General features: G+C 36.7%; 1 pseudogene; it reads right to left on the bottom strand.

Moving 5' to 3' along the window:
• Window positions 1-20,809: 20,809 nt before the first annotated feature.
• Window positions 20,810-60,769, bottom strand: LOC149180991 (uncharacterized; annotated as a pseudogene).
• Window positions 60,770-72,089: the final 11,320 nt, after the last annotated feature.

The following is a 72,089-nucleotide window of genomic DNA, read 5'->3' as shown; positions in this document are numbered from 1 at the left end:
GGAAACAATGGAAAACCTTAAACATCCAAAAACCTAACCCTAGGAGATGAAGCACCAAACTATGGGCCATGTTTTGGATAAATTGGCACATCAACTTCCCGGGGTTGTAACTTTGGCATACAATCTTTGTTTGACGCGCACAATACCTCGTTAAAAAGATTTATTCGAGGAATACAAATTTAGAATGGGATACATTAGGCCATGGACCAATTTTGCTCCCATTTTTCCAAAAAAAACGTCGTTTAGGGCCTCAAAACAGCTCCAGAAGTTTAGGACCCGAAAAACTGCTAAAAATAGTAAATTGTGCTACAATTAAGGAATCTGAAAAACTAAAAGAAACAATGGTGGGGGTCCAAGTGGCACTGGCGGGTGGCCACCAATATCCACCTGGATCATTCCTCCCCCCTTAGGAAGCAATGGTCCCCATTGCATTGAGTTCCTCCATGAGATGAGGAAACTTCTGTTGAACTTGGTCCCTGGTGAGCCACTTGCCCTAGTGAAGGAGTTGGCCTGCTTTGACAACTCGATACAGTTGGATCTTCTGTTGGTGAGTGTTCTTGATTCACATGTCCATGATCCGATCAATTGCATCTTGTTCCATGCAATCTGGATTTAACTCTGTTGGTGTGAGCTATTTTGCAATGTCGGATGTGTTTAGTAATGGTGGAAAGTATGGCCAAAGGCAGTCCACATTGAACACTAGGTGCAGGCCAAGGAATGGGGGAATGTTGAGCTCAAATGCATTGTCTCCCACAGCCTTGGTAATGGTGTAAGGACCATATCGGAGTGGTATGATTTTTCGATAGGCTCCGGTAAGGCGTTCCTTTTGCAAATGCAACCAGACTTTGTTGCCCACCTGAAACTTGTGTGGCACCCGATGTTGATCATGTCGCTGCTTGTACTTGGAATTTTATTTCTACAAAATGTCATGGACCTTCTGGTGGATATGTTGGATGTGCTCAATGAAGCTATTTTCCTTATTTGTTTTGGATTGGACATGAGCTGAATCTGCCTGAGTAGTTGCAAATGGCATGGCCACATCAATGGGACATAGTGGCTGGAATCCTAAGCCCACCTGAAAAGGGTTGTGGCCAGTCGAGCTGTGGAGAGCCCAGTTATAGCTATGTTGAACATAGGGGAGGATTTCATCCCATGTATGTGGATTCATTGATTTGTACATGCACAGAATCTGTACGATCATCCTATTGACAACCTCTATCTGGCCATCAATTTAGGGATGGAAGGTTATGGACTTAGTGAGTTTGGTATCCAGCATCGACCAGAGACTGGACCAAAATATACTGAGGAACCTGTTGTCCCGATCTGAGATGATAGACTATGGGATCCCAAAGTGTACCCATACTCGTTCAAAGAAGGGTTTTATCAGTGGCTTCTGTTGTGATATTCTTCTTGCAACCATCTTCAAGAACCTGTCGATGACCACAAAAACACAGTCGTTTCCATGCTTAGTATAAGGAAGGCCCGACATGTAATCCATGGAGATGGATTCCCAAGGTTAACTAGGGGTAGGCAGTGGGGTATAGAGGCCTTGCTTCTCGATGGTCGGTTTGGCAATGGCACAGGCAGTGCAGGATCTGATGTACTTCCCAACATCCTGTCGAAGATTCAGCCAATAGAAATATTTCTGCAGTACTGCCACCGTTTTCTCGACCCCAAAATGCCTAGTTGCTTGACTATAGTTTGCTTCCAAAATAATCTTGGCACGCTCGCTTGAAGGAACACAAAGGTGACCCAAGTGGCATAACAGGGCATCCTGGAGGTGAAAATCTGGAACATGCTGACCCTCCAAGAGTGTCTAGTGTGTGTGGCCGAATTCTGGGTTGCTTTTGTAGAGAAGTGGCAAATCAAAAGTCTCGTGCCCACAAGAGTTGAGCACGGTGGTTAACACCATGATTGGTGGTCGACTGAGGCAATCTGCAACATTATTGGTGCCGCCCTTCTTATACTTGATATTCAAATGGAACTATTGCAGGTATGTGGACCACTTCTGATGACAATAATTCTACAACTTCCCTTGGGTCTATATGAACTGCAGGGGCTAGTGGTCTATGTGGATGACAGTTTCCTTCCCAAAAATGTAATGCTTCCATTGTCGGTAGGCCTACACAATGAAATACATCTCTTTGTCATAAGTGGGATACTTTTGGACTGTGTCTAAAAGTGTCTCACTATGATATGCCACTGGATGCATGTGTTAAGTAAGGACTACCCCAATAGCATAGTCATAGGCATCTGTCTCGATCTCAAATGGTTGTTGCAAGTCTGGTAATGCGAGAACTAGTGCCGAGCAGAGGTGATGTTTCAACTCTTTGAATGCCCTTTGTTGAGATTCAGACAAAAAGAATTTTTCTTTCGCTCCTCCCTTGGTGACTTGACTCAAGGGCCAGGTGATATGAGAAAATCCCAACACGAACCTGCGGTAGAAGTTGGCAAGACCCAGAAAGCTGCGGATCTCTGTCAGAGTGGTTGGAGATGGCCAATCCCGAATGACTTGGATCTTGGCTGAATCAACATGCACCCCCCGTTCATCAATAATGTATCCCAAATACTGAACTTGGGTCATGCCAAAAGTGCATTTCTCCAAATTATCACATAACTTGTGTTGCCGCAGTGTTTGGAGAACCTGTCAGATGTGGTGGAGGTGCTCATCCCAACTCTGGCTAAAGATCAGGATGTCATCCAAGTATACCACTACAAATGAGTTGGTGAATGGCCACAAGATGTCATCCATTAACCTCATGAAGGTTGCAGGAGCATTCGTCAACCCAAAAGGCATAACCAACCATTCGAAAAGGCCCTCAGCTTTGAAGGCAGTCTTCCACACATCAAAGGATTCGATTGGTACCTAGTGATATCCTAACTTCAAATCGATCTTGCTGAAATATTTTCCCCCCTTCAGTTGGTCTAGAAGGTCATCAATCTGTGGGATCAGGTACCTATTCCAGACAATGATCTTGTTTAGCACCCGATAGTCAATACAGAGTCTCCAAGTCCCATCCTTCTTTTGTACCAACACGATCAGGCTCCCACAAGGTGATGAACTTGGCCAGATGTGACCTTTCTACAGTAGCTCTTGAATCTCCCTCTTGATTTCATCGTTCTCCATAATGGAGTGCCAATAGATTGGTCCATTGGGCAGCGGTGCACCTGGGGTCAGATCGATGGAGTGCTTGACCTGACAGTGCAGAGCAACCCCTGTAGGGGAGCTGAAGATGTCCTTGTACTCCTCCACGACCTTGTCCATCTGTAGTTGTCGTGCGGAGGGGCCTTGTCTGGAGGTCGTGGCCACCGTCTTCTTCTTTCCTTGAGGGCATATCATCAGGAAAACAAATTTCCCAGTTTTGGAAATGATCTTACTACATTGTTTTGTAGTAACCAAAGAGATGGCGGTAAGCGGTGCTACCTCCAGTATCCTGTACAACTTATTTCCAAAAGTAACAATAACAACATGATGCCTTGACTCATACACAGCATGTCACTTCCACAAGTATGGTTGGCCTAATAATACATCATAAACATCAAGGGGAGCAACGTCACACAATACCTCATCCGTGAAGGGCTTGATGTTGTATGGAAGGCGACACTGTTGGCTCACGCAAAGATCTCGTCCTTGGTGAAGCCACTCAATGGTGTATGGTTGTGGATGTGTTATGGTCAGTAAGCCCAGTCGCTTCACGACCTCTACTGAAATGAGGTTCTTTTGGCTCCCGCTATTGACAATGAACTATAGCGGGGAGCCCTTTACCCACATATGGGAGTGGAAGAGGTGCTCCTCCTCCTCTGGATCTTCGAGTTCCTCCTTCTGGATCTTCGTGGTGGCAATGGTGGCGTTGGGCTCTGCATTGATAATCTGCTTCCCTTTGTCATTCCCCTTATCAGGTTCTGACTCAGAGTCAGAACATGCATAATATTCCGAAGACTTTAGCTCGGCCACCAGTGACTGCTTGACCCGACACTCACTTATGTTGTGAGTGGAACTCTTATGGAACTTCCACCACTTGCTCAGTCCTTCTTCGGCTTCGCAATGTTGTTCTTTGCTTACGGCTTTGGCGGGTTGTCCTGGGCCACCCCACCTTGGCTTTGTCCTTTGTTCAATGGTTTGGGGGTGCCTTTCCCTTGCTTCGAATTTGTAGATCCAAAGTCTCACTTCTTCTTTTCAAACTTCTGCTCGATATTGATAGCGTATCGGTACACCATGCCAAGAGAGGAGATGCCCAGGAACTCCATCTCATCCTAGATGTACCTGTGCAGGTAGCCACGGTATTTGAGTACCAAATGCAGCTCAGAATCCTTGATACCCAACTTTGTGCGAAGGGTACGAAAATATTGGTAAACTTTGGAACATCTTGGTCCCTTCCCTACCACAGCATGGTCCACTTTATGTATTTATCCTTATAGCTTCTAACAAGGTAGTACTTCTCCTTGATGGCATTATAGAATGAATTCCAAGTGGGTGCAGCTGAAAATAGTGAGGTCGTACTTTCATCCTTCTACTCACAGTAGGTTTCCCACCAATCCTTGACGTGTGGGGCGGCTTTAAGAAGAGTGAAAGTAATCTTTTCCCAGTCGGAAAAATCATGAACAGAAAAATACCCTTCTAGCAGATTTAACCATTTATCTACAGCATCTGCATCTATCTGACCCTCAAATATGGGAATCTCAAAGTTAACTTGTACCTTAAAGGGTGTGGCGCTTCCAGAGTAGCTGTTGGAAGTAGATGTGTCGCCCTTGGGTAGCCGCTGAAGGATCTGGGAAAAGTTGTCCATCATCGCATTCGTTTGTCACTCGAGTACCTCTTCGAGCAAGATTTTGATAGGATCTCCTGCCCCCTCGTCTTTCTTTTCATCTTCCATGGGAGGTCGTTGGGATTTGGAAGGCTGGTCTTGCAAATCTTCGACCAGTTAAAGCCCTAACTCCTTATATACCGGCCTCTTTGGGGACATGCAAAGAAAAATAGAGTAAGAGCAGACCCCTCTGATACCACTGATCCAGATTTAAACAGGAATGCAACAAATTACAGAGATAACCATAAATACAAAGATGTAGTAGAAATAATACTTAATTTCATTAATGTAAAATACTGAAATATGCTTACAAATAGAAATGGAAATAAACTAGCTCGGGTGATGGTAGCTTATCTCTAAGGAGAGATGTGATGGCTATATGCCTTTGAACTATCTTACAATGAGGCTTGAAGGCCTATTTATTGTTGAGAAACAATGGAAAACCCTAAACATCCAAAAGCCTAACCCTAGGAGATGAAGCACCAAACTATGGGCCCCGTTTTGGATAAATTGGTACATCAACTTCTCGGGGTCCTAACTTTGGCATACGATCTTCGTTTGACGCGCACAATAACTTGTTAGAAAGATCTATCCGAGGACTACAACTTTGGGATGAGGAAAATTGGTCCATGGACCTATGTTGCTCCCAGTTTCCCCAAAAAACGTCATTTAGAGCCTCAAAACAGCTCCAGAAGTTCACAACCCGAAAAACTGCTAAAAACAGTAAACTGTGCTACAATTAAGGAATATGAAAAACTAAAAGAAACAATGGTGGGCGTCCAAGTGGAATTGGCGGTGGCCACCAATATCCACCTGGATCACCAAGTGGGAAAATTGTTCAAAAATTTTACTGTATAAATCAAACATCCCCTTTATAAACGCATGAATGAGATTACAAAAGAGAATAAAGACATTATGGCCTTGACAGATGAGGAGATTCATTACTCAACCACCAGGAAATTAATCATATTATTAACTGGCATCAAAACAATGTAATGGCACATGAGATAGGAGTAATACTTATATTTGATTCCAGAACTGGAAATTGAGATGGCAAATATGATTTTCCACCCAACTGTAAACGAGTTGCAGAAAAATTCACTTGCAGTTGTCACCCCCAACATAATAGCCCTGGTTAAAATCCATGTAAAGTTAGTAAAGGAAAAATAATAACTATGGTCATGCACACGCATTCCAAGTTGAATTTTGGCTAAAAACATAGTGATGGAGATCACTTGTGATTAATTAATGGCTAAGTAAATTGGAAAAGGAAATGGAAAAGGATTTGGAAAGGCATGAGGCATTAATTGGAATTTTATTTATGAAAATAATGGAAATTAGGAGAAAAGGGAGGTGAAAGGTCACAGGTTGCATGTGAGGAGGAAAACAAAGGAAAATAATGGAAAATGAAGAAAATATAGGCCTCATTGAAAAAAAGGCTTTTGAGGATCAGTTGGTACCTTTTGTCAGTTTAGTTTTGGAGATCTCTCTCTATTCTCTCTCTCTCATACTCTTGGACACTTAGATTTTTCTTGGAGCACTCTTGGAGGAGTGTGGCATACTTGGATTTTTGGAGTAAGAAGGCAAAGGAAGAGCAGGAAAGCGCAAGAGGACATCATGATCAGCAACTACAATAGGTTTTTATTGTAGGTACCGAGGTGCATGTATGTTTTCCTTACTATTTTTGGAATACATGCCATATGCATGTGGTTTCTTGGTAATGATCTATCATTGGCATGGAGGATTGCTTGGATTGATAGTAGATTTTCCTAGCCTTGCCATTTCCTAGATAGCCATGGTGTTGTGGGTTCCTTTCTTTTGTTTTCTAGTTGGTTCTCATGTTCCTTTGACTGTGGGTTGAGTTATTAGTTCATGGAAGCCTTTGTTGGACAAACGTTCTAGAAGCCATGTACATCTGGGGTTGAGTTACTAGTCCTAGGAGCCTTGGTTGGAAAAATGCTTCAGAATCCCTTGGTGGGTTGAGTTTCTAGTCCTGGAAGCCTTGGTTGGACAAACACTCTGGAATCTCGGTGACAGCTATGGGTTGAGTTACTAGTCTTGGAATCCTGGTTGGAACAAATGCTCTAGAGCCCTGGACAACTTGGGTAGATACCAATATGGTGATGGTTAGTGATGTTTGACCATGAGGTGGAATCAATGGTAGTGGGTTGAGGTGGTTTGGCCTCTGAAAGCCCTAGATGGTTTTGATTGATTTGTTTTATGAGATCCCACATGCATGCTTGGAATATGGCATGGGGATGAATGGCTAAAAGAAAGAGTTGGTTCAGCCTAGTCTACAATTGGGGGGTTCGTGGAAGTCCCATACCTTGTTGGCTTATGAAATAATCAATAATATATCTTTCTCCTTGGTATTTTATTGGTAAATATACTTTTTTATTTGTGTCTTATATGGTTTTTATATCCTTGATATTTATGTTGGTTATATGTTGTTATGAATGAGTTTTATGACAGTGAAAATGTATGGCTCTCATCATGTTTTGGTTAATCACTAAATGTGCAATGAATATATGGCTTAATAGATGGTAATGTAGTTATTTTGATGAGGCATCAATTATTCTTAGTGATTCCTAGATAAGTATGAGACCCCTCTGCTTAGATTTGTTGTTTAAACCTATATAATGCATACTTGTGACATGTTTGACGAAATGTTTGTCATGGCTAGTAGGGCTCCAGTCAAGTCCTTGTTCAAGTAATTTCATTTGTATCATGTTAATATTGTTATCTTTCATTTATGGAAGTTTCATGGAGTTCTAGGAAGTGACCTAAGCCCCACCCCTGAAAAAGTGGCACAGAATTCAGAGTCGCAGGCACATAACTACCTGGGAAAGTCCTAGATCATTGTGATTGATTCGACCTCTGGAAGCCTTAGATGGTTTTGATTGATTTATTTTATGAGATACCACATTCATGCTTGGAATATGGCATGGGGGTGACTGGTTGAAAGAAATATTTGGTTCAGCCTAGTCTACAGTCAGGTGGTTCATGGAAGTCCCATACCTGGTTGGCTTATGAAATCATCAATAAGAGCTCTTTTTATGGGTAAGTATACTTGTTTATATGTGGCTTATATGGTTGTTATATCCTTGATGTTTCTATTGGTTATATGTTGGTTATGAATGAGTTTTATGATAGTGAAAATATATGGCTCTCATCATGTTTTGGTTAATCATTGAATGTACAATGAATATATGGCTTAATAGATGAAAATGAAGTTATTGTGATGAGGAATCAATGCTTCTTACTGATTCTCATGTAAGTATGAGACCCCTATGCTCAGATCCGTTGTTTAAACTTGTAGAATGCATATTTGTGACATATTTGATGAAATGCTTGTCATGGCTAGTAGGGGTCCAGTCAAATCCTTGTTCAAGTAATTGCATTTGTATCATTGTTTCAAAGTTATCTTTCATTTCTGGAAGTTTCATGGAGTTATGGGCAGTGACCTTAGCCTTGAAAACGTGGCACAAAATTTGGAGTTGTTGGCTCATAACTACCTAGGAAAGTCCCCATTCGCATGCATGCCCATGTTGTGGGAGCGATTATAGGGTTTTTGTCACATTCATGACCACATTATGGGAGCGATTAAGGGTTTAATGCAATAAAAGATCATTTTTTTTAGGGGCTAGTCACCTGGAAGGTTTGGATGGCTCTTGGGGGTTCTGTAGTATGTCTGGAAGGTCTATGTGGTGTCTCTCGTCAGTTCCACTTCCTTAACTGACACATGGTGAGTTGAATCATATCAAGTAACTCTTAATCACATGTTTACCCTGGTTGGTTGTTTACTTGGGTAGATGTGGGAAGAGGGTGTTACAGAGTGTTATTAGAGCATGGTTCACCCCTCAGACTAGATGGGCAGTGTGTTGGTCATGCATTCATGTTGGTTGCATATGTGTTACTCATACGTGTGGTCTATGTGATTGTTGCATATGCATGGTGTTGATCATGGTTGTAGTGATGTTTCCATGTGAAGGTTGATGGTGTTGTCGTGGAATGTGTTGTCCTAGAATGTGTCGTCATGAGTGTATGATTGGTTATGCGTTGTGTATGCAAGTTAATGCTTACATGTTGTCAAGTGTGCATTGATATGGTTGTTGTTGTCATACATGAGGTTATGTGTAATTGATATGGTCATGCATTGATGACTGGACTATGGTTAGAATGATGACTATATGTTGTTATATGTGTTTATGATTAGGTTTATACATGTATCACGCTAAATCGATTGATCTTGCAAATGATATATCCTCCCAGAATCATGTTAAGCTACGTTGGTTTGTTTATGATTTGGTTTAGCTAACATAAGATGCCTTGTAGGAAAGAAAGCAAGATGGCTAGAAAGATGATGATATTCTCCTTGTGGATCAGATGAGCAACGTGGTGTTGGGGATTATTTTGACTTAGTAGACACACTGAGAAGCATGAAGGCAGAAATAAGGAGTTGTAGATCGGACAAAGATAGAATCATGCAGGCACAGGAGAAGCAAGAAGAAGTCAATGCAATAATCCTTTAGAATTTGTCAGAATTGTAGAGACAATGACCACTTTGGATTAGCCATGGACAGGAGGAAATAACTAATGGGGCATATGGCAGCAAGTCTCCTGGTGGGTACAGGTCAGATAGAGATGACACAACCAGAGACGGAAGGTTCTTAGACACCCCAGATAGGAGAGGTGATAGACACAAGTACTATTCACACCCCAGATAGGAGAGGTGATAGACACAAGTACTATTCTAGTTCTGGTTCTCAGTGGCACTATGATCATCATCGTTATCATCCTTATAGGAGGAGTGACAAGGAATATTTGTTGGATGAGTTTAAGAAATCAAAGCCACCTACATTTGATGGAGAGATGAAGAAGTCACAAGATGCAAAAGCATGGTTGCTTGGAATGAATAAGTTCTCTAGATTGCACGATTATTCAAAGAACATGAAGGCTAGAATAGTTCCATTCAGTCTTAAAGGTAAATCAGATATGTGGTGGGAAGATGTAAAGAACATCAAAGATATTTATGAGGAGGATTTGACTTGGATTGAATTCAAGAGACTATTCAGGAAGAAGTATCTATCAAAGAGGTACTATGATGATAGGGAAAAAGTGTTTTATGAGTTGAAGATGGGATCAGGAGTACACTAGCAAATTTATGGAGTTGTTTAGGTATGTGCCTTACCTCAAGGAGGAGAAGGCCAAGATTCGGAGATTCATAAATGGGTTGTCGATAGCATTCAAAGGCAAGATTGAGTTTGATGAGCCTAGATCATTGGAGGAGGCCATCTGAAATCTAAAGCATTGTTATGAGAAATCAAAGTGCAGATCTAAAACTAAGCTAGACTGGAAAGGTAATGCAAAAAACAAAGGAAAATGGGACAAGAAGGGAGCAAGACCTTAGGGTACAAGTAATAAAGAGAATGGAGCACCATCTAATAAGTTCAATGCATTTGATAGAGGATAGGAACTTCGATCTCAGGAGCAGAATAAGGATGAAGGTTGGAAGCCTTTATAGTGTTGGACTTGTGGAGGAGAGCATCACAGGAGAGATTGTCCACAACATCGAGGTGGTAAACCGCAGATCTACAGTGCTCAAGAGGCAAAAAAAATAGTGAGAGTCATTGGACAGAGTATTCCTAGTATCTATGTAGCGTTGGATAATAGGTAGGAAGATCACTAGGCGTCTATTATCAAGATGGATGATAAGATTTGTGATCACGTTGTTTGTATTTTTATTGACCCTGGATCTAATTATAGTTATGTTAATCCTGACCTGGTGGATATGTGAAATTTGAATAAAGAATTACATGCAAAGTTTTGATTAGTGTAGTTGGCTACAGGTACAAAGAAGAGAGTTCATCATTAGGTAAGAGCTTGTGCATTTGATTTGAATGGTATGCCTACATTAGCACAGTTGAATTTATTGTTGTCAAGATCATATAGTATGTTTTTGGGTATGGACTTGTTATATCTTCATAGGACCAAGGTGGATTGTTATGACAAGGCTATTGAGTGCCTAGATGACAATGGGGAACAAAGAGTTTTGCAGGGTAAGAAAAAAGCAACATTAGTGAGAATGGTGATAGCTTTGCAAGCCAAGCTAGTCGCAGGAAAGAGTGTGTCTTATTTGCAGTGCATATTTCTAGTGACAAAGGTAAGGAAGTTGAGGATGCAGATGTTTTGAGCAGGTACCCAATTCTATAGCAGTTTTAGGATGTATTTCCCGCAGAGATTTCAGAGTTCCCACCTCAAAAGGAAGTAGAATTTTCTATTGAGTTGGTACCAAGGGCAGCATCAACATCTAAGGCACCTTATAGGATGAGCACTCCAGAGTTGGTAGAGTTGAAGGAAGTGTTGGACAAGAGATACATTAGGCCAATCATATCACCTTGGGGTGCATCTGTATTGTTTGTAAGGAAAAAATATGGTACTCTCAGGTTATGCATTGATTGAAGACAGTTGAACAGAGTCACCATCAAGAACAAGTATATGTTGCCGAGGATTGGTGACTTGTTTAATCAGTTGAAGGGAGCAACAGTGTTCTCAAATATTGATTTGAGATCTAGATATCATCAGGTACGCATTAAAGAGGAGGACATCTACAAGACTTATTTCCATACCAGGTACAGGCATTGGGAGTTTGTTGTAGTTCCATTTGGTTTGAATAATTCTCCAGCTACTTTTATGTGCTTGATGAATAGTGTGTTGCATCCTTATTTGGACAAGTTTGTTATAATGTTCATTGATGATATATTGGCATACGCTAAAAATGAAGAACTTATATTGATATTGTTGAGAGAGCATCAGTTATATGTTAAGCTCAACAAGTGTAGTTTCTTTTAGACCGAGGTACATAACTTGGGACATGTGGTTTCCAAGGAAGGCATAGCAGTGGACCCATAAAGGTAAGATCTATCATGGAGTGGGCAGCTCCTAGGAATGTGGATGAGGTAATATACTTCATGGGGTTAGCAAGGTATTACGTGAGGTTCATCAGGAACTTATCGCAGATTTCTTATCCTATCACATCATTGCAAAGGAAAGGAAAGAGGTTTGAATGGATAGAGGAATGTGTAGCCAATTTTGAGAAGTTAAATTAGTTGTTGACACATGCTCCAGTGTTAAAGATCGCAGATCTGGACAAATATTTTGTGGTATGTACAGATGCTTGTAAGAGAGGGCTCGATGGATTCCTTATGAAGGAAGGATAGCTAGTGTGCTATGACTCACGAAAAATAAATGAGCACGATCAGAACTATCTGACACATGATCTTCAGTTGGCAATGATCATACATGCATTAAAAATGTGGAGGCATTATCTTCTTGGCAGGATGATTTTACTAATGAGCGATCACAGTGGATTGTGGTATTTATTTGACCAACCAAATTTGAATGTCAGGAAAGCTAGATGGTTGGCCACGATCAGTGAGTTCGATTTTGAGATCAGGTATATTAAAGTTAAAGAGAACAAGGTTGCAAATACTCTTAGCAGGCGGATACAGGTGAATCATATAGCAGTTTTTGAGCTCTTATGGGATAGATCTACAAGATAAGATCTTGTGGGCAAGTCAGCAAGATGTCAGGTATATGGAGCTTAGACACAGGTTGCAGCAAAGTATAGGTACAAGTATGGGTACAGGTGCAGGTACCAGTATACAAGATGAATATTATCGTCTTACAGCATATGGCTTGGTCTGATTTAGGGACAGGATATATGTGCAAGTCGATAGTGAGCTCAAGAAGCTTATCTTGAGGGAATTTCATGAAAAACCATATTCAAGTCACCTGGGCTATCAGAAGACACTGACAAAAGTGAAGTTTTACTATTGGACAAATTTGAAGAGAGACGTGGTAGAGTTCATGGCTAGGTGCTTGGATTGTAAGCAAGTGAAGGTAGAGTGTAAGCATCTAGGTGGACTACTACAGTCAATTATGATTCCAAAGTGGAAATGGGAGGTCATTTCCGTGGACTTTATCACAGGTTTGTCGAGGACATCTAGGTAGCATGATTCCATCATGGTTGTGGTGGACAGGTTGACAAAGGTAGCATATTTCATTCCAGTGAAGTCTACATACTCATTGAATGATGTATCACAGCTCTTCATCAGAGATGTGGTGAGATTGCATGGTGTTCCGAAGAAGATTGTGTCAGATAGGGATGTAAAGTTAACTTCCAAGTTTTGGAAGGAGTTGTTTGTATGTTTAGGTAGAGAGTTGGCCTTCAATACATCTCGTCATCCACAAATAGATGGACAGACAGAGAGGGTCAACAATATATTGGAGGATATGTTGAGGATGTATGTGATGCATCAACAACGAAAGTGGGAAGAGTATCTTCCACTCGTTGAGTTTGCTTACAACAATGGGTATTAGGAATATTTGAGGATGAGTCCATTTGAGGCATTGTATGGGTAGAATTGCAATACTCCCATCAGTTGGAGTGACCCCATTAACAGGGTGTATATTGGACTAGACATGTTGGGGAAATGGATTAGGAAATGTAAGTAATCAAGATGAATCTGAAAGCATCATAGGATAGGCAAAAAACTTATGCAGGTTTTTTAAGGAGTTTCAAGTTAGGAGTAGGTGTATTTGTGCATCAAGTCAAAGAAGAGCTCATTGTGGATTGGATCGTGTGCCAAGAAGGCACCCCAGTTTTGTGGACATTTCATGATTCTTGAGAGGATTGGGCCAGTAGCCTATTGACTTGCACTGCCTCCGGCAGTGAAAGCCCGTGATGTTTTCCATGTGTCATTGCTTAAGAAGTATGTTAAATGTGTTGATCATGTGATTGACTGGTTTGTATTGCAGGTGGAGCAAGAAGGAGAATTCCAACCGGAACCTCAATGCATTTTGCAGAGAAATATGCTCATGCCCCGGAACTGAGCAATCAAGCACGTTAAAGTGCAGTGGAAGCACTTTGGGCCCGATGAAGCTACATGGGAGATGGAGGATCATATGTGGACTATGTATCCTTCTCTTTTCGTTGGTTGAGTGAATGTTTTGGTATGTATTTGGTATATGTTTTGGTACATGCTTTGGTATGATGTTTTGGTATATGTATATGGATGAAATTCCGCCATGAGCTATGTTATAAAGCTCCAATAAATGGTATGGGTTTCATGTCATTATCATGTTATATTTGTCATGTTGTCAGGTTGGTTTTCTTCTCAGTAATTGATCATTTTAAATACTGCAACAAGCTGAGTTATAAAGCTCCATGGACAATATGTTTTGCTTACAGCAGCCTTGTTGGTTATAGGTGTCATTGAACACCAAGGATGATGTTCCCCCAAGGGGGAGGGATTTGTAACATCCCTGGTTAAAATCCATTTAAAAGTTAGTAAAGGAAAAATAATAACCATGGTCATGGGACACGTATTCCAAGATGAATGTTGGGAAAAAATATAGTGGTGGGGATCACTTGCGATTAATTAATGGCTAAGGAAATTGGCAAAGGAAATGGAAAGGCTTTGGGAAGGCATGAGGCATTAATTGGCATTTTATTTATGAAAATAATAGAAATTAGGAGAAAAGGGAGGTGAAAGGTCACAGGTTGCATGTGAGGAGGAAAATAAAGGAAAATAATGGAAAATGAAGAAAATAGAGGCCTCATTGATAAAAAGGCTTCTGAGGAACAGCCGGTACCTTTTGTCAGTTCAGTTTTGGAGCTCTCTCTCTATTCTCTCTCTCATACTCTTGGACACCTAGAGTTTTCTTGGAGCACTCTTGGAGGAGTGTGGCATACTTGGAGTTTTGGAGCAAGAAGGCAAAGGAAGAGCAGGAAAGCACAAGAGGACATCAGGATCAGCAGCTACAGTAGGTTTTTCTTCCAAGTACCGAGTCGCATGTATGCTTTCCTCACTATTTTTGGCATGCATGGAATATGCATGTGGTTTCTTGGTTATGATTTGTCATTGGCATGGAGGAATGCCTAGATTGATAGTGGATTTACCTAGCCTTCCCATTTCCTGGATAGCCATGGTGTTGTGGCTTCCTTTCTTTTATTTTCTGGTTGGTTCTCATGTTCCTATGACTGTGGGTCGAGTTACTAGTTCCTGGAAGCCTTGGTTCAACAAACACTCTAGAAGCCCTGTAACATCTTGGGTTGGATTACTAGCCCTAGAAGCCTTGGTTGTAAAAATTCTCTAGAATCCCATGGTGGTTTGAGTTACTAGTCGTGGAAGCCCTAGTTGGACAAACGCTCTAGAATACCAGCAGCAACTATGGGTTGAGTTACTAGTCATGGAATCCCTAGTTGGAACAAATTCTCTGGAACCCTGGACAACTTAGGTAGAGACCAATCTGGTGTTGGTTAGTGATGTCTGACCATGAGGTGGAATCACTGGTTGCGGGTTGAGGTGGTTTGGCCTCTGGAAGCCCTGGATGGTTTTAATTCTTTTATTTTCTGGTTGGTTCTCATGTTTCTTTGACTGTGGGTCGAGTTACTAGTTCCTGGAAGCCTTGGTTCAAAAAACACTCTAGAAGCCCTGTAACATCTTGGGTTGAGTTACTAGCCCTAGAAGCCTTGGTTGTACAAATGCTCTAAAATCCCTTGGTGGGTTGAGTTACTAGTCGTGGAAGCGTTGGTTGGACAAACGCTCTAGAATACCAGCAGCAACTATGGGTTGAGTTACTAGTCTTGGAATCCCTAGTTGGAACAAATTCTCTGGAACCCTGGATAACTTAGGTAGAGACCAATCTGGTGTTGGTTAGTGATGTCTACCCATGAGGTGGAATCACTAGTTGCGGGTTGAGGTGGTTTGGCCTCTAGAATCCCTGGATGGTTTTGATTGATTTCTTTTATGAGATCCCACACTCATGCTTGGATTATGGCACGGGGGTGAATGGATGAAAGAAATATTTGGTGCAGCCTAGTCTACGGTCGGGTGGTTCGTGGAAGTCCCATACCTAGTTGCCTTATGCAATCATCAATAAGAGCTCTTTCTCCTTGGTATTTTATGGGTAAATATACTTGTTTATATGTGACTTATATGGTTGTTATATCCTTGATATTTTTGTTGGTTATATGTTGGTTATGAATGATTTTTATGACGGTGAAAATATATGGTTATCATCATGTTTTTGTTAATCACTGAATGTACAATAAATAAATGGCTTAATAAATGGCAATGCAGTTATTGTGATGAGGCATCAATGCTTCTTAGCGATTCTTAGATAAGTATGAGACACCTATTCTCAGATCTATTGTTTGAAACTATATAATGCATATTTGTGACATGTTTGACGAAATGTCTGCCATGGCTAGTAGGGTCTAGTCAATTCCTTGATCTGGTAATTGCATGTGTATCATTGTGACGATGTTATCTTTCATTTCTTAAAGCTTCATGGAGTTTTGGGCAGTGACCTGAGCCTTGGCCCTGAATAAGTGGCAGAGAATTCAGAGTCGCAGGCACATAACTACCTGTGAAAGTCCCGAGTCGCATGTAGGCCCATGCTGTGGGAGCAACTAAGGGTTTAATGCAGTAAAATGTTAGTTTGTCTCAAGGGCTAGTTACTTGGAAGGTTTGGATGGCTCCTGGGGGTTCTACAGTATGCCTAGAAGGTCTTTGTAGTGCGTTCTGTCAGTTCCACTTCCTTAACTAACACATAGGGAGTTTAATCATATCATAGTAACTCTTCGTCACATGTTTACCCCAGTTGGCTGGTTACTTGGGTAGATGTGGGAAGAAAGTGTTACACCCAAGCTAGATTCCAAAGAATGAATGAGACTTTCTTGTGGGATGAGACTCCATAGGAGAATCCTCTCCACCTTCAGACACATTGTTGGGAATCAAACTCTGCCACATTGCTGATAATCAAAACTTACTAGAGTTCCACCCTCAACAAGTTGTTGAAATTCTAAAGCAGAGAGAACTTCCAACTTCATTGAAACACAAATGCCAACCCAAAAAATTAGAGCATTGCTCATCCTAGAAGGGAAACATGACCCCTTATGCTAAATGTAACCTTGTGTTATGCTTGGAAAATATTGAAGTGATGGAGCAGGGCACCCAAATAAACTGGTTTTACCAACTGAAAATTCTCATAGAGAGGGTCGAGGTGAATGGAGGTCTGCGGTGGCAAAAGTATGGTAGAATTATCATGGACTAGTGGGTGATTTTGAGTGAAGTTGAGTATGGTGTCTATGAATGATTAATATTGACTAAAGATGAATAATTTATTAAATTATAGAAATTTTAAAAATTGAATTCAAATGAAATTATAATAAATTATTGAATTAAAATTTTCAAGTCTAACTAACACAAGAGGTTGAGGATGGGCCTCGTTAGCAAGGCGACCCAGGATCAAACGTCACAGGGGGGTGATTGTGCCCTGTGCTAGGGGGAGGAGACATGCTAAAAAATCCAGTCGGCTAGGGGTTGGTGTGGCCCAAGCCTGGTGTGATCCCCAGGTGACTTTGACGACTTATATGTCCCTGGGTCGCGGCTCCTCAAGTGACAGGTCAAGCCTGGAGGATCATAGACAACTTGACAAACACAAAAAAATAAAATATAAATTAATAAAAGAAAATTATATTGAATTAAAAGAATAATTAATAATAATAATAAATTCAAAATGAATTAAAATTTAAAATATTTATTATTAAAAAGATTGAAAATTGAATTCATATTAAATTATAATAAATTAATAGATTTAAATTAAAATATTAATTAATAAATAGATTTAGAAATGGTGTAAAAAAAAAGTAGATTTAAAATTAAATTGGAATTAAAAGAATTCCAAAAATGATAAAAAAAAAACAAGGAGAAATTTAAAAGATCAAAGATAAAAAGTTAATTTATGAATTCAGGTTTGTGTGATCCATAATGAATTAAGAAGGAGAAATTTAAAAGATCAACGATAAAAAAAAAAAAAAAAAAAGTTAATTTCTGAATTCAGGGTTGTGTGATCCATAATGAATTAAGAAAAGCTTTTCAGGAGAAACTACATACCAGAAATTTTTGGCTACCAGTTTCGAACCAACTAGTGAGCACTAAATGAAGAGGTAGACCATGGCAAAGGCTTAAACAGAGAGCACTATAGAGACCATAATTTCAATAATGGCTATTTTTAAAATAATATTTAAATTATGATATTAATTTATTAAAAACAAATATTACTAGTTTTTGAAAAATAATACTTAAATTAATTTATTAAAATCAAATATTATTTTAAAAACTCTAAATATTATTTTTTTTAAATAGGCGTTAATTGAGATTATGGTCTCTACATTGCTCTCTATTTAAGCCTTTGTCATGGTTTACCTCTTCATTTGGTCTGATGATGAAGATAACCACACGTTGGTTCGAAATGGGTGGCTAAAATTTATGTTATGTGATTTCTACCCAAAAGGCTTTTCTTAAAATTTTAATTATTAAGTTATATAAGAAAGAATAAGACTTTTCATAAAAAGTTAATTATTAAGTTAGATAAGAAAGAATAAGACAATTTTATATTTTATAGCGGCTAACATTAAAATATAAACTAATATTTTATTTTTATAATATTTTTATTTTTAATAAAATCGCAACTTATTTTATTAATTATTTAATTAGTACAACCACATTAAAAATATTAATGTGGTTGATATAGTCAAGGGCTTCATAAATATAACAAAAACAATTATTCCAACACGAAGAATGTCTTACCAATGCATACACCATTTGGTGAATAAAATTTGTTTATATATTAATTTCCCCATCTAATTAGAATATGAACTTATGAGAATTGGAATAATCTCAAATCCCTAGGAGATTGGTAGGCGGGGAGACATGAATCTAATTTAACTTGAGAAAAAAATGAAATTATACATCTTATTGTAGAATGGACCATTTGATAAATAAAATTTGCTCCTATATTAATTTCCTCGTCTAATTAAAATATGAACATATTAGAATTGGAAAAATCTCAAATCCCTAGGAAATTACTGGGAGGGAGCCAAGTGGCACAAATATGATTTTTTAAATTTATTAAAAGTCAATGCAATCTAACAAACTTTGTAACACATTGTAGTAATTGATATTAAGACTAAGCATATGATGAGCATATTCCCTTGAGAATCAATCTAGACTGTCAATTTAAAAAAATAGAAGCCTCATCCACCTTAAGTTGAAATAAGCCTTCGACAATTAAAGAATTAGATTAGAAAAATAGTAATTTTTTGTTTGTTTTAATTAATATTTATTAGGATATTTTAATATAGTTTTAATGAGAAAGGTAAGGGTCATAAAATTTAATTAAAAAGAAATAATATGATTAAGAAAGAGAAAGGTGAAGGATTAAATACCGATCAAAGTTGATTAAATGAGGAATCTAAGTGTTAAAGTAATTTAATTGGAAGAGTAAATCATAAAAAGGAGTAACAATAAGAAGAAAGAAAGCTATAATTGAAAGGAGGTCTTAGGAAAAAGAAATAGGAAAAAAGAGAGAAAGAGGAAGAAGAGAGGGGGGATTTAAGAAGAGTGGGCTTCCAAGAATGGCTTAACAGGTATCTATCTTCTCGGTTAAAGTTATTAGGATGTTTTTCAATTTCTAGGGTTTCCCTAATGACACAATTGGAGTGGGCGAGGCTAGGATTTTGGTTTTATCAAAACATATGAGATGCTTGGTATTATGGGAATGCTCACCTATGGAATATTTTGAAATGTGGTTATGGTAGGTATCAGCCATATTTTTTTGAGTCGCGCTTTGAAGGATCTACCAGCTTGCCCTATGTAAGACATTCCACAAGCACAAGGAATTTCATAAACTCTAGGTTGACTCTGAGCTAAAGCATAAGATCATTTTTGTCCTTGGCTGATCTAAAGAGTTCGCTGATGGTTTTCTTGGGCTTAAAAAAAGTTTTGATGTTCTTTTTAGAAATAATTTTGGATAAATGATCTGTAACCCCTGAATGTAAGGAAGGGTTGTTGTGGCTAAGGGAGGGTTACTACGAAGGTTTCTAGGTTGGGGATGGAGAACTGAGTGAAAGGCCTTGTTGATCTCGAATGAGGAGTAACCATTGGATTTGAGGGCTCTAGTGAGATGGGTCTTTTCCCGGGGGAAGGATTGGGTAGAAGAGATTTGAATGGATCGAGTAATATGAGTTTTAAGCACAGTTGACTTTTGAGCAGGATGGTAGTGGGAGTTAGCATGAAGGCACCTATCAGTATGAGTTTCTTTCGATAGACTTAGTAAGAGATCCATTAAAAAAGTGAGAGACAAGAATATCCGAGAAAAAAAGGAATGATTCTCTTCAAGTTCCATAATAAACTTAATAAGGGGGAAATGCCATTAAAATAAAATAGAAAAATTGAAAATTAACTATTTCTCTTAATAATTAATATGGAAACCAAATTATTAAATATTAAAATTAAAATAGTTATATTATTTAATTTTTAAAAAATAATTTTATATAAATTTGAATGGTTATAAAAGATAGAATGCTCTTAGACAAATAGGCAATTTAAATACCTTGGAAGTTAAGATACCTTAACGGAATCTAACTTTGAATTTTTTTGTTAATGTGTCAAAATTACTGCTTTTCAAAGCCATCAGACCATTACAAATATATATTATAATGTTTATTACAGTACAAATCTATATTATAGAGTTTATGACATTTATTGTCTTTTTTAACCTTGTACGTTCTTTTTATTATTATGAAAAAACACAAACACTACCGGACAAAGTGAAAAAGACCAATGTACCAGATTATTACACAACCTTATCTAAATTTTGATTGCTGAAACGATACTAGATCATTCACAACCTTATCTGAATTTTGATTAACTGCAAGGACACCCCTGCTGCAGTTGTACAAAGTCAAAGTGCACAAGCCAAATGAACAGATCATTAGCCATATTTATTTAGCGTGATATACTTTTAGCCATGATACTAACTTATGGCGAAATAAGCTTATACTATTATAAGCTTCATAATACTACTGAGTTATGGTCAATTATCATTACCAGTGATATAGTATATCAGCTAGTTACGCCATGTATTGCACTCTAGTTACAGTTAGTGGTGAGGAAATTGGAAGAGATGTAGAAATCCTCAATGGCTTTCATGAAGCGAAGCGCAACATCCTTGGCCTTCTCAGATGGCCCAACAGCGGGAGAGGGGCTGATATTCGGCTGTCCAGCCAGCGATGCATTTGTTCTTCTCCTCATCACCTCCGAAAGAGAAAGTAACAGTGTATGGGTCATACATCTTCTTCAGCTCTCCTTCCACCACTTCGTATTTCATGCGCAGTACCCCGTTTCCCGGTTCTTCCTCCACCTCCTCTATCCTCTGCTTGGCTTGGATTAGCTTACGTATTTCTTTGCTTGGATTGGATTAGCCTACACATTTATTTACCTCTGCCATCATTCACCTCACAATAATATATATTCATTTTAACTAAAACAATAAAGTCGAATAATTCCAACAAAACTAAAACTAAAACAAAACAACGTTACCTGATCCGAGTGAGTCTGAACAATCCTTCGAGATATTCGGCATTCGCAAGGAAAGTAGGGTTCACTTTCTTGATGAGCTCATTGGTTTTGAATATTTCCCATGCTTTACTTGCAGGAACATTCAGCTCCACTTCACCATTCAATACCCCCATTTTTTTCTTTCTCACTGTAAATGGCAACCAGACTTTTTACAAGAAGAAAAAGAGGATGCCACTCAAAACGATACCACTGCAGAAATATGCTACCTGTCCGTGCTTAAAAAGTTTGATCGGATTCTGTTCTGTGCTTGTCTTGTAACTGTAGCCACTTGCATGTTTCATATAAATTTTCTGGGGTTGGGAACATAATTCTGAGCATGTGCAAATTCCTCGCTCGCCATCAGAAAGGATACTAACGTACCTATAAGTCATTCACAATGCACATTTCAACACTAAAGATATATAGAATAGTTTTTAGTGTTAAGCAGGAAAGACAATAACAATAGATGCCTTGTTATACTAGCCAGTGCATGCAGAATGTCTTAAAATAATTCTTCACTTTTCTTCACTTTCTAGTTTTCTATTAGGAAGAATATGAAGGTCCTTCATATAAATAATGATTTATCACCCTATATAGGGAAGAATATGAAGGCCTTTCATATAAATAATAATTTATCACTACCATATGGTTTTCCGGAATTTTTTAAAAAGAAATAATTAATTATATAAAGATAAAGTATGATAATATTAATTTATTTGGTTTATTTTTTTACAGGGTTTTCAATTCATTGTGAATGGGTGTACTAATAAGGCACTCATCAATGTTTCAAATTCCTTAGGAATGTTAACTTAAAAAATAAAAAATTAACAAAATATCTTGTATTCCTAAATAATTATAGTTTTGATGAGTTATAAGGTCAAGAAAGTTGGTGAGACAACCAACTGATTGGCACAATGGGATGTTATCTCCTCCTCCTTGTTTCAAATCCCACGAGGAGACATCTTTGGCCCCTTGTGATAAGGCTCGAGGAGTAGCCTTCTCCAGGCTAAGTCCAGGTTTGGTCTTGGGCCTTGCCAATTCACCATGGTTAAAAAACAATGAAGTTGATTTTATAACAAATATTTCAAAGTTACAATTTAGTAAAATTAAAAAGATAATGACTTACCCTACTTGAGTTATATTTGGTTTTGATTAGATTTCGAAGAAACCTGAAAAGACTTCTTGTCTTCCATATTGTTTATCTTGTTTTTATACATTAGATACTTAATCATAACCATGATCTCAATCAAAAATGACTTATTTCTTTGAAAAAAATACTAACAGAATAATAATTTTTGACATCCTATATTACCCTGAGATCAAACTTGACCTTACACTTGCTTGCTTCTATGAGGAGGATATGACCAAATAGTTCGTATGCAAAAAAGTTGGACATAGCTGACCAATGCGGCCACAAGGCGAAGGATTTCGAGCCTGTATGGAAAGTTTGGATATGTAAATCTAATCCTTCACCTTTGTTTTTGGACGTGGAAAAAAACCTCATCTTTATGTGATGATATTGTGATGATATTGTTACAGTCCCATATACATCATCATCTTCTAATGCATCAGTTTCTTCATTCTCTCACGACTTCTATGAGGAGGATATGACCAAATAGTTCGTATGCAAAAAAGTTGGACATAGCTGACCAATGCGGCCACAAGGCGAAGGATTTCGAGCCTGTATGGAAAGTTTGGATATGTAAATCTAATCCTTCACCTTTGTTTTTGGACGTGGAAAAAAACCTCATCTTTATGTGATGATATTGTGATGATATTGTTACAGTCCCATATACATCATCATCTTCTAATGCATCAGTTTCTTCATTCTCTCACGACTTCTATGAGGAGGATATGACCAAATAGTTCGTATGCAAAAAAGTTGGACATAGCTGACCAATGCGGCCACAAGGCGAAGGATTTCGAGCCTGTATGGAAAGTTTGGATATGTAAATCTAATCCTTCACCTTTGTTTTTGGACGTGGAAAAAAACCTCATCTTTATGTGATGATATTGTTACAGTCCCATATACATCATCATCTTCTAATGCATCAGTTTCTTCATTCTCTCACGACAATAGTATTGATGTCCCTCTGTCAAAAAAGGCGGCGAGGATATGAGTCATAAGACCTATGTGCCCAGATCTAGTTGTTGGGATGGATGACGACACCCCTCAAAGGGCCACGTGGCCCAAAAATTTCACTTGTCTATGTCTCAATATCGATCCAAGGATGGCATCGCCAAAGGATCCTGGGCCCTTGGAACCAGAAAGCCCCGACAGGGGCTTCAAAATGAAGTTTCTTTCTCTGAATATTAGGGATTTTTGGGGTGCCCCTAAATAAGCTATCATCAAACGTCTCCTTAGATTATAGGCACCAGATATTATTATTCTTCAGGAGATGATAGTTTCAAGAGAAAAGGCTAGGCATGTCCTAGAACCATGGTTGAAAGATTGCTCTTTTAGCGTTATGGATGCAGATGGTCTTTCATGTGAGTTGATCATGGCCTGGAACGCGTACTTCACAAATATTTTCTCATCTTCATCTAGGAATGTTATTTCAATTAACCCCAAAGCTAAAGAGTCCAGCTCAGTCTGGAGGGTAATTAATATTTATGGTCCTTATGTCGAGAGGAAGCCCTTTCGGGAAGCGTTAGGACGCTGTAGTTGATTCATTGGTGTTGACCTGAATTTCACCATGTCCATTCAACAGGTATGGGGGCTCATCCCCAAGCAGACCCACAAGAAGGATATTTTACACATTTCTACGAACAAAACTAGATGGTAAATGTTTGTCTCAATAATTTATCTCCCACCTGTCGCAATCTCAGAGTTTGTGGATCATTTTTTTGTCGTTGAATCCACTGCGAATCAAAATTCGAAGTTAATGTCTTGGGTTGAACCCGGGGGACTTTTGGACCATTACCCCCATTATTCTTAGAATAGAAGTTGATGAAGTTATGCACATGCTCCTCTTTCATTTCAATCCTTCATGGTTAAAGGAGGAAAAAATTTGTAGATTTGGTGGACTCAAATTAAGCGCACATTATGGACATTCCCAATTACTCTCGTATGCTCCAATTTTTTTTTGACAATTTAAAACATCTAAAACTAAAAGTAAAAGAATGGAGCAAGGTTTTCATTGCTAATCCAGAAGTATTCTTAAAATAGGTTAAATCTAAAATTGCTATTATTTTTCTTTTGAATGAATTAGGTATTTTCTCTCGGGATTCGTTATCCTCCATAAATATTTTAGAAGATACATAATGGGGCTTTTTGGAATGGTAAGAGGAATTTTGGAAAATGAAGAGCATGGTCATATGGATCAAGGAAGGTGATGGGAGTATTAAATTTTCTATCGATTTGTAAATTTTAGGAAGAACCAAAACACAATTTGAGAAATTGAAGACTCAAAAGACAATATAGTCTCTTATTTTTTAGAAAAAAAACTTTGGTCAAGGTAAAGCTTTTTAAGGATTTATTTAAGGAACCTCTAAGCTTCCCAATCATAGAGACGTTGGATGTACTAAATCTCTTCCCAAATGTGGTATCAGAAGAATTACGATCATAAATGGAAGGTAAATTCTTAGAGTCAGAAGTTCAGGGGACCTTGTCTTCCATGCAGAAAGGCAAATCTCTGGGACCATATGATTTTACGATTGATTTATTCTTGGGTTTTATGATCTTCTACAATAAGACATCATCAAGGTTGTCAGGGAGTCACGGAAACTCAGATGCATAGATCAGGCAGTGAACTCTACATTCATTTGCTCGATCCCCAAGAAATAGGACCCTTGCACCTTTAACAATTTCCACCCCATCTCATGTTGTAATGTCATATATAAGTTGATCTCAAAGGCTATTGTGATTAAGATCAAACCTTTCCTTAGCTCTTTCATTTCGAAGGAACAGTTTGGTTTTCTTCAAGATCGAAAAATTCACGACATCATCATTATGGCTCGAGAAACATTACGCACAATCAAATATAAGAACCTCCCAACCATCACCATTAAATTAGACATTTCTAGGGCCTATGATGGGGTGAGATGGACTTTTCTATCTCTACCTTTTAAAGTTAGGTCTTCCTACAAGCTTTGATCATGGCGTGTATCTCTAATGCAAATTTTGCAGTTCTTATTAATGGTTAGTTGTCGCCTTTCTTCAAGGCTTCCAAAGGTCTTAAGAAAGGGTGTTCTTATATTGATCAAACTAGTAAAAGACGTGATTTCAAAAGGTGATTTAATAGGAGTAAATTTTTTTTTATCATATTCTTATTTCCCAACTCCTGTTCATCGATGATATTCTTGTTTTTCTTTATGGGTCTATTTGGTAATATTTCCTCTCTCAATCAAAATTTGGAAAGATTCATACTTGTCACAATGATGCAAATTAATGAGGAAAAATCTAGTTTATCTTATTGGAATCTTGGTTTCTTTCTTAAACTGAATATTTACAAGTCAGTTGATTGGCTCTAATTAGTTAAGAAGGTAGAGGCAAGGATTAGAATTTCGACTAACTATTTGCTTTCTAAGGGAGGTCATCTAATTTTGATCAAATATCTTATAGAGAGCATCTCAATTTCTAGTCGACCATTGTTCAAATCCAGAAAGGTATCTTAAACAAGATCAAGAAGCTCGGCTACAGGTACTTATGGGATTGAAATTGATCTTCATAGGGGGTCCCTTTGGTTAAATGGACTTCAATTTCTAAACCCAAACTGTTGGGTGGGTGAGGATTAAATAATCCTACTCTTTTTGGCAGGGCTCTAGCTACAAAAAGTCTTTGGAGAATGTTAAAAGACAATAACTATTGGTTTTCCCAGCATCGTTAGTTCACAGCATATCATGGGCTAGGAATTTGGCCACATTTCAGGATAAGTTTCTCCTTGCAAAGGTTGTAGAGGGCACAATCAAGAACACCTACAAAATTTTCAAATATGAGGTCAAGCGAAGAAAACAAAGGATGCCTATCATGAAATGTTTGAAAGATGGTGTTCCCAGGCGATTTTTTGATGGGGAAAGCCAGGGGAATCCTCCCATTTATGGGGTTGATGCTACACTTTACATAAACCATGCCCATTATTATCATATCCATCTCTCCGAGCAAGGGAACAAATACCCGGGTTGAATTATCTGCTCTTTGGGTATTGGTTCATACAACAAATTTTTATGTCCAAAAAACTTCAAATTCTTAGAGATTCCAAATTAGTAGTGGAGTGGATAAACAATCAGATTGACATTTTTCTCCACATTTGACACCTATCCTATTTGAGATTCAAAGGGAATTTCGTCAACTAGAATGATACAACTGCAGGCATATATATTGCAATCTAGATACATTGGCAGATCATTTAGTCAAGGATGGCATCATTGGAAGGCAAAGACAGGTAGTAAGTAATACATGAATTATTCGAGGAGCAGGCCTTAGAGACAACAGCCTTGGAAACCTAAAATGTTGATCAACACATTATGGGGTTTATTTGTTACATTAAATGGTTGTAATGGTAGCTGGGGATGTTTTGATTCCCCGATGATATGGTCCAAAGGACTATTTTTTTTAGGACCTACAAGTCAGCACGATGTATATTTCATTATGAAATATAATGATTTTTTTCTAGTGAAAATATATATATATATATATATATATATATATATATATATATATATATATATATATATATATATATATTCTCGGATTAAGTATTTATTTTATTGGCATCCCATGGGGCTTTAGATTGACAGTGAATGGGTGTTCTACTAAGGCACTCCATGTGAAACGGTCACCAGTTCAAATACCTCTCTCATGGGTGTTTACCCCACAGACACAAAAGAAAAAAGTTTATTTTATTGGCTTAGCTTTTCCATTTCTTGTAATTTAATCTCCATTTTGTACAACATATTCTCCAAACCTTTTTATGTTTTCTATCTATTTTTAAATCTTGTATTTAAAGGACACAAACTCACTTCTAACCCTGTTTGAAATTTGGCTTCTCTTTCTTACCTATGTTTCTCTAATGATTCTATATTGTTTGCAAATATTATCTAAAGCTACTTTTCTTGCTCTTCCTTTGAGGTTGTTGGTAAATGCGATGAATTGTTCATATTCGAATAAAAAGATAAAGAGGAATTAAAATTAATAACCAATATTAGGAAAAAGAACTTGTGCACTTGATTAGGTCAAGCTCATTAATTAGGGTTTCAAAAGGTGTTATCATTTGATAAAAGTAAAATCCAATGTTGATTAAAAAAAATACTTAGGATTGCAGATCCACCCAAAAACGGATCTACTCAAAATGCTTAAAAATTATTCTCAAAAAATATTTATATGATAGAAATATTTTAAAAGCTTTGATATTATTATTCTCTTTTATATAAAAGAATATTTATGTAATAAGGTTTACATTAGTTGATTAATATTTATGTAATAATGTAAGAAAAGAAACATTAGTTATAAGGTATTATAACTTATCCTGAAATATAGTTAAATAACATGGTTTTGTTGTACTTCTCATCATTTTTATTATAAACTTAATATATACATTTTACTTACTATGTCAATACTTATGTCTATTCTGGAATATGGTTTCTAGAATTTTAATTTAACTATCAATTAGTATTAGGTAAAAGGTAGGAATTTAACCTCCATAGAATATTCATAGTAGTATATGCAAATCAAAGATTGAGATTTATTTTCAAAGTAGTTATGTATGTTTTGCACTTTTAATTAAACTCATTGATTAAAAAAAAAAATCATATGAATAAGTGCCATATAAATTAAGTTATGGTTTTTTTGGCATGTGGTTTTGGTCCATGGTACTATAACAAAGCCTATTTACACATTAAGAATCTCCATGATAATGGGTCAGGAATCTCCATGGTTAAGAATCTTGTTACATATTCTGTGTATATATCTTAACTTATATACTAATGCAGCCATATAAATTAAATGGTTGGTAAAGTCTATAGGCATCAATACATGATAAACCTAGAAACGCTTACCCCATGATACATCTCACACTTCCTAGATTAAAAAATTCATAAAAATTAACTAAATTATAACTTTATTTTAAGTTATTAGTGTTATTGATTATAATCAACAATAAAATTCCTACACGGGACAACCTACAAAAAGTGTCGCAAGGAAGGTCCAAACTATGTAAGGATGCATGTGAATCCATCACACACTGTTTTTTTTACAATGTCCCTTTGCTTTGAATATTTTGTCAAAAACCAAACAACTCCTTTATTTCCACCTAGACTAGAGGGGAGATACTATTTTGGAGGCATGGAAGTCATAGTGAGACTCCACTAATAGCGAGACCCTCATAAATTTTTCACCTCTTATATGATGGGGGGTTTGGCTGGCAAGAAAAAAAGTTATATTAAAGACAACATCAACTCCAAATCTTATATCAGCATAAATAAACTCATTATATATACTTCTTCCTTCAAAAGAACAACACCATCCACCTTGCATCATAATTGAAGAATTAATAAATAGGCAAATATCTTAGTCATATTTTGATGGATCCTCCAATGAAGAAAAAATCTGTGGAGGTGTTTTGATCCTTTACATAAATGAACAAAATTATATGAATTCAAAGATTATCCTAGGTAGAGGGTCCAACAATTTTGTTGAACTTCTCTCTCTCAAACTTCTATTATGTTGGGCTTTGGAAAACAATTGTCATTCTCTCCAAGTTTACAATAACTCTTTAAATGTGATTAATTGGTTCAATGGATCACAACGATATTAGAATCACACATTGCTACCAATTCTAGAAGAAGTGTCACAGTTAAAGCAGGCATTTGAATTCATTACTTGTTGCCATATTATAGGGAATGAAACATTGTAGCAAACCTCTTAACTAAGGAGGGAATTCTATAGCCTATGGGTACTTGGCAGATCATGGATCACATAGTTGGGACAGTGAGGGAGTTCCAACATCACCATGTCATCATGGACTGATCTATTTTGATCCACACAGATCATTTTTTGCAAGTGACACTTCCAGTTCTATCATATATGTTTAATTTTCTAATCATTTTCTCTTAGCAGCATGTTCAAATAGAATGCAATGTAAATCATATCATTTTATTCTTGTTTATATTTGACTCAGTCAAGAACTATCCATATTAGATGTATCTGTTGATGTTAAAAGGACTTGTATATAAAAGTCCTACTTATATTTTTGTATCTTATACACCAAAACTAACTTGAATGCATTTTGATGCATACACAACATGTAACTTTTTTCCTTAATAGAAAGTTAGGATTTTATTCTTCGTTTAAAAAAAAATGTGTTATTGATTATAAAAAGAATTGATGTATGAGTTAAACATATATACAATTTAAAAAACATGTAACAATATTCTCAACCATGGAATTACACCCCCACTTTACCATCAAAAATTTTAACTTGTAAATAGCTTTTGTTATAATACCATGGCTTATCAATACTAAATCTCTATCATCCACTTGATAATTATTGATAATTAAATTAAAATTCTTGCAGGCCTATTCTGAAATAGACACCTATTGACATAATTAATTCATTTTATCAGTAATATTATTATTTTAAATAAAGTCATAATTTATATAATTCTTATGATTTTTAAAAATTTTAGCAACTTGAGATGTATGATGAAGTGTTTTGATGTTTATTATGGATTGAAGCCTATGAGTGTTTACCAACTATTTATTTTATATAGTTGTGCTAGTTTTAATTAATCATGATTAAAAATATAAATATCATGATGCACATTTCCTATTTAAATCTTGAAGCATAACTTTACTCCTAATATTTTTAATAAAAAAATATTCCTTCAAAATCACCTCAAATAGAAATAAATAAATATATATATATATATATAGAGAGAGAGAGAGAGAGAGAGAGAGAGAGAGAGAATTATCCCCAATTCATCACATTAAATTTTGACTCAACATTTCAAACTAAATTCATGTGGTGCAACATTATATAAGTTATGTACTTTTTCTAATTCATCATATAAATTTTGGCTCAACATTTCAAACCAAATTCGGGTGGCGCATTATTATGAAAGATTGTGAGGAAAATTTAATCATTATACTTCATTAATGTGAACTAGAAGTCCTTGTACAGGGTCTTATCGAGACATAAGCGAGGGGGTGGGTTGTCTCCATCCCACCTGGTCAAAGGACTAGGGGACATGGCAACTTTCCCCCATGATAATTTTAATATTCCAGCGTTGGAGCATGCCAACCATAACTCAGAAAAACATGCAGCTAGCCCTCAACATAATTCTAATCACCTTAGTGGTCATTCATCTACTCACTCATGTTTTCAAGTGAAGTATGCATTTATCCATGGTCTCAGGGTATACAGTCTGGTTTATTACTAGCTTTATTATGCTCGGTAGTGTCAACAAGTGGCTTTGAGAAATCGTCAAGCCTAGTAACAATTCTATTAGCAGCCATAAACTTTTTGGATCTTTGGCACTCTTGTTGGAGAAACAACACTCTCTTCAGCCATAATTCCACTACATCCTATATGGTGTTCAATCTAAGTTTCATTTGCAATGCAAGGAGGACATTATCTTTCCTCCCCACTATCATTTGTTTTCTTTTTCCTAGTTATCTTTCTCTTGTAGGTTGATCAAGGCTCAAATTTATACTATGCTTGAATCTTTATGTTCTTTGTGGCTCCCTTTATGCATCAGTATTTGGTCCTCAGGATTCTTCATGTTTGCATCCTTTGGCTCGGTTCTTCTTCCGTTATCCTAAGAATTCTCTCTGACCATATCTCTTCATTCCTTCTTGCACCCCCATCCCACCTCTAGGCTATGTTCGTGAGTCATTCATTGGTCCTTTGCAACTGGAAGTTGGCTCTCCCCTACTTTTTTTCCTCTTGTCTCTACTAGGTTTGGTTGGAAGCTACTTGTGGAGATTGTTCCTTCTGCAAGGTATCCCCTCCCTGTGTTTTTATGATGAGGAGCCTCCTTCGAGATAACTTAACCTATTTCCCCCCTCTCTGGTGTCATGTTTCTCTATCTTCTTAGCTCCCATTCCCATGCCCCGCCATCCATCTTGGGTGTAAATAGGGGTGGCTTATTATCAAGAGAGGACCCATAAGGGAAGCACGTAGATGCACCATCATTTGGAGGAAGTAGAAACCCAATATTGAGACCTCACTCCAAGGCCCATCCAAGAAGAACTCACCTGTATCAAGGGAGAAGGCTCCTCTCATATACTTCACCTCTCAGATACAAAAGTTCTTGCAGAGTTGGAAAATTGGGTTCCTAATACTGGTCACACTCAGGAAAGGTTTAATCATTATATGCATACAGTTGACCTCTATTGGCATATGAAATTCCTACAGGTATAGTTCTTTAGGACCAGGATGTGCATCGATAAGACATTCTCCACTCTCTGAAGCACCTACACCGAGATATGAAGGGTCTGGATTAACGGATGGAGTGCATAGACCAACATCTTAGAAACTCACTGTCAACGAGCAATACAGTCAGGGACAACAAAGACCCCATCTAGGTTGTTGCTACGGACTCAGACCCACCTGCCTAATTGTATGCCATGATCTCGCCACAATGGTTTTTTGCTTATGATGTTTTCTTTTGGCCAGTTGTGTATGTTATTCTCTATTGTATAATTTTGGAACACCCCACTACTCAGTTATCATGTACCTCTCTACGGAGAGTTTATTTTTGGCTTTATTTGGGTCTCTCTTGTGAGATACCAACCTAAGATATCCAGTACTTCTATGTAATCTCTAGTTTTGAAAGATACAAGTCACCACACACAAAAGAAAATATGAATTAGAAGTAAATAATTAATGGTGTCTAATTTAATTAATAAAGTACAATAAATTTAGTTTAAAATAATGAATCAAAATTTAATATGATGAATTCTTAGAACCTCTAAACAATATTATCAATTGTAAAGTTCGATAAAAATACTAGGCTTCACCTCTCATTATCTTTATAATTAATAAAATCTTAAAACACATATGGTCTATTTATCAATCTAATCTTATTTTTGTGATAATATATAATAACTAGTAAAAACTTCACCACTAGATTTAATTACCAACAATTTTTCCTATTCACATTCTCCTAAATATTTGTTTTTTTGAATCTTTATCATAACATAAATTCTTCTTTAACAAAATATCTATATCTTAATTTTGTGACAAATGTCTAAAATTTTTAATAATAACTAAAAAAAATCACACTGAATTTAATTACTAGTGTTTATTCCTATTCACATTCTCCTAAATAATAACTTTTATGAATCTATATTATGACACAAATTATTATTAGTCCTTGTTGTTATAACATCTTTTGCCTCACTTATTATCATATGCAAATATTGGTCAAGGCAGTATCCCCTTTTGTTATGCAAACCTAACATTATCTTAAAAAACATTTTTCAAATCTTGTACATGATCTGGCCAAAGTAAAAGTGTGTATATATGTTAGTCTTCCTAAAGCCTCTCGCATACAACCTTTTGAAATATGAAAAAAAATATAAATCAAATATTTTTCAACGGATTTTATGGGTTAGACTATATGCCCACCTACAAAAGCCTATAGCATAACCAACCCAACCAATTTTTAGTGGTATAAATACACAATTAGGTTTCCCTCATGATCATCATTATACTTGTCATCCATATTCTGCCAAAAAATTCCCCAAATTAAGTATGTTGTTGTCATGCTTTTAAGCACTCCCCTATGTCCAAGAAACCTCAGTTTCCTTGTTGTGGTGTTGAGCACCCCTATCTCACATCCATATTACTACTAGTGGAGAGGAGATTTTCAGTGGCCTAGGAAGGAAGGATTCAGAAGAAAGGTTTTGATGGTGTCGGTATCAAGGATTAGGTTATGTTGTGACCACCTTACTGTTGTTATTTTCAATAAAAGAAACTCATATTCCATCCCATTCCTATGGTATATCTTTCATATTTATGGATGATAAATAGGATTTATTATGGACTAACATGATATATATGTTTGAATACTTCCAATTATTTATTATGTTGTTGGTCTCTTGATTGTGTTGTGGGTCTACACCTTTCACTAGTAAAAAAGGAGAAATTATTGACTACGTGACTAAAAACATTAGTCACCATAGTTATTTCAAGTGAATTACTACTAAATTTGAGAAATTTTAAGTGACCGAACTAAAAATGACTAACTTAAACAACTAATTTAGTATAGGGATAAAATATATGACTAGATATTAAGTGACTCAACTAAAAGTGACTAACTTAAATGACTAATTTAGTCTAGGACTAAAATATATGACTAGATAATAAGTGACAAAATTAAAAATGATTAACGTAAATTAAAAATGATTAGCGTTTTACTTGTAAGGACACAATATCATATTTTTACTTGTTCATGTTGGATTTGACAGATCTAGGTAACATATCTATGGTGTAGTAAACACTCTTAAGCTTCACATGAGTACATGAATGCATGAAACACCTTGATATTTAAGCTCTTTATAAATAATTGTGAAAAGAGTTTTTACAAATTTGCATCATGGTTAAATTTTTCTCTTGATACATTTATTTCTTACACTTTTTGAACAAATTTGACATTTTAACCACACCCTTATGCAAATCAATGCATGGGAACGTGGAATGACTTGGTTCATAAAGCTATCAATTTATTATTTTTAAGATTTTCTTGATGGTTTATTTGCCTACCTTTTTGTAGATGTATGATCACTTTCTTATTTGAAATGCCACATCCTAACACACATAATGAGATAGTGATCAAAGGCCAATAGTGCCACTATTGGTTCACTCTACACACAATTTAGACAATGCACAAAATTCCTAAATATTTGATGTTGACATATGGAATTTCTTATTGTTTAGGGATGCGTTAAAAATTACATTGATCTCTAGTCTTAATGGTATTTTTTTCTAAATACATAGTGGTTATTGTGCTCACACACTAATAGTATTTCTCATGGTTCATTAGTTGTAATTACACACTTTGGAATGTTACAAATACATCGTTTGGGTCATAATTCTATGGTTACAAATTGGCCAACTATAAATGGTGATAAATTGATGATAAATGGATGAAATTTGAATGATACAAATGTGTAAGTAGTCCACATTCAATTTTTTTGTCTTCATTGTCCATAGTAACAATTTCTACACTAAAATCAATGCATTTAGTGCAAGCAATCAAATAGGATTAGAAATCATCTACATTGAATGCATCTAGTGCAAGAAATCAAATAGGATTAGAAATCAACATCTACACTAAAATCAATACATTTAGTGCAAGAAATAAAATAGGATTAGAAATCATCTACATTAAAATCAATGCATCTAGTGCAAGCAATCAAATATCATTAGAAATCAACATCTACACTAAAATCAATGCATCTAGTGAAAGGAATCAAATAGGATTAGAAATCACCATCTACCCTGAAATCAATGCATCTAGTGCAATAAATCTTCTTCCCTCTCTGCCCCCTCCATCTATATCTATATCTCCCTCCATATCTCCTTATTTTTCCCTCTATCTCACCCCCCAAACACACACGCTCTCTCACTCCATATCTATCAATCTCTATGTGCCTCCCTCCCTCTCTCCATATCTCTCTTATTCCCTCTCTTCACTTTACATCTATATCTCTATCTCCCTTTGTATCTCTATATCACCCCCAAAACATACACTTTCTTTCTCCAATCTATCTATCTATCCCTCCCTCCTCCTCTCACGCTCTCTCTCTCTCACCCCATTCTCTCCCTCTCTGTCACTTCTATCTCTCTTCCCTCCTGTTGTCCTCTCTCCCTATCTCCCAATCTTCCTTATCACTCCCTCTCTCTCTCTCTCCACCTTTCTCTGTCTATTTCTTTCTTCTTACCTCCCCCTGTCTCCCCCTCCAACTCCATCTCTCTTTCCCTCCCTCCATCTCTCTCTCTCTATCTCTCTCTTTCTCTCTCGCTCTGCTACTATATCCCTCCCTCTCTTCTCTTTCCTTCTCTCCCCCATTCTCTCTGTCTCTCCTTATTTGTCTCTTTATCTCACCCCCAAACATACACACTCTCACTCCATCTCTCCCTTGTCACTCCCTCTCTCCTTCCACGTCTCACTCTCTATGTATTTATTCTCCCCCCTCCAACTCCATCTCCCTATCCCTCCCTCTCCTTCCTCTCTCCCTCCCTCTATCCTCCTCTCTCTCAAGTATGCTCTCTCGTACTTCCTCTCTCCCCCTTTCTCTCCTACCTCTCTCTCTCTTCCCCGTCACTCACTCTCTCTATCTCTCTCTATTTTCCCTCCAATACTCTCTCTTCCCCCATCACTCTCTCTCTCTCTCTCTCTCTCTCTCTCTCTCTCTCTCTATCTATCTATCTATCTCTCTCTCTCCAAGTATGTTACTATATCCCTCCCTCTCTCATTCTCTCTCATTGTGTCCCCCCATCTCTCTATCTCTCCTTCATTGTCTCTTTATCTCACCCCTAAACATACACACTCTCTCTCCATATATCCCTTGTCACTCCCTCTCTCTCTCCACTTCTCACTCTCTATGTATTTCTTCCCTCCCTCTCTCTCTCCACTTCTCACTCTCTATGTATTTCTTCTTCCCTCCCTCTCTCCCCCTCCAACTCAATCTCTCTATCCCTCCATCTCTCCTCCTCTCTCTCAATTCCTCTCTCTCATCCTTCCTCTCTCTCCCTTTATTACCTACCTCCCTCTCTCTTTTCCCATCTCTCTCTCTCTCCCCCCTCCATCTTTGTGTCTCCCTCTCCCTATATCTTCCTTCTCTACCTCTCTCACTCCTCTCCCTATCTCTCTCTTAATTCCTCCTCTCCCTATCTTACCCTTCTCTACCTCTCCCACTCCTCTCCCTCTCTCTCTCTTTTCATTCCTCCTCTCCCATATCCTTCAGTTTATCTCCATCTCTCAGCCTCTCACTTGTCACTCACCCTATCTCTCCACCTCTAACACTCTATGTCTTTGTTCTTCCCTCCCATATATATCTAGAGTTAATATATATTATGATATATCAATATATATTATGATATAACAAATTTAATATTGTATTAACCCAAAGTTATTAAATTTAATAATATTAATATGAATATTAGATGGAGTAATAATAATAACCTTTTACTATTAATATTAGGATTACTAATGTTTTTTTTGTGTAAATCAGCTGATATATTAGATCACAAAAATGTTACATATGGTTACAAAAAGGGGCCTACCATTTTCAGAGGGAAAAGAGAAAATGCAGGCCTGCCAAACAAAAGACCACTTATATAAGCCCTGTAGCTGATCACTGTTCAGACAGGAAACATACTGCGTAACAACTAACACAAACTTAACCTGAGTCAACCATAAACCAAAACATAAAACAGCCAACCACACAGGGCTACTAGATAGTAAGAGACCAATTGCTATCATAGAAGGCCGCTTAAAGGCCCGTCGAAGCTTACATTCATCAAACATCGAAAGTAACAAAAGCAAAGGATAAATAGGAACCATCAGCAGAAGACCGCCCACCAGGAATCCTACTAGTCGATTTTGGCGATGCCTGGAGAACTAGCAGTACTCAGACCAGCGCCATCATCTCCCTTAGGAACACTGCAGGGCCTGTGGCATCTAATGATGGTTGTTTTGGAATCATCTTTAGGGATTTCAATAGAGACATTTAGCACATGGCACATGTATAGCTTGAAGAGCCGAATAAACCCTCCCAGACTCTGAGCAAGCATTTTAATTTCTTTCGTGAGGGAGTTGATGGAATCTCCAGCTTGTCCACCTGCACCGAATTCTTGGCAGAGGCAAGGGAGTTCGACTAGTAGGCCTCCTTGAAAATGGCACCTTGCATGCTCATGGCTTTTGCAAGCATAATTTTCATCTTCCAAGCCACACTCTATGTTTCCAAGAACTAGGTAGCTCTGGTTGTTGGGGTGCCCGGGTCCGAGATCCAATCTACCTCCTCGCTAAAGGCTTTACTATCCATCCTGCTGAAGGCTTTACTGTCCATCCCTTCACTAGATTTTTCCACCTCAATTTGGAGCTCTTCAATAATCTGTTTTCCTTTTTTGGAGACGTAAGCCTCACAATCCTTCCGAGCTCTCTTTAAATCTCTGGCAGCTTTGGAGCTGTGGAGGTTGCGCTCAACCATGGCAAGATTGCAGGTGCAGACTATTGAAATGTGAATTCCTATACACAAAACTGCAAAAAAAAGGCTAAGCTTTGAGGAATACCATAAGCAGGTGAAATCTTTCCCGATTGGCTCTGTATTAATAGTGAAAGACGTGATGCGAGGGGCTGCGATCTTAACTAAAACTTCTGTCTTTTCCATGTTTCTGACAGCCTGGATCCCCAATAGGTGACTGACGACATTCCTATTATTACGATTGGCTGTGTTTGGAATGCCACACTTATCACTTAAGAGAAGAGGACATGCGTACCCAAAATCGTAAATGGTATGCTGACCTCTATCCTTGTGGTATATCTTCCATATTTTTTGATGTGATCCATAGGACAACCTCCAGAGATGCCACCACCAGGCATTAAGGATTAGGGAATAAACATTAATAGCAAACCACATTATTCATTGATGATCGATACCTTGTAAGTCATCCTCCTCTCCTAACATGCCTGTGAGGTCTTGCCTTGAGATTTGAAGGCATTTATCTTGAAGATTAGCACATGTGATGCTCTGCCAACAAGTGTCAATGTCATCATTCGGGTGGTCGACCGCGTGGTTGGCTAGGCTATCTGCCATTGCATTCGCACTGCACCTGATTGCCTGCAGAACAACTCCATTAAGAGCAGAGAGATGTTTGGCGATGAGCGCGGTGACCATGGCAAGGTGCTAGTGCTTAGTAACCTTCTCAAAACGCGAACCATTTTGCATTTTCCTCATAGCATTAATGGATAAGAGCAAGTATCCTTCCACTATTGCTGCCCCACTACCCAGGCGGATTAGGATTTGCAAACCCTACTCCAGAGCTGCAAATTCTGCCTCATTGTTAGTGGCTTCCCCCAGAGAATTGTTGTAGATATGAAGAATTTCCCCTTTGTCGTTGTGTATGACACCTCCAAGGCTGGCTAGGCCAGGGTTGCCCCGAGAGGCTCCATCAAAGTTTAATTTGTGGAACCCCAGGATAGGAGGTTTCCAGGACAGCAAAGATGGAGTGGGCTGAGGTCTCTACGCCAGAGAATTGAGGCCAGTTGCAGCACTCATGCAAAATAGCTGTAGAATTCGCCTGTCATTAGTGGAAAACCTGTTTTCCTGTTCTGCTTTACTACTGGTAAGGGCAGTTTCTCACATATTTTATATGATGTTTGTTTTGATGGTATCTAGCTGCCTAGATTCCCTCTGAAAAATTCTTCTATTTCTTTCTTTCCATGTGGACCAGACTATAAAACCAGGGCTTAGCCTCCATAGGATGTTTACAGTGTCGCAGCTAGAATAATTGGTTCGCCAATTCTTTGTTCCTATCTATTTGTCTGAAGATATCCTCCATCCATACCCATAGTTTATTTGTCCATTCGCAATTGTTGAGGAGATGATTCATAGACTCCTCTTCTTTTTCACAGAGGGGACATCGGGATGGACCAATGAAGCCTTTTTTTCACAGGTTCTCCCAAGTGAGGATCTTACGATGCATTAGGAGCCATAAGAAAGTCTTTATCTTCGGCCAAATGGTGGTATCCCAAACATTATTGTGCCAAATCACTTTCTCTTCCAGATCCCTGTGTTCTAAGTAAAGTCTAGCTTCCTTTAGGTTGAAGGTGCCTCCATCAAGTTTGCCCCACCTTAGTTGATCTTCATCCTAAGAGTAATGGATCTTCCTCTTATCCAGACAAGAGTGCAAGGATAAGAGAAGGTTTCGCATCACATCTACCTATGGGGGAGTATTAGGGTGCCAATGTCTCCATTGCTCGTCCGCGATACTGCCAGTCTAGTATTGGTTCACCCTGAGTTTTCCTTGTTCCTGATACCTATGCTGCAGGGGAAGATAATCAGGACTCTCAAGCTTGGGAAGTTGTTTCCAAGCATCTTCCCAGAAGAGATTCATGCTACCATTGCAGATTTCCCAAAAGCAGTGATCTTGTATGATGTTCCGATTAGCCCATGCCAGGTTCCAAATGGGGGATCTGACTGGAGGGTCAGTCATTCTAATGAGATCCTGAGGGCGCCAGTTTTCAACATACCTAGCTTTCCATAGCCTAGCCCAGGGTGTCTGTGGTTCCTTGACCCATCTCCACCAGAGCTTGGCACCACAGGCTTTGTTTACTGTGTCCAGGTCTTGAAGCCCTAGACCACCCAGGATCTTGGGTTTACAAAGTTTTTCCCATGCTACTAGAGCCCATTTCTGTTTGTCAGCTTTTCCAGACCATAGGAAGGTTCTCTGAATGTTTCTGATTTTTTGGAGAACACCTTTGGGAGCCAGAAGGATGGAGAGCATATACTAAGGAATAACTTGTAGGACAGCCTTAGTCATGACAAGTTGGCCAGCGAAGTTAAGGACCCTATTAGTCCAGTGATTACTTTGTTCTTCGAGGTTGGATAGCAGTTTCTCCCAGTGGAGCTTTTGCTAGGGTTTATCAATGAGAGGGATCCCGAGATACTTAGAGGGAAGGTTTTTCCTTCTGAACCCAAGGATAGCAGTAATATTTTTCTGGATCTCTAAGTGAGTATTGAAAAAGAAAATGGATGACTTATCCAAATTAAGGTCCATACCTGTCGCTTGACTGAAGAGATCAAGGATAGCTTTGAAACCTTGGGCTTCCCAAACTGTTGGAGTTCCATGAAGCATGGTATCGTCCATAGATTGTTGATGAGTAGTGGCTAGGCAAGTTGGCAGGGGTTGAAGACCCTTGATATTGTTCCTTTCCTTTGTAGTTTTAATGATGCGACTTAGGCCTTCCATCAATATGACAAAAAGAAAAGGGGAAATGGAATCCCCTTGGCGAATGCCTCTAGAGGTGGCAAAGGGGAAGGTGGGAGCTCCATTGACCAAAATAAAAAAGCTGGGGGATTTGACTAAGGCTAGAATCCAGTTGATCTAGCGTTGTGCAAACCCGAAAGCTTCCAGAATGGCTTCTAGATACTTCCAACTGACATTGTCATAAGATTTCGAGAGATCCAACTGAATGATCATACCTGCTTTTTTCTGGGATTGAAGAGTGTGAACCATTTCCTATGCTAGAAAGACATTATCCATGATCTATCTGCCTTCCACGTAGCCAAATTGCTCCTCTGAGATTATCAAAGGGAGAATTGGCTTCAGTCTGTTGGCCATTACTTTGGAGATAATTTTATAAAGAACATTGCACAGAGCAATTGGCCGAAATTTCGAAGGGGTACAGGTTGCCTCCTCTTTGGGAATAAGGGTGATGAAGGCGGATTTGAGGATGAAGGAAGATTTTTGGGAATCTTCCACCACCTCCCACACTTCCAGCTGCACAATTTCCTAGCAAGATTTGAAAAAATCAATGGTGAAGCCATCCGGCCCTGGTGCCTTACCATTAGGCATCTCTTTCACTGCTTCTTCCACCTCCTCCATGGTGACAAGGCGGTCTAAGGATTTATTCTGATCCTCAGTAATTAACCTTGGGATGGAAGTCATGACTTCCCTGATAGCCTCTTCCCTATCAATGTCTGGTTTCGTTGCTATATGGCTAAAGTGATCAGTGAGGATGGAGGAAATATCCTGATGAGAGTGGAGGGGAGTACCTTGCTCATCCTTCAACCGGGTGATTTTGTTGGTGCACCTGTAGTCTATAGCTTAACGATGGAAGAACTTGGTGTTTTTTCCCCTTCTTTGAGCCATTGTATGCAAGACTTTTGTCTCCATAATATTTCCTCCTGTTGGCATCTTTCATTCCATTTCTACATGAGGACTCGCTCAGTGCTAATGGAATCCTGGGTGATGTCCCCTTTGAGCCATTCTGTATGGATCTGTGCCATCTGTTCCTCCAAGGCTTGTTTGTCTTTGAAAATATTCCCAAAGACCTCTTGGTTCTAGGATCGAAGCCGAGCTTTGAGGTGCTTTAATCTGGCTTGGAGCCGATACATTTTGGTGCCTCTGGTGTCTAGCGGCTCATGCCACTAATGTTTGATTTTAGAAGTGAAATCTGGATGGCCCAACCAAAATTTCTCAAACCTAAAAGGTTTGTTTTTCGAAGTGCCGAGGATGGCTACATCCAGGATGATGGGCCAATGATTAGAACCTCCACAAGGAATAATGTCCAATTCCACAGTGACCCCCTCAAGGAGGATGGCTTCTGCTATAAGAAAATGGTCAAGTCTGGAGGTGATCTGCCTTTCTCCTCCTCTTTTGTTATTCCAGGTGTATAACCCATTTTTGGGGAGGATATCAACAAGATTTGCTGCTCTGATGAAGCTATTGAATGCCTCTGCATCTCTGTTCAGAGTTCTTACCCCTCCTTTCTTTTCTGCCAGCGAGGTAATCATGTTGAAATCTCCTCCATAGATGGCTTTAGCAGTGGAGTGTCTACGTTGCATCTTGGAGAGGCGATCTAGCATCAACAGTTTATCCTCTAGTCTTTGGGGGCTGTAGATATTAGTGCACAGGTATGTGTTGGATTCCCCTATGATTTGCATTTCCAGGGAAATGTATGATCTGGAAGCCTCTGCACTTATAAGATGGAGGGAGTGGGGATTCCAGAAAGTGGCCAGGCCTCCCTCCATTCCATTCCCTTCCACTTCCGTGTATTCCATTCTTTTTCCTAAATTTCTGCTTATTCCTTTCATTTTCTGGCTGGAGCACTTGGTTTCTTGTAAAAAAATCATGTCAGGATTTTCATTTTTGACTTTCTTCCTCAGAAGTCTTTGTTTTCTTTGGTTGTTTAGCCCTCTAGCATTCCATGAAAGAATATTCATAATTAACAAGGTTTAAGAGGAGAACGTGAAAGCCTCAAGGGCTTTCATCTTACCTGAGTTGAGGAGCATCTGACCTAGCTCGTGGAGTGCTTTGTTGTTTGTTCGTCAGCCTCTCTTTTTCCTGTGTTTGGCATTGTGGTTTGTTTGGTGTAAACCTTGGGCCTTGACACCCAGACCCTTTGTGGTGCCAAAGCCTCTTTTCTGCCCTTTTAGTTTTTCATCTTGCCTTGTTAGGAAGAGAAAATTGACTCTGTCTACTTCCTCCTCTGGGATATGTTCCATTCCTTTCTGCTTCCATTGCTCTACCATGGTATTGAGATCCATGCCTTCCCTCTCTAGTATGTCACTGAGTTCCATATCCTCTGTTCCTATTTCACTGGCGGTCATTTCCGCATCTCCTTCTAAGTCTTTTGCCAACTCAGGACCTTGTAGGATCTCATTTGTCGGATCTGGATTGGGATCTTGGGCTTCCTGTGAAGGAACATCCTGGATTTCCTACGTTAGGTCTAGTACTTGGGGATTTTCGGTTGAAACTGTTCCAGACCCAAGAACTTCAAAGGCATTGACAGTTCCTTTGATGGAGGTGCCTGTTTTGGGTTGGTTTTTCCGATTGGCCCATTGTCTCCCATTTGGACGGGAAAAACCTTCCTGATCCTTGCCTGTGTTTTCCTTGGCTTTCTTAGTTGGCTTATTCATTGGGCATTCCCTAAACAGGTGTCCATGTTCGTGGCACTTCCGACACCGAAAGGGGATTTGTTCATAATCTATGGCTTGAAAGAAGACTTCATCTCTAAATTCTAGCCATAGACCTTCATGTAGTGCACCTGAAACATCCATTTCAACACATATTCTTGCACAAGAGGTGTACCTTTTTTGCAGGGTGGCCTCCGAGGCTTGGATGAAGGTTCCCAGTTTGTTGCCTATTTGTTCCAACACTGCAGGTCTCCAGTAATCAATGGGGAGAGAGAATAGGCGAATCCAAACAGGTACATGCGTGAATGTTTCCTGTTCTGGTGCAAAGTTTGGTTTCCAGGGTCTCATATAGAGGCCTGCTGAGGCATAGAAATACGGTCCTCCATCAAAAATGTGATCCCTATCTTCTAGGTTCGCAAAGAAAATAGTGAAGAACCCTTTGGCCCCCAGGTGTAACCTGACATCTCCCTTAGGCTTCCATTGTTGCTTGATCCAAAAACAGAGGGCTTTTTCCATAGGCCAAAATCCCATGAACTTACAGATCACTGCATGTATTGACATATGGTCTCTGTAAGCTTGCATTTTGGGGTCAGTGATAACAACTGTCATTTTGGGCTTGCAGTGCCCCAGGTCCTCCTATTTTCTTGTTGCTATGGCAGATCCCTCCAGATCTAGGCCGTGCTGGGGCAGGGCCTCGGTTCCCACAATTTTTTTATTTTTTCCTTCTTCTCCTTGTGGTTCCTACTTGGGATTGGGGTCCCCGTTGTCTTTCCCTCTAGAATCTTGATTCCATTTGTCTGTTTTTGACTTTGGGTTTCCTTGGTTTGCCCACCATCATTTTTCTTCTTGCTCAGCTCATCTTTTCTTACATTTTCAGATCTAGAGATCTGCACTACTTCCAGTGGGGCCTTTCCTTTATCCATCATTGCTTGTTTGTATGAAGGGGACCCATTGGTCCCCGTGCGCCTCATTTTTTGGGCCAAGGCAAGCCCACGCCTCCGGAGCTCTGCAAACAGGGCACTGCCCTCCGCCAGAGTTTGTGAAAGTATTCATATTGTAGACCGAAACCCTCGCTCTAAAGATTTTTCTGGAGGCGTTTAATAATAATCAACACATTGAATATTAGGATTACTAATGTTATTTTTGCATGGTATTAATAATAATTTGGCAAATAGGCTTCACCTAAATAAAACCTCTTTTTTGAATGTTAGTAAGTATAAATAGATTTATGGAGTAAATATAAAAAAAGGTTTTATTTATTTACCATACTTCTTTATACCTCTTTTATATTTATTTATTTATCATACCTCTTTTATAAATATGGTATTTGGCCCATGGTATTAATAATTATTTGTCCCATGGTATTTGGCCCATATGCTCTTAAATAAAACCTCATTTTTTAGTTTTGTTAAATAAAAAGAGCTTTATGGAATAAATATAATAAGAGGCTTTATTTATTTACCATACCTTTGGAGTAAATATGAAAAAAGGTTTTATTTATTTACCATACCTCTTTTTTGAGTGTTTGTAAACCTCTTTATATTTTACATTAATATTTTGTTTATATATAATAATAATTAGATTGATAGATTAATAGGGCCGACATTAGATTAAAAATGTTAAATGTTAAATGTTAAACATTACACATTTACATTTACTTTTACATGTTTACGTGAGATCTACCCCCATAACGCAATCAATGACCTAGCTTAGCTCAATCTTTGATCTTTAAGGATTCCCCCCTAGAAAAGGATATCCTTCTTGTAGTCTAAAGAGTGAGAAAAGGCCACCAAGGTGACATTGGGTGGCTTGCTTGAGAGTTTTCTTTTAGGCATTCTGGGTGGGGTCAAAACTGTTCTTTTCTATGAGAATATTTGGGTGGAGAAACAATTTAGAAAATGATTACAAGAAGATTAGTTTCCTTTATTTCCATCACCTAAACTACTTCCAATAAAATCATGTGCTTTTAATAACATCTAATTTTGATAAATAATTAATTCAATAAAATTTAGACAAGGATAATTTTAGGGGCGAATGTTCGCCCTTTGGCGAAATTAAGGGGTTTTAAATTTTTAGTGGGCGAATATTTTGTATCATAGTACATTTTTACAAATCACCTCAAATAGCCCACCTTATTTTAAGGGAGAGGGTAAAAAAGGTAAATTTAGCCCTTGAAATTAGGACTTACAACCTTCCATTCGCCCATTTTCAAGAATAGGTTTTATTTAAGTGAATCCATTCGCCCATTTTCAAGAATAGGTTTTATTTAAGTGAATCCTATGGGCCAAATACCATATTTATAAAAGAGGTATGGTAAATTAATAAAAACATAAATAAATGAGAGGTATGGTAAATAAATAAAACATTTTTTATATTTACTCCATAAGTCACCTTATATACATGTAAGGGTGTAAAAAATAAAAATATAAGTAAAGTGGAGGTATGGTAAATAAATAAAACATCTTTTTATACTTACTCAGAAGGTATGGTAAATCAATAAAAATATAAATAAACTAGACGTATCGTAAATAAATAAAACCTCTTTTTATATTTAGTCCATAACCCTCGTTATATTTATGAAGGCTCAAGAAGGAGGTTTTATTTAAGTGAATCCTATGGGCCAAATACCATATTTGTAAAAGAGGTATGGTAAATTAATAAAAATACAAATAAACGAGAGGTATGGTAAACAAATAAAACATTTTTTTATATTTACTCCATAAGTCACCTTATATTTACGAACACTCAAAAATGGGTTATATTTAGGTGAAACCTATGGCCAAAATACTATGGGACAAATACCATGGACTAGATTGTTATTAATACCATGCAAAAAACCATTATTAACCCTAATATTAGAATTAATAAAAATAAAAATGGCACATGGTATTGACCCATGGTATTCACCAAAATGGCACATGGTATTGACCCATGGTATTCATCAAAATGGCACATGGTATTGACCCATGGTATTCACCTGGAATGTAGCCTATTTAAATGGGGGAATTAAACCAACATGTAGCCTATGCTAAGATTCACTAGGACTTTACAAAGTTTTATTATTTAGTGAAAGACTCGCCAAGATCTTACAAGATTTTATAATTGAGTAAAATATTCGCCATGCCTGGTGAGAGATTCGCCAAAAAATTATATATACATATTATATTATTGATAAAATCGCCTTCCATTTTTCCTATATACCATGGAGATTCGCCCATTTATTATATTTATAAATTTAGGGGGGGTTCTTAAAATTTTCCCTGAATTTAGAAAATAAGATGATTATCATTATTGTTATTTTTTTGTATATGAGACAATATACAACTATAGCTAGTTTGTATCCACTACCACATTCACTTCCAAGTGTACCCACATTACCTCACATCTGGCACTAATCCAAGTTTAAACCAATAACATCATAAGAAATGCCTTAACAACCCATTCTATCATCAACTGATCTACACCATGGGGCAAATTAAAACTACTTTCTCATATTAAAAAATATAACCAATTTATTTTATTTGAAAATCAATTTTAATATCTAATTTGAGGAAACTTGGTAAAATAAAATTTAATGTGAAAAATGTTAAGAAAATTAAAATTGGGTAAATTATAAAATAAAATAAGTAAAGTGAAATATAAAATTAATAATTATAATTATAATTAATAATTAAATCATCTTACTCTTAATTTACCAAGTGCCAAAGGGATAAAATCTCTTTATATACAAACTTTTTTAAAGTGAAAAGAGATTTGATCCCCTCTACCCTTGGTAAATCCAAAATTAAGATAGATCCAAGCTAGTTTTATATCAATTTATGTAATTGAAAGTAAAGAATTATTATTTGAATGAAAAGTTACTTTCAAAAATATTTGTAATTTCCTCAATTTTAAAATAAAATAATTATTTTATTTTTAATCTAAAATTACAAATAACTTTGAAAAATACATATAAATAACAAAAAACAATTTTATATTAATTAAAATAAAATAAATTTCAATTAATTGAAAGTTAAAATCATTTTTTTTCTATTTTCAAAGAGAGTAAAGAGATTTGCAATTATTTTAATTATTTTATTTTTAATCTAAAATTAGAAATAACTTTGAAAAATACATATAAATAACAAAAAACAATTTTATATTAATTAAAATAAAATAAATTTCAATTAATTTAAAGTTAAAATAATTTTTTTCTATTTTCAAAGAGAGTAAAGAGATTTGCAATTATTTTATTTAAATTTTGAATTACTAATAACTTAATAATTTAATAATTTAAACTGTAGTAAATTTGGGGTTTTGGGCAATTTCGTGGTAAACCCTACCGGTTATAGATTATCCTTCCTTGATAATGGGCAATATAAAGGCATTGTTTTACAACCTCGCATTGTTTAAGCGAGGGTCATTAAGATCATTTACAAAATATATGTTACAACAATTGAAGCGCAAAGATCTACGAGCCATATGCATTCTATGAAGGAAGGTGAATCTGCAATGGAGATGAAATACAAATTTGTTGGTGTTGTATTGTTTTAAAAATTTTGATTGGTAATCATGCAACATACATTAATAACTTTTTTTAATATATTTGTGCAGATTCAATATCTCCAATTCTGAAAAACTCTTTCAAGAGCTCTCTCGAGATGAACGAGATAGTTTCGGATTTGATGTTAAAAATATCAAGTGGAAAAGTATTCATATTCCGGGACTTCGTGAATATGTCTTAAAAGGGTGAATATGTATCAGTGAATCACAATGGTTGCAATAGCAATGAAGATATCAATTTTCACTTCACTGGGTTCACTATTTCTGGGAGAGTGTTGGGGATTGTTGAAGGAACAAGTTGTCCTAAGATAAATGGAGGTCCTGCCAATGCGAAGGTTGAAATCATTTCCACCCACCAAGACCTCATTAGTGTTGTGTTTACGTCACAAGGAGAAAGTTACAAGTTTACAAATATTACTCCAAGTAAATATAGGTTAGTTTCTTCCCATCAAGAATACATAAATTTTGTTAATCCTACATCAGTATACAAATATCAAGTCATCAAATCCCACTACAATTTTTTTCAGAAAGGAAAGGCTGTGATATTTTTCTCACTCTTTGCCTTCGTTTGATATGCAAAATAAGTTTGGAGAAAGCATCCTTTGCATAAAGTTCAGTGACCAAATATCTGTCAAGCACGCACGTGATAATTTCAATTGGTTATAGCAGCCTAATGTTTTCAACCTAAAATATTACACTATGAAGATATTAGGAAATAAAATGTAGAAAGTGTTGACATGCGCTTCTGTTTGTTTGTGCGCCATGAAAAGGGCTCGGAGAAACCGTCGAAACTAAAGTCCTTGCTGCTAAATATTCCCAACATTGACTCTGTCCACTTAAATATTTTAGAGTTATTCCTTAAGGATGAGTGTCTAGATGACACAGTAGCCCTCCATGAAATCAAATGTGAAGAAGTGGAAAGAGCAGGCTCTATGAGCTAATTTTTAAACAGAAGAAGAAGATACAATGTCATACCTAATTTCAAACCTATCTAGGATGGTGATACGCATGAGGTACAACGATTGAGGTTTATAGAGTATATTTTATATAATATTCTCTTTCAAATACATGATTCTCATGTCCTCTTAATAATTGTGCAAAGAGGCTCTCCAAAGATGGAGTTGGGATTTTGAAATCTGGTAGTAGATGACATCTTTTTTGCCCCTAGTTATGATATTGATGTCTTGGTTGTTTATGAGGGTAACCCTGTTTTAAGTTTTCATGTATACCTTTATTCAGATGATGTTCATGAGGTGAAGTGCCCTTAGGGTTCTAGAGTAGCTCTTTGGTCAAATAAAGTGCTTTATCATGCAATATCTGATGCAAATGGGAAATTTGCTTTTAATTTTATTCCATGTGGAAAATACAGGTTGTTGCCATTCTACAAGGGTGAGAATACAATATTTTATGTTTCACCTCTATCTATAGAGGTTCATGTTAATATATCTCATCCATTTCGAGTCATAGGTTTCTCATTTGGAGGACTTGTCGTGACTTCTATAGGTGTCGGTGTTGAAGGTGTTAAGATATTAGTTGATTGATGAGAAAGAGATACAACAAGTGTCCAGGGATATTAGAGTCTTGATCAGGTAACATCAACATGCTACACAATCAAGGCTAAGAAGGATCACTTCGATTTTAGCAGTTTGGAGAATTTCATGGTTCTGCCAAACATGCCTTCAATCCTAGAGATAGAAGAAACACATTATAATATTTGTGGTGGCCTAAAATTAGTGACAGATGGCTATTCTAGCAAGTGTCAGGTTGGCTTGACACACATGCCAAATAATTTTAAGCCTCAAGTAAAGAGGATTGATGATATGGGAAACCTCTACTTCGAGGTTTAACCAGGTGAATATCAAATATCCCCATTGACCACAACAACAAAATGTGATTCTAGTCTTCAATTTTCACCATCACATATTGATGTGACAGTAACTGGACCAATACTTGGCATTGAATTTATAAAGGCCCTTGTTGATATCCATGGATCAATGATATGAAAGGAAGGATGTGACTCCTCGGTTTCTACATCACTTACTTCTCTAGTCGTTGAACTCTTGGTTCAGAGAAGTTGAACTCTTTAAGTTTAACAAATGAGAGCAGTGACTTCATATTTGAGAAAGTCTTACCTGGTGCATGGTGTCTTGAGGTAAAACATGGACCTTCTTCTAATTTTTTAGACTGGGATGATGATTGGTGTTGGGAGAGAAAGGTTATTGATGTCAATGTTGGTGTTTTTGATCATTTAGAGATAGTGTTTATCCAAAAATGCTATTGGTTGCATATTATGTCTACTCATCATGTGGCTTCTTACATCGTACAGCCAAATTAAGAACCCATGAATTTGTTGATTGAGAAAGGATGGTAGCAAATCTTCTTAGAAGCTCCTAGTGTGCACATGCTCCATTTCTTGAACTCTTGCATTTTTTTGGAATGTCTTCATTATAATTCAATGTATTGAACCATAAGCCTATATATTTGACTAGTGAAAAATATCTACTGAGTGGTGAAATACATGTTGATTCAAGTTCTTATCCCGAAGCAAATGAGTTGTCTCGAAGCATTATTGTAGACATATGGAAAAAGGAGGGTGAATTTATAGATATGATCAATGATGTCAAACTTGTTTCAAGTGCTAATGGACCAAGAAACATTGTTGTATATCAGTACACTCACTCGGCCAATCTTGAATATGAACTACTCTTTCTTCCAAGAGATAAAAGGAATGCTAGTGAGAAAAATAAATTTGAAAAGATATTGTTTTATCCAAGAAGTCAACACGTTGTTGTTAAAACTGATGGGTGCCAACCTGCTATTCCTGCTTTTGTGGGGCACCCAGGAAAGTACATTCAGGGTCAGTGCTGCCAGCAATCCCATGTTTTGACATTAAAATAATTTCTCAAAATGACAGTAGCAATGGCCTTCTAAAAAAGGGTGACTTGGTTCTTCAAACTTCGACAGGATCAAATGGTTTGTTTTTGGGTGGTCCTCTATATGATGATACTGAGTACTATGTTGAAGCTTCCAAGTGATATCATTTAAAAGAACTTGCATAGGACCCCTTTTAAATCTTAGTTGTATGCTCATCCAATTTGATCAGACGCCCCACTCGACTAGCCAAACCATACAGAATATCGGATCATCAGTATTCGACCTTCTATGCACTCCTTGTGTTTAGAGGAATCACTGAATTTGTGTCAAATAGCCGCTAGATACAGACAAAACCTCTTCAATCACATTGCTTCAAACTACGACCATGTAAGTTTGGATTTTATTATTACTTTCAATGCTTTACAGTGAAACGAGTGTAAATGCAGGTTGTATGTGGATAAAAGATAAACCATTGTAAATGCAGGTTTTCTTGTATGTGTATGCAAGGGCATACATGATAAAAGATTTGAGAGTGGATGGGATATTGTTTCAAGAGATTTCATGCTCTATATTGAGACTCAATATGCAGCATGAAAGTAATTTGACCATACTGGAAATGGACCCTTGTCTTGATAATGCATACAATTTCTCTGTGGACATATTGATTGAGATGATGGGGAGCTTTAAATCATTAAAGGCATTGGTCATATGTGTTGGCCCTTTTCTTAAAGAAATATGTGTCTTCTCAACTTTTTGTTCGAGAGACTTCCTAAGCTCCAAGGTTTGTTAATGGATGACAACTTTATCTTCGTAAGATCAAAATTTCTACTTTTCTTTTACATGTGCAATGAACAACATGTTTCCATATTTTGTAATGTTTGCATTTTCTACCTAGTTGTTAGGGTATAACATCATTTTTTTTTGTACGAAACATATATTGATGTAGCTTAGGTTGACTATTATGTTTTGGTTCATTATTATGTCATGTTTGCAAATTCAGTATATCCAATAGATATGAAACAAAACCAAGTAACAACTTTGTTTCATATATATCACTTAATGAAATTCTACAGTACCTAAATTAAAAAATTTAACTTGCTATAAGATGTGAAAACACCATAAAATTCTTCCATGGTATTTTTCGATGATTCTCATAATGAATTTTTATGTCTTTTACCTTGTAAATGAGTGTAGAGTTGGCTTATTTCGATTTTGAAATGCAATGCAGGAACTTGCAAAATATCCCATACCTCAATGTCTCAAATCCCCACTCTTTCATCTCCATACGGTACATGTTTATGTAGACATAACTGAATTTCATGATAGGGAAATCAGTGTATTAGGTTGCTTTCTTTAGAGCACCCTGCTTTAGAGATGATGGAACTCCATTTAATTGATGACTTGAATCATGATGATCCACAATATGTAAAGTTTTTAGAAGAACTGATTTATTTGAATAGAGTTTCAAAGCAAGGAAGGATATTGGTATGAGAATTTTCTTTTCAAATACAGGCTTCAAAATCTTTAAACCGTTGACCAGTCAAAAGGCTTTCTAGCTTCATTTTCTTTTATTTTTTTCTTTACGGAAGGGTATTGCCAATGTAGGTTGTATGTGGATACAAGGATGAATTATACTGTGGATATGAGGATGTGGATACCAGTTGAATGACCTGCTTAGTCTTGGGCAGCATCAAGTATGGAAGCATATGGCAGCCTCATGGAGTGGGTATGTGACATTTTGCCCCATTTTCATTTTGTTTAACATTCATTGTTTGCGCTGGTTCCGACAACGTAAGGTAACATTTTCGATTTCTTTAGATGAGCAGCCTATAGGATTAGAATGGTTCCAATGAGATTTGAACATTTTTCCAATACGCCCTATCAATTTTGAATTGTTATTGTGGGTTATCACTTGAATTGTTATCCGGTTTGACATTTGATTAACATCAAAATGCCTTTCTTTTATAAATTATTTATATGTTAATTTTTAAAAGTATATAATAAATTTGTATTTTGTAGCCACACTTCAAAAAATGGATTTCACACTACCAGGTTTAAGGTTTGGGTTATGTATTTGGTTAAAATTTCTCAGGTTTGGGTTATTTATTTGGTCAAAATTTCCCAAGATTTATATCACATCTCAGCCTTTTGAAATTCATGCCTTCATGACATTCGAATGTAACACATCACGACAATGATGAGCCCTATTAAGCTCACCAACTCTATTACTATGCTTCATGAATCATAATTCAATTGGAATCTGAATTTGATTCTTTTCCTTGACTAAACAATATTAAGCAAACTCCTCTCAATCAAGCTCAACCCAAGTCACACTCAAAATTTTGACATGTGAATAACATTGGCTCAGAAATAAGTTTGACACCCAAGTCCTTGCAAGTCAGATAAGACTGTCTGTTTAAAAAAAAAAATGATCATATCGTTAAACTGTTAGCCCTTAGACTCCCTCATTAAAGAGAATATCATTCTATGATCTTGATAATTTGTCTATCAAAATGCTGATGGGGTGAAATATGAGTTAAGGAGTAGAGAAAGCAATTTTCCTTGACATTTCCTAGAATATTTTGAAATTTTGGGGGCACATCACATGACATTACCATCACCACACCAATATTGTTTGGTAAAGTTCCACTACAATAGGCATCCACTAATTCACGTTCCTCAACCCATGACCATAAATATGATTCTTCCTAAAAAAAAATCCTAGATGATGATAAGGATGTATAGTCCGTATCATCATCAAGTATGGATTTTCTTTCTTCACCCGTGCTCCACCTTCCCCCTCCCAGTTTTAAATAAGCATCAGTTTCTCTTGCATGCTTCCCTCTGATTGCAAAGTTATACCCATACCTGACATCCTCATCTTGATCTTGGTTCTTATGCTTCTCTGCTTCTTCTAAGCTAAGAAATTGGAAAACAATTACCTCCCTACCACCATAAATAGATAAACCATTTTTCTTACACTATCTTTCAAGCTCCATAAGAGGAATACTAAACAATTCTCGAGTTGTTGCTCCCTCTCTAATTGCCAGAGAAACATCTTTATTTGGACCAGATCTGTATGTTATGTCTGTAAGATTAGCTTCAGAACTATCAAGGTCCTTCAATGATGGGGCATCTCCACATATTGAATGAAAAGGAGGGACACCTGAATTTCCAGACCGAAGAAAGGTAGCTCTCAGTCCATTCACATAAGCATCTGAAAAGAGAAACCAAACTGACCAAACCTGGAGTACTTTCATCACTCTCTCTTGAAAGGACGCCATAATATAAATGTGAGGAAATTCACAAAATGATCCACACAGTCATTACATTAATTATGATATTTTTTTTACAAGTAAAAATTACTAGCCTCCTTGCTAACTGATGACCAATAAGGCGCTTGATCTTCATACATGATTTGTTTTCCCACATTTCTGTTTTTATATCCCACACAATTGGAATCCTGCTACATTTGGCCTCCTCTACTTCCCTAGGTTACATGTGTTAAAAAGGTAAAAAAACACTAATGATATGTTCTTTTGCCATAAGTTCTTCTCATTTTTTGGATGGATCCTATGGAAATTTTGTTCATGCCAATTATGTGGCAGGAAACAATGTTCCATTATTCTTTTTTATCATCTCATGTTTATGAGTTAGCATGCTTCTATTCTACTAGTTCATTACATATATGTCATGTGAATAACAAGTTGAGTGGGTTTTACATTTGATTTCCATTGTAGTCAGCAACTGAATATATATGTTTTCTATTAGGTTGGATGATGGGATGACACACTTTGATTTCCAATAGTGCTCTCTTTTTCATATACTATCACAAGTGCACAAATACAAACTCAATTTTCTTTGTACATGGAAAAGCAAATGATGACATCTTTGTATTTTGTAGTGAAAATGATAACTATGTATTGGAGCTAGACCTTGAGCCCTTCAATTCATCCTTTCCTTACCCAACATGGCCATATCCTATTGGTAATGGAGTTCAATTTCAGAACCAACATTTGTCTTCAATACTATTTCATGATAAAGAAAGCACGCAACCATTGTTGGATTTCCTTCGAGCACACAAATACCAAAGCCATGTCATTTTTCTTTCCTTGGTTAATATATTGAATCATTGTGTTTGATAGTTTATTCATTATTATTCTATGCCAATAAATCTCTATCAAATAGAAGAGAAGGATGACCTGACTGTTTTAGAGATATATAATATGAATTAATTAAAAATTCGCAGGGTTATTTTGATTCTCATCTTTTTATTTCACGTCTTTAGAGAAAACTATATATTCAAATACCAACTCAAATCAAACCAAACTAAAATAGAGAATCCTAGTTATGAAGATGTTTCTCTCTCCATACCTTGTAATGACATTATTTTTTTGAATTATGATTGAATTTCACTCATAATAACCTGGATTTATATATTTCTCTTAGCACCAAATTGACATCATGGTAAACATACGAATATCCCATTAAATATGACCTAAAGATGATTCAAAGAATATCACCTTTAGTCTAAGTTTCTGAGGTGTGAAGTTTATTAGAGGCATTATTTGTTTGTTTGTTTTGGTTAGAAAATGGTTTTCTCTTGCTTTTATGTGACTTTCAATTTATCATATCTATCATGTTGAGAAATGGGAAATAATAATGTGTGGCATTTATCTTGCAGAAATTGATGCAGAATGAAAGGATATAGAATTTAACCAAGATAAAATCCGTTTTGTTAAAGGGAGGGGGACATCTTAAAAGTTACCTAAGAATACACCATATACATAGTTTGAACATAAGTAATATATGGTTTTTCTTTTGTAGATATGTTCTTTTTTCTATCCAAGATATCACAGCAAAACAAATATTGATACTGTAGAAATTGCTAGAGGACCTCATTAAGGTCAATTTTTCTGATGTCCTACTTGATTGATACATTCTCATGACAGGAAGGCTTTAAATACAAATTAATATGTTCCCAAAACAAATTATATTCAAATTTTATACATATGAAAGATAAAAACAAATGTCAATGCCTTCATTTGATTGTTACTTGACTCTAGTGGGGGCAGGTTACATGAAATGTGATTGGAAAAAGGATGGGGAGAAAATATAGAGATCATGCCTTGGATATCATTCATTTGTTGTTGGAGATCCTTCAGGCACTTCAGCCATCGACTTTGGAAAATTTTCTAGTAATTATTCCTATGGTTTTTAATGTTGTGATTCTTTCACCTCATGGTTATTTTGGGAAAGCAAATGTTTTAGGAATGCCTGATAAGATATCGATGGACAAGTAAACAATTTTTTTATAATTGCAATGTCCATTCCATGATATCCTCTCTTTATTGTTTGATTGTATTTTGAATGTTTATTTTGATTTTGATTTGTATTTTAACTATGAAATTGAAAATACTTGGTATTATGTCCGTTTAAACAACAACCAAAGCTTGAAGATGAAATTAGTATTACACGATATTGATTGAAATCCTTTTAATTGTTTTGTGTTGAAATATTTTCATGGCTATTAGAAAAATTTACTTTCATGTTGTTATTTGAGCACATGTTTTTTATATACTTGACCAAGTTCATGCATTAGAGAACAAACTGTTGTTGCGAATAAAATGACAAGGATTAAACATCACACCTCATATTATTTGTTTTCACAAGCTATTTACAGCTTGAGCTTTTTACCATGTAACTTAGTTGGCTTGATTGTGCCTAAGCTTTCCCTGAAGGTTAAATACTAAATTACTAAGGTGTTATTTTCTATGGTGACATTTATTTGTTTATACAGGTCATCTAGCCACATAGTGGCCACTATTGCTCAACTAAAGAAAACTTGTTTGAGTTTCTTGCTTTTATGGGGAAGAATGACTTTAACATTGTTGATGCTAAGGTATATGTAATATAAATCCTTTATAGTCTACATTCGTTTATATTATAGTGTTCATTGTCTTTCATGTATTACACTCTGCATTGTATCTTGTTTTGTTTTTAGAAAAGTAACTCAGTATTGATGGTAAGCAACATGATTTGAAGAAAGAGGAGAACACTAACATTGGAGCGACAAAAACAAAAAGAGGGAGAAGAGAACCGGTCTAGTGATACGCTTAAAGCCAATATCCCACATAAGACACACACATAGAAATTGATGTTCAAGTATTCATAGTTGGTGAATTCACCTACAATGACTGTTTTGTAGTGATGAAACAACATTTCATGTGTAAATTGTAGTCCAACCAATGTTAAGTTGGAAACTCATATTGTAATACTTGACATTTCATATAATATAATTTATGTGGTTGAAATTATTTATAGTTGCACTTGATATTTTTTAGTATTTTAACTAACATATGTAATTTTGAATTTTCATATTAGATGAACCAGTGCACATTGTATGATGTTTTTTCTTTATTTAGTAACAAAATCATACTAATTAATTTATGTTGATTAATAATGAACACATAAAATAAATCTAAAACTACTGAATTAGTAGTTTATATTGATTAAAGATGAACACAAATAAAATGAATATATGACTGAATTAGTCGTTTATAATGATTATTAATGAAAATAAATGAAATGAATATAAACTACTAAATTAGTCGTTTATATAATGAATATGAAACTACAAAAAAATATAAAATACTACTGCAAATGATTAATTTTTCATTAAAAATGACAACTAAATCTTGCATATATACAACTATTAGTAACTAACTTACAATATCTTATAACATGACAAAAATTAGTCATATTTCTTTGGTCATTAATTGGTTTCAAACGACGACTAAAATTTGCATATATATGACTATAGTAGCTAATTTACAGTATCTTATAACACGACCAACGTTTTAGTCATTAATTGGTTTTCTTGAATGATCACATAGTAATATATTTTGTTGTATATTTGGTCATTAATTGTGACAATTAATGACTAAATCAAAGACTAAATTAATGACCAAATTTATGACTAAATATACTACTAGATGATAAAATTGAGACAATCAATTAATGACTAAGATAAAAATGACTAAAAGTTGGTCATGTTATAAGATAGTGTAAATTAGCTACCACTGGTCACCGGCTGAAAAATGGTCATTTATATGCAAATTTTAGTCATGGTTTTAGTAACTAATTGGCCATTTTCTACTAGTGTTTGGAGCAAGAGATAAGGGTTTGTACCCTGTGGGATCTACATCAAATGTAGGACCCACTTGTGAGTACTAATCACCTATCTTGGGGATTCAAAGTGATTTTCATGTTTGTTTGAGTTCATTTACTAATTTTTATCTTCCACTTTGTTGGGGCTATGAACCCTAGCCCCAGGAAAATCTTCCCATAACACTTGTCAAGGTAGGACTCTAGCAATTGATTTACCTGTTGACCATTATTAATTTAGCATTAACTTATGCAATTTATAATGTTTAATTTTGAAAAGTAAATATTTATTTTTTCAATATTATTGAGAAAATTGTTTTTCAAGCATCTGATTGAACCATAATGTTAAGGTATTATTGTAGCCTTTGGACAATATAATGCCATGTGGATAGTTGTCTCACATATTTTATGCCATAATTTATGGATATGGTTGCAATATTCATGCATGAGTTTTAGATATGTTTGTAGTGAATTTTTATTCTTAAGCTTTGCAAGAAAGCTATCCAAAAATAAAATCCTTGAAAATAACTCATACTCAGGTAAATAACATATTTACCATCAATTACTTCTCACCATAATTTAAGAAAGTATTTGCATTAAAAATGGAGGATTAAAATGTAAATAAATATTCTTGTCAGGAGTTACTTCCCACCATTATTTATGTTTTCCTCAACATTTATGTAGAAGTAAAATTGTCAATTTGTAGACTTACTAGTGGTTACCATCTACCAAAGTTTATGCAAGTCCATGTGCTCGAGCAAGCCATTAATTTATCCACTTCACATCTCAATTTATTACTTCTTGCCAAAGAAAGACTATAGGATTTGATTTGTCTATTAGTCACTATTAATTTAGCATTGATCAATGTAGTTTATAATTTTTTATGCAATTTTTCCTAAAGCATAAATTCTAACTTGAGCGGCAGGGACTAACCTACTCCGCAACACTTGTTTATCATGATATCTCTAAAATTCTCATTGTATGAGCATAAATGATACCACACCATCTCAACTTGAGATTCATAAGTATCATCATCGATATCTTATAGTTAACAATATTCTTCACCCAACAATTCTAGTAATTAATGTCAACCACATCAACTGATCGAATAATTTATTGTTTTTGTTTATGGATTTTGAAATTGTCATATTAATAATGAAATTTTTTACAAACTTGGTAATTTGTGTTTAATTAAAACTTAATTAAAATAAGCAACATTGAATAGTCATTTATTACTTTTCAATTGTGATTGAGATTCTAATGCACAACATGGAAAATATGAGACCAACATGCATGAATTCGCATAATACTATAAAATTCACCACTAGTAGAGAATGAAACCATGAAAAAAGCAACAACTCTTGGAATGGTAGTTACCACTCTCTTTTATATGTCTATAGGTTGTGTATGCTATGCAACCTTTGAAAACCATGATCATGGAAGCCTTCTCATAGGCTTTGAATTCTACAACCCCTAATATAAGAACAACCCCAACAAAGAACAAAATCGTGAAAAAGGAATAAACTCTTGGAATGGTAGTCACCACTCTCTTTTATATGCCTATTTTATTTTCCTATAGGTTGTGTAGGCTATGCAACCTTCGAAATCCATGTTCATGGAATCCTTATCATAGGCTTCTGATTTTACAACCCTAATATAAAAACAACACCAACAAAGAACAAAATCGTGAAAAATGAATTAACCGTTGGGATGGTAGTCACCACTCTCTTTTATACTCTTGTAGGTTCTGTAGGCTATGCAACCTTTGAAAAACATGCTCCTAGAAACATTCTCACGGGATTTGGATTTTACAACCCATATTGGTTTGTAGACATTGGAAATATCAACATTATAATCCACCTCGTTGGGGCTTATTGCATGATCATTTAAATTTCTAAATAAAATGCTAATAATTTGTCATGCAAAAGTTGAAGAAGGCTTTAAAAGTATCATCATAGGTGAGAATTCTATTTTTTTCCCTTCAAACATCCAAGAATATTTATAGGTTGTTTTCTCTGCCTTCTTGTATTTGTTGTTTGATATTTATGTAGGTATTTGCACCCAACCCTTATTTGCATTCATTGAGGAGTGGTGCTATAATACATGGATCGAATACAGTTTCATATACAAGAAGCATACAATTAAATTTCCATGATGTGCGTAATTGAGTCTTAACCTCTTTTTCTGGGTATGAAGGACCTATCTTATGATTTTTACAACTTTGATTTCCATGATTCACAAATAAATGCAATAGCTCTTGGAATGGTACTCACCACTCTCTTCTATATGCCTATAGGTTGTGTATGGTATGTAGCTTTCGGAAACCATGCTCCTGGAAACCTTCTCACGAGATTTGTATTTTACAACCCATATTAGTTGGTGGAAATTGGAAATGTCTACTTTTTAATCCACCTGGTTGGCACTTATCATGAGATCATTTCAATATCCAGTGAAATTGATAATAATTTGTCATACAAAATTTGAAAGAAGACTTTAAAAGAATTATGACAAATGAGCATTTTATTTGTTTCCCTTAAACCAACAAAAAGTATTTACAAGTTGTTTTCTCTATCCTATTGTTTTTTTTTTTTATATAGTTATGCAAGTATTCACCCAACCATTATTTACATTAATTGAGGAATGATGCTCTCATATATGGACCAAATGTAGTTTCACACACAAGGAGCTTATAGTTAAATTTCCACACTATATATAGGTCATTGAATCTTACCCTCTTTTGTCCACCATGGGGAGCCATGATTCATGAAAAAAGCAACATAGTCACCACTCTCACCACTCCCTTCTATATGCTTGTAGGTTGTGCAAACTCTACATCCTTTGGAAACCATGCTTGGAAACCTTCTCACATGCCTTGGATTTTACAACCCATATTGATGGGTGGGAATTGGAAATTCCTGCATTGTAATCCACCTTGTTGTAGCTTATCAGGTGATCATTTTAATCCCCAATAAAACTGCTAATAATTTGTCATACAAAAGTTGAAGAAGACTTTAAAATAATTGTCACATGTGAGCATTCTATTTTTTACCCCCAGACCCACCAAGAATCTTTACAAGTTGTTTTCTTTGTATTGTTGTGTGTGTTGTTTTTGTTTTGATAAAAAAAACAGAAACAAAACAAACTTTACCTAATCTAAGATTGAACAATATAATGCTACCTGGGGATTTGTCCCCTTTGAGATATTTGGCATTGGCAAGGAAAGTAGGGTTCACTTTCTTAATGAGCTCATTGGTTTTGAATATTTCCCATGCTTTACTTATAGGAACATCCAGCTCCACTTATCCATTCATTACCCCCATTTTTATCTTTCTCACTGTAAATGGAAACAAGAAAAAACAAGAGGATATGGTTGTACTGAGTGTAATAGGAGTGATGGTCGGGATTGTATAGCCATTCAAAACAATACCACTACAGAAATGTGTGACCTGCCGGTCCTTAAAAAGTTTGATCAAATTATGTTCTGTGCTTGTCTTGTAACTGTAGCCACTTGCATGTTTCATATAAATTTTCTTGGCTTGGAGCATGTGCAAATTCCTTGCCATCACAAAGGATTATAACATACCTATAAATCATTCACAATGCACATTTCAATACTAAAGAATGCATTGAATAGTTTTGAGTGTTAAGTAGGGAAGACAATAACAAAATATGCCTTGTTATAATATTGAAAAGAGAAAAATGGAGCGTGGAATATGTTTCTTTATCAAAATACAGTGCATGCAGAATGTCTTTTCCAGGAAATAAATTTATTATATGAAAGAAATAATTCTTCACTTTCTAGTTTTCTTTATAGGGAAGAATATGAAGGTCCTCCATATAAATAATAATTTATCACTAGTTTCTTATATAGGGAAGAATATGAAGGCCTTTCATATAAATAATAATTTATTATCACTACCATATGGTTCCAGAGTCGAGACGTTATGTTCTCCATGTTTCGCAGTCATTTTTATGGGAATATTTTGCCTATTTGTATGAGGATTTTTTTTAAATGGAATAATTAATTATATAAAGTCAAAGGAATGATAGTAAGATTAATTTAATTGGTTTATGTTTTATATAGTTTTAAAATGACTGTAAATAGGTCCCTAGGTTCCTAAATAATTATAGTTTTGATAATTTAGAAGGCCAAGAAGGTTGGTGAAACAACCAAGTGATTGGCACAATGGGATGTTATCCCTTCCTCCCTGTTTCAAATCCAAAGAGGAGATATCTTTAATCCTTTGTGATAAGGCTTAAAGAGTAGCCTTTGATCTTGGGCCTTTCTAATTCACCATGGTGAAAAAAAGTAAAGTTAATTTTATAACAAATATTTCAAAGTTATAATTTAGTAAAGATTAAAAATAAAATGATTTACTTACTTTACTTTAAACGTTTGTTATGTGTTCAAATAATATTAAGACAAGTATTCCTAAATATTATAGTTTTGATGACTTAGAATGTGAGGAAGGTTGATATTGTAACAAATATTTAAAAGTTATAATTTAGAGTGGATGTACATAGGAAATTTTAAGAAAAACTAGTTTCATATTTAGCCCTTTTTACGTCACAAAGATTACAAATTATTTTTACCCATACTATTTTATGAATTTTCCAACACATTGTTTCACTATGTTGTTCGTGAGAGTTTTCTTATTTTAGCAATGTTGATTTTCTTATTTACTCTAGTTAAAATAAAGTAATATTTTTGATATTTTAGATTAGGGTTGATCACATACTCATAGTATCTTAATTTTCACCTATCCTTCAATTCTTTATCACACCACAATTTCTTGTTAAATTTAAATGTAATAATATTTTTACTATTATAATTATTTTGTAAAGTGAAATTTTCCTTGATTCTCAGTGAGCTAGTCAAGCCTTGGCATCCTTATGCTAGTCATGCTTGAGTTACATATGGTTCTGATTAGAGTTTAAATAAAACTTAGGAGGCTTCTTGTCTTCCATGTTGTTTATCTTATTCTTGTATATTAGATAACTAGTCATAGCCATGATCTCAATCAAGAAATGAATTGTTTCTATGAGGAGGATTGATCCAGATTTATGTAGGAATGAAAGGGAATATAGACCTAAACAGAAACAGAGAGTTCCAGTGAAAACTAAACTTCAATTATTCAATAGAAAATACTCAAATTGTTTACATGTTGAATAAACTATCTCGGACAATAGTAGTTTATCTCTCAGAAGAGATGTGATGGCTATATGCCTTATGAATTGTACTACAATGAGGCTCAGAGGCCTTTTTATTATTGAGAAATAATGGAAAAATCTAAACATCTAAGTTGTGTTACAATGAGTCTTAGAGGCCTTTTTATTATTGAGAAATAATGGAAAACTCTAAACATCCAAAAACCTAACCTTAGGAGATGAAGCACCAAAAGTTTGCAAGCCCTGTTGGGGTTAGTTGGTACATCAACCTCCCATGGTGGTAACTTTGGCATACGATCTCCGTTTGATGCATATAATACCTCGTTAGGAATATATATCTGAGGAAAACTACTGTCAACTATGGACCCCTACCAAAAGTAATGGGTTTTCCTGTTTCTCAAAAAAACATTTTTTAGGGCCTCAAAACGGCTCCAAGAGTTTAGGACCCAAAAAACTACCAAAAATAGTAAATTGTGCTAAAATTAAGGAAAATGAAAAAAATAGTGTTGGGGGTTCAAGGGGAATAGGTAGGTGGCCACCAATATGCACCTGGATCAGTACTACCCCATTGCATTAAGTGCCTCTACGAGATGGGAAAACTTCTACTAAACTTGGTTGTTGGTGAGCCACTTGCCTTGGTGGAAGAGATGGTCATCTTTAACAACCCGATACAGTTGGATCCTCCGTTGGCAAGTGTTCTTGATCTATGTGTCCTTGATCTGATTATTTGTGCTTGTTCCATGTAGTCTTGGTTGAGCTTTGTTGGTGTTAGCTTCTCAGGATTATCTGATGTGTCCAACAATGGTGGAAAGTATGGTCGAAGTCAGTCCATATTGCAAAGGAATGGGGGAATATTGAGCTCGAAAATATTGTCTCCCATAGCCTTGATGATGGTGTAAGGCCCGTATCAGACAGGTCATAGCTTTTGATGGGCTCCGAAAAGGTGTTCTTTCTCCAAATGAAACCAAACTTTGTCATCCACCTAAAACCTATGTGCCACCCAATGCTGATCATGTCTTTACTTGTACTTGGCATTATATTTATCTAAGATGTCATGAACCTATTGGCGGATGTGTTGGATGCATTCAATAAACCTGGTTGTTTAATCAGCCATAGATTGTACATGTGTGGATTCTGCCTGTGTAGTCCCACGAGGCATGGAAACATCAATCAGATACAATGGTTGAAATCCCATACACGCTTAAAAGGGGCTATGGCTAGTCAAGTTATGGAGAGATTTGTTTTAATTTTTTTGCACATAGGGAAGGATCTCATCCCAAGTTAGTGGATGCTTAGAGTTGTATATATGTAGTATGTGCACTATCATCTTGTTGATGACCTTTGTTTGGCCATCAGTCTAGGGATGGAATGCAGTTGACTTGGTGAGCTTGGTAGCCAATAATGTCCAAAGGTTCAACCAGATTGTGCTCAGGAACATGTTAGCCCAATCTGATATAATGGTTTGCGGGATCCCAGAATGTCCCCACTCATTCAAAGAAAAGTTTGGTTGTGTCCTCTGTTGTGATACTCTTCTTGTAGGACGCCAATATAGCCATCTTAGAAAATTTGTCCATGACCATAAATACACAGTCATTACCATGCTTGGTAGAAGGGAGGCCAGAAAAATCATCCATGGAGATGGATTCCCAGGGCTAGATGGGAATAGGAAAAGGAGTGTATAAACCTTTCTTCTTGATGGTTGGCTTAGCGATGATACAGGTAGTGCAGGATCTAATATATTTTCCAACATCCTATTAGAGTTTTTTCCAATAAAAGTACTTTTGTAGTATGGCCACAATTTTCTCCACACCAAAGTGTCTTGTGATCTGACTATAATTCACCTCCCAAATCAGCTTGGCACGCTCGCTTGAAGGACCACAAAGGTCACCCAAGTAGCATAATAATGCGTCTTGGAGGTGGAATTTTGGAACTTGATTGCCATCCACTAGCATCTGGTATGTGGTGGCAAACTTTAGATAATCTTTGTATAATTGCAGCTATCCATAGGTCTCGTGGCCACAAGAGTAGAGAATAGTAGTCAATGTTGCAATTGGGGGCAAACTGAGGCAATCTGCAACATGTTTAGTGTTTCCCTTCTTGTATTTATTGTTCAAATGTAATTGTTACAGGTATGTAGACCACTCCTAGTGGCGACCATTCTACAACTTCCCTTGTGTCTATATAAACTAAAGAGGTCAGTGATTTGTGTGGATGATCGTCTCCTTTCCCATAATGTAATGTTTCCATTTTTAGAAAGCCTGCATGATATAATACATCTCTTTATCATAGGTGGGGTATTTTCGAATTGTATCAGAAAGTGTCTCACTGTGATAGGCCACTAAATGCCCTTGTTGGGTGAGAACTGCACCAATAGCATAGTCAGAGGCATATGTCTCAATTTCAAATGGTTGTTGTAGGTCTAGCAATGTGAGTATTGGTGAAAAGAAAAAGTGACGCTTCAACTCAACAAATACCTTTTGTTGGGACTCGAACTAGAAAAAATTTGTTTTCGCTTCACCCTTGGTAACCTGATTCAAAGGCCAAGTGATATGAGAGAATCCAAATGTGAACCTCTAATCAAAATTAGCAAGGCCCAAAAAGCTACGAAACTCTATTAGAGTGGTCAGGGTTGGCCAATCCCGAATGAATTGGATCTTAGCTGGATCCACATGCACGCCTTTCCCATCAATGATGTAACCTAGATATTGGACCTAGATCATGCCAAAGGTGTATTTCTCCGAGTCGGCACATAGTTTTTACTATTGTAGGGTTTGAAGGACCTGCCAAATGTGTTGCAAATGCTCTTCCAAACTCTTGTTGAAGATGTGGATGTCATCCATATATAAAACCATGAATGAGTTGGTGAAGGACTATAGGATGTCATCCATCAGCCTCATAAAATTTGTAATGATATTTGTTAACCCAAAAGGTATGACCAACGACTCAAAAAGGTCCTCCTTGGATTTGAAGGCAGTCTTCCATACATTTGTATGATCTATTGGAACCTGGTGATACTTAGACTTCAAATCAATCTTGCTGAAGTAATTGGCCCCCTTGAGCTGGTCAAGAAAGTCACCAATCTATGCGATTGGATACCTATTCCTGGTAGTGATTTTGTTTAGTTTCTGATAATTGATGCAGAGCGTCTAAGTCTCATCCTTCTTTTGTAAAAGTACAATCGGGCTCCCACAAGGTAAGGAACTTGGTCGAATGTGCCCTTTTTGTAACTACTCCTAGATTTGTTGCTTGATTTCTTCATTTTCCATAATGGAGCGGCGGTATATCAACCCATTGGGTAGAGGTTTTCCAGGATTCAAATCGATCAAATGCTTGACCTAACAGTGCAAAGGTACCCCTATGGATGAGGAGAATATGTCCATGTATTTTTCCATGACCTTATCCACCTTCTATTGTGCAGAAGAAATCTTTCCGAGAGCCATGGATGTGGCCATGATATTCCCCTTACTTTGAGAGAAAATCAGAAAGAAAATAAATTTCTTGGTTGGAGAGATGATCTTACTACATTTCTTAACAAAAATCAAAGAGATGGTGGTAGGCAAGGCTACCTCTGGTATCCTGTATAACTTATTTCCTAAAGTAATAATAACATTGTGAGGCCTGGAGTCATACACAACATAACACTTCCACAAGTATGGTTAGCCTAATAACAAATCACAAACATAGGGAGGAGAAACATCATACAGTACCTCATCAATGAAGGGCTTGATGTTGCAGGGAAGGAGGCACTACTGGCTGAGATGAGGTTATTTTGGCTCTCATTGTCGATAATGAACTGCAACAGAGACCCCTTCACCCACATCTGTGAGTGGAAGAGATGTTCCCCTTCCTCTAGATCTTTGGGCTCAAACTTTTAGACCTTGGTGGTGGAAATGGTGGCACTCTGCTCTACATCAATAATCTGCTTCCCTTTGTCATTCCGCTGGTGAAGTGCTGACTCAGAGTTGAAACATGCATCTGAGTCTAAAGCCTTCAGCTCAGCCACCAATGACTGCTTAACATGACACTCACTTTTATTGTGAGTGGGGATCTTGTGGAGCTCACACCACTTTTGTATATCATTCTTCATCTTCGTGGTGCTATTATTTGCTTATTGCTTTCATGGGTTGTCTTAGGTGACCTCTCCTTAGATTTGTCCTCTATTTTATGGTTTGGGGATGTCTTTCCCTTGCTTCAGATTTGCAGATCCAAAATCTTGTTTCTTCTATTTAAATTTCTTCTCAATCTTGGGTGCATATAGATTTGCAGCGCCAAGCGAGTAGATGTCCAGGAACTCCATCTCGTCCTAGATGTATTTATGTAGATAGTCACGATACTTGAGTACCAAATTCCACTCGGAATCCTTAATACGCGACTTCGTGCAAAGGGTATGAAAAATATTTGTGAACTCTGGCACATCTTAGTCCCTTCCCTACCACAATGTGGTCCATTTTATGTACTTATCTTCGTAGCTCCTGACAAGGTAACATTGTTCCTTGACAGCGTCTCAGAAAGAATTCCAAGTGGGTGTGGATGAAAATAGTGAGGTTTCCTTCTCATCTCTCTGCTCATAGTAGATTTCCCATCGGTCCTTGATGTGGGGGGCATATTTGAGGACTGCAAAAGTAATCTTTCCCTATTGGAAAAATCATGAAATGAAAAATATCCTTCCAACAGATTTAACCATTTATCTACCACAACTGCATCTATCCGGCCTTGAAATATAGGAATTCCAAAGTTAACTTGTACCTTAAATGGAGTGGCGCCTCTGAGGTGGCTATTGGATGAAGATGCTTCGCCCGTTGATACCCACCGAAGGATCTAGGAAATTTTATCCATCATCTCATTCCTTTGTTGCTCGAGGGCTTCTTCGAGTAATATTTTGAAAGGATCTCCCACTCCCTTGTATTTATTTTCTTCTTCCATGGGAGGTCATTGGGGTCAGTGAAGCCGGTCTTGAAAGCGTTCAACCAGTTTAAGTCCTAACTCCTTATACCCTGACCTCGTTGGGGACATGCATAGAAAAATAGAGAAAGAGAAGGTTGCTCTGATACAATTGATCCAGATTTATGTAGGAACAAAATGAAATATATACTTAAACATAAACACGAAGTTATAGTGAAAATTGAACTTCAATGCGCTAATAACAAATACTCAAATTGTTTACATGTCAAATGGAAATAAACTAGCTTGGGTGATGATAGCTTATCTCTAAGAAGAGATGTGATCACTACATGCCTTCTAAATTGTTACAATGAGGCTCGAATGACTTTTTTATTATTGATAAACAATGGAAAATCCTAAACATCCAAAAACTAAACCCTAGGAGATAAAGCACCAAAAGTTTGTGGTGGTACATCAACTTCCCGAGGTCGTAACTTTGGCATACAATCTCTATTTGACACGTACAATACCTCACTAGAAATACCTATCCGAGGACAACAACTTCAAAATCATCCCTTTATTAAGAATTGTGGGTCTTCCAAGTTTCCAAAAAGACGTCTTTCAGGGTCTCAAAACGGCTCTAGAAGTTTAAGACCCGAAAAACTCCCAAAAAGACTAAATTGTGCTACAATTAAGGAAATTGAAAGAAACAATTTTGGGGGTCCAAGTGGAATAGGCGGGTGGCCACTAATATCCACCTAGATCAAGGATATGACCAAATAATAAATTTTGACATCCTAAATTACCATAAGATCAAGTTTGATCATAGACTTGTTTCTATGAGGAGGATATCACCAAATAGTTCATATGAAAAAAACAGTAGCCCTTTTTCTGGCCAATGCAACCAAAAGGTGAAGGATTTCGAGCCTGTAAGGAAATTTTGGATATGTAAATCTAATCCTTCACCTTCGTTTTTGGACATGGAATTTAAAGCTAAGGAAGTAAAGGTGGTTACAGTGAACCAGTGCAACGACTCCAAACTGATCTGAAAATCCATAGGTATGTCAATAGGTGACCTTTTGTCTTTGTTTGCTAATTTTGTTCATGGCTCTCCTTTTCCAATTTTTTCTAAACCTATCCTTCCGACTTGTCCTTCTACTCTTCTTCCACAAGCTTCCCCTTTTTCATAGACTCTTGTTTTAGCGTCTACCAGTCCTTCATCTTTATGGGTTGATATTGTTATAATCCCACCTACGTCATCGCCTTTTGATGTATTGAATTATTCATTATCTTAGGACAATAGTATTAATGCCCCTCTATCAAAAAAATGTAGCAAGGATATGACTCGAAAGGCCTCTGCACCCGGATCTAGGAGTCGGGTTTCATCATAAGCGACCTCTAAGGAAGGGAGGCACTAGGACACCCCCCTAAAAGCTCATGTGGCCCAAAATTTTCACTTATCTAAGTCTCAATATCGATCCAAGGATGACATCACTGAAGGAAAACAGTCACCTGTCCTGGGGGCCCTTGGAGCTGGAAAAGCCCCATTAGAGGCTTCAAAATGAAGTTTCTTTCTCTGAATATTATGGATTTTGGGGGTGCCCCTAAAAAATATATCATCAAGCATATCCTTAGATTATATGCACCGGATATTATTTTTCTTCAACAGATGATGGTTTTGTTGGAAATAATACTGATAGGGGGGATGAATCAGTATTGACAGTTCAATAATATTTCATTTCCCAAACAGATTTATATACGTTACTTCAGTGAAGTGAACATGCGTGTACATGCTACTGTGATTAGAGAAACCAGTGTATATCCATAGGATTTAGTCAATTTATCATGTGTAGATCTTTAATCAATGCATCAGTAACTTATTATATAGTAATTATGTGCAGTAAAAACATAATAAACCATAGCACATAAGAAACACACATGAACACCAAAATTTAAGGTGGAAATCCAATGCGGGAGAAAAACCACTTATTGTTGTCATCTTTATCTTCTTTTAATATAAAGAAAATTTTTTTACAATCTTTTACTGGTGCAGACTCATACCAGTACACAGGCACCCACCTGCAAAAGGCTACAACCTTCTCTCATTTTCCAGCTTCTACTAGAAGGGAGCTACAACCCCCTAGCTCTTGCACTAGCCGATGTGTTTACTATTATGTAGGCACCAGCCTACAGAAGGCTACAACATTCTCTCTTCCTCTTGGGACCACGTTTCATTAATTTTCAGAGTGGATGCTCTTTGTACACAACAAGACAAATGAAGGCCTTATTTCATCAAATTTTCATACTAGAGCCATCAAAAACTTTGAAACTCAAACTACATCAACCAACAATCAATTAATCTAAACAATTAGATCACTATCACTAGAACATTGTGCTGAACCCAGAAACCTGCATAATCATTCAGAACCAACTGAAACTTCAAAAATCATACATCAGAATGCATACACTACTTTACTGAACCCAACCTGCGCATATATGCTACTTCCTTTATCCAAACCTGCATATACCTTCAAAACTATTGAAACATAAAACTTTATGAATCAAGTTTGTACCAACCAGAAATATACTGAACATCTACTGTCAATTTACAAAGCTCTAGATAGGCAGTAGCAGAGATAACCCTTCTCACTTAAACAATCAATCAATCAGACACCAAATTCCTTATGCATTCAGGTTTACATTCAAATCTAAGAAGATTTCATTGACAGACAGCAGTAAAATAGCAGAACTGATCAGATAGATCAGTCATTTCTGAAGAATAGGCTTTTCTTTTGTATACGCTACTTGGAAGAGTCGAACCTGCATGTATACGTGCCTTTACCGAGGCGAACCAGCGTATAGATCTGCAAATATTAACTCACAACTTCACTGCTATTCCAGACTTTAGACATACCCATATCATGACATTTAAAGAATAAAACAGGTGTACCCAATCAGATCTAGCCCAAAATCAGATCATTCAATGATAAGTCATTTCAGGTCTCATGATCTTGATCCAACATTGAATACAAGGTGCACAAACTATTTCATATCATATCACAAACATAGCCCCTGCAACATAAAATATACTTCAAATAGAAGTATTCCTGAGAAACTCTTTCACTTGCACACCCTGGCCCTTTAATATTTTCCTCCTTATATAGTTTTTGGCCTATCTCAATACCTCGGACCAAAACCACACTTAGGACCTGTGGTATTCTTGGATGGGATCAAATAGTCATTACTCTGCTCAATATTGTGGGCTAATACCATGGTATTGACCCCTGGTATTCTTTACTCTTGAATTTCCTTGATTTTCCAACCTATACGCGCTTTTCCTCTTGTGAAAGTGCGTGCATACGTATATGCTCTTTTTATTCTATGAACCTGCATGTATACGCTCCTTTGACAAAGTGGACCTACGTATACATCTTAAACTACTTTACACCATCCTTTTCCTTCAACTTCTTCATTCTGATTAGTGGACCTTAGTTCCATCTTCTTGTTCTTCTGTACCAATGCCCTGTTACCTCTAAAATGATCTATTACACTGTGAGTTTCCTTTTATCAAAAACTGAACTGACTTGTGAGTGAGTTTCCATCAAGGACAACACTTGTATCATAATGCCAACAATCTCCCCCTTTGGACTTGATGGCAACCATGTTGGTGTTGATTACTGCAGGCAATAGAAACTGTTAAAGATAACAAGCAACACCAAAATATTCTCCCCCTTTGACATCAAGGGAAAAGGATGGACCAAGATACTCTCCCCCTTTGATATACATTATGTTGTCCATGCTCCCCCTCAGTACATGCAGAGTCTGTAGATATATGTCTCAAAATAATAGCATGACTCTATAACTCAACTAAGTGAGTATGACCTCCCTAAGACCAAAGACTCATACATACATCAATCTCCCAACCAAGTGGGGATACATCAAATTTAACTGATCCACCCAACCAAGTGGGGATACATCAAATTTAACTGATCCACCCAACCAAGTGGGGATATACCAATAATTTATACATAACTGAAATATAGGAATTATTACATCATCCTTCCCATGCATAGTGGGGATAAAAAATTACATCATATGTCCAATAGGACTCATTCAAAAATAGACTATGATAGACAGAGACATATTACCCCCTAGATATTTTACATGACCTATGCATCAATTGATATGAATATCTGAAACCAGAGCTGAAATCAACAACCATAATGCCAACAATGTAGAATGTTTGTGAAGGTTAATGCTCCCCCTGAACCTGTGCTACCTGTGCATTGTCAACAAAACATTCATCAAGGCATCTTCACCGGTCAGATAAAAAACAATGAACAAAGCATATCGCCAGACTGTAATCATCACTATCAGGCTAAGCACCCATATCAGAGTCTGACCCATTATTTTTCTATCAAAAAAACATATACGCTTCTGCAGCCACAGAAACCCGCGTATATACACGATTATCCTTCATGAAACCCGCATATATGAACCTTCCTCTGAAAAACTGGATTTAACAGTAAGATGATGCAGCAACTACTCCCAACTTTTGTCTGAGATATTCAAATGTTTCTCTGGGAAGTG

Source organism: Pinus tabuliformis, chromosome 3_2 (assembly GCF_031772625.1).
Source record: "Pinus tabuliformis cultivar Carrire ecotype Pingquan chromosome 3_2, CPIR1, whole genome shotgun sequence".
In the NCBI taxonomy this organism is placed as follows: Eukaryota; Viridiplantae; Streptophyta; class Pinopsida; order Pinales; family Pinaceae; genus Pinus; species Pinus tabuliformis.
The sequence above is the reverse complement of the archived record's forward strand: the minus strand, read 5'-3'. Positions and strand labels throughout refer to the sequence as shown.